The 67,363-nt window shown below is 49.1% G+C and overlaps 3 protein-coding genes across 11 annotated transcripts; all 3 read left to right on the plus strand.

Annotated features, from left to right (window-relative positions):
* Positions 1–221: 221 nt before the first annotated feature.
* On the plus strand, positions 222–9,586 carry Mob3c (MOB kinase activator 3C). Its single transcript, XM_028889332.2, has 4 exons — positions 222–304; positions 3,854–4,321; positions 6,507–6,709; positions 7,569–9,586. The coding sequence occupies exons 2-4, from the start codon at positions 3,904–3,906 to the stop codon at positions 7,596–7,598; spliced, it is 651 nt and encodes a 216-aa protein (XP_028745165.1). The 5' UTR covers positions 222–304; positions 3,854–3,903; the 3' UTR covers positions 7,599–9,586.
* Positions 9,587–13,515: 3,929 nt separating this feature from the next.
* Positions 13,516–54,391, plus strand: Mknk1 (MAPK interacting serine/threonine kinase 1). Of its 9 annotated transcripts, none has more exons than XM_028889288.2 (14): positions 13,516–13,605; positions 22,274–22,430; positions 29,410–29,517; positions 31,569–31,670; positions 34,088–34,185; positions 37,908–37,987; positions 39,466–39,539; positions 41,305–41,409; positions 44,768–44,823; positions 48,131–48,226; positions 49,581–49,775; positions 50,387–50,551; positions 51,574–51,617; positions 53,047–54,391. In XM_028889288.2, the coding sequence occupies exons 3-14, from the start codon at positions 29,502–29,504 to the stop codon at positions 53,279–53,281; spliced, it is 1,266 nt and encodes a 421-aa protein (XP_028745121.1). In that variant the 5' UTR covers positions 13,516–13,605; positions 22,274–22,430; positions 29,410–29,501; the 3' UTR covers positions 53,282–54,391. The 9 variants fall into 9 exon arrangements, with proteins under 9 accessions (XP_028745121.1, XP_028745145.1, XP_028745137.1 ...); XM_028889297.2 differs by having other exon boundaries at positions 13,527–13,611; XM_028889312.2 differs by lacking the exon at positions 51,574–51,617 and having other exon boundaries at positions 49,720–49,775.
* A 4,847-nt stretch (positions 54,392–59,238) lies between these two features.
* Kncn (kinocilin) lies at positions 59,239–63,497 on the plus strand. Its single transcript, XM_028890501.2, has 4 exons — positions 59,239–60,114; positions 61,074–61,142; positions 62,008–62,082; positions 62,922–63,497. Exons 1-4 carry the CDS (start codon positions 59,964–59,966, stop codon positions 62,999–63,001), a joined length of 375 nt encoding a protein of 124 aa, XP_028746334.1. The 5' UTR covers positions 59,239–59,963; the 3' UTR covers positions 63,002–63,497.
* The last annotated feature ends 3,866 nt before the right edge of the window (positions 63,498–67,363 follow it).

Consider the following 67,363-nt stretch of genomic DNA (forward strand, 5'->3'; position numbering starts at 1 on the left):
AGGCTGCGAGCCCCGTCGGACTTCCCACTTCCCGGAAAGGCTGGAGTGAAGAGTGTGTGTCTTGGGACGGGGGAGTCCCTTTCCCCGCCCCTCCCCGCCCCGTGGCTACGGCGTGGCTGAGCCCGGGGCGGAGCTGGCGTCTCCTCGCGGACGGGCGGCGGGACGGCGGCCGCAGCCCGGGGCAGAAGCAGGCGGACAGGCACAGCGACCGGCCCGGCGGGATCACCCGCAGGACGACAACCCAGCGCGCTGCGGTTGTGGCGGCGCCGACAGAGACCCGGAGCTGTCCACCCAGGCGGAGCGCGTGAGTGAGCGCCGCGTCCCCGCGCCCCTCGCGGCCGGGTCTCGCTTCCACTTTCAGTTCTTCTTGGTCCTCGCCTGGCACTTTCTGGAAGCGACCCCAGCCCGAAAGCAAGCTGGTCACCGTCCTCGGCCCCGGGTCCGAGGCTCAGCGCCCGAAGTCCGGGGTGGGGGTGGCGGTGGCGGTGGCTGGTGAGGGGGCGTGTCTTCAGGAGCGGAAATGTCAGACTGGCTCCTCTGGGTCCTAGGACCTGTTTGGCCCTAACAGCTGGAGATAAGGGGAGGTTCTTAGGGGCTCGAAGGAGGTGGGGGCGGGTCTGGCTGGACAAGCGCTGTGTCTTACACTCTTACTTTTATTTTGGATCTTGTCCTGCAGGGCATACCAGGCTAGATTCTGAGTTCAAACTGGGGCCATCTTCTGGCTGTTTCTGAGCCAGGCCCCAGGGAGGGGCAGGTGTGTCCCTGGCAGGGGGCTAGATATTAGAAACAGGCTGGGTCAGTCAGCCTGTGTCTTCATCTGGGAAGATTAGATGCTCAGTCACAGAGTGAGCAAACCCCTGGCCACCCACCCAGTAATTAAAGTGGAGGGTCTACGGGGAAGGGGGACAGAGGCGCTGTGAGAAACAATCTCAGTGATGGCATGAGGCTGGGGAGAGACGGCAGTTACAGACAGAGCTAGGAGGGGACCGGCCTTCTCAGCTTACCTCCTGTGCTCAACCTCCAAGTTTACTCTTTCTAGGAAAAGTCCTGGGCCTTAAAGTTCTGAAGCAAGGAGAACTGTACTCCCTTCCTCTCCCCTTATCTACACCAGGCCAGTGGATAGACGGAGCAGGAAAAGGGACTTTGTACCCTGTCATAGGCCGAGTTCCTCTTTATCCCAAACCCCTACTTCTTATAACTCGCAATGCAAAGTCACGCTCCTCAAATCCTCTTCCTTGGCTTCAGTTTCCCCATCTATTCACGTAGCTTGGGCCTCTTGATTTCTCAGGGCTATTTCAACTTGAAGACGTGTATTCCTATTTGTGTATGTGTGTCTGGTATTATGGGTAAGTGAAGGTGCAGGTATGGGGAGGCCCAAAGCTGACATCAGCTGTCTTTCTCACTCACTCTCGGCTTCATTTATTGAGGCAAGGTCTATTTTAAAAAAAATTACATTTATTTATGTGTATGCATATACACATATATACACACACTCATGTATGTACGTACCACAGTGTACATGTGTACAGGTTAGAGACAGTTTGTGGGAGTTCTCTCCTACCATGTGGGTCCCATGGAATCAAACTCAGGCAAGCAAGTTTACCCATTGAGACGTCTCACCAGCCCCAGGCAAGGTCTTTCTGAACCTGGGGTTTCCAGGGATCCCCTGCCTCTACCTCCTGAGTGCTAAGGTTACAGGAAGCTGCGAGGCCTTGTCAGGTTTTTCATGGGTTCTGGGGATCAAAACTGGTCTTCATGCTTTCACTACAGGCTCTTTACCTGCTGAACCATCTCCCTGGCCAACTCTAAGACTCTTGAGTCTAAGCTTTCCCTAAAGCCTGGCCACCAATGTTATGCCAATCCTGACTTGATCTAGAGAGAACTAGTCCAAGAGCAGTCAGCACACAAGGTTGAGATCTGGAGGAGGCTACTGGGGGAGGTAGCATTCGGTTGGATGGAATGAGAAATCGGGAATCGACCAACAAAAAGACACAGGCAGGAGAGTAAGGGCATGCTCAGGGGTCAAGACGTCCAGGGTGGCTGCTGGTGGGAGGCAGGCCGAGAAGTTAGCGTGTGGAGCTGAAAGGCAAAGTGGGGGTCTCTAACGGTCAGTAACAGAGTGGCCATGCCAAGGTGGAGGACCCAGAAACCCCACTGATTGCATGTGTGATTTGGGAAGCCTGCCTCAGGCAGAGCCTACAAGGGAGACAGCAACTCAAGTATACAGAGCTCTTCAGTCAGCCTGGCTTTTCTTTGGGAAGAAACTGGGGGGCGGCTAGAATAAATGAGAGGACCTTCCACGTCTTCAGGCTTCTCTCAAGAGGTCAGGAACTCTCTCTGCCCTCTAAACTGCTCTCATTTTTCCTGACTGTTCCATTCTGCCTGCCTGCTGTGATGAGAAGGAAAAACTGTTCCAAACATTTCTGTAAGTTTGATCTGTTGCCAAAAGTAACATCTCTCTATGCTCCAAGCCTTTGGTTACACTAACCACCTTATTCCCACCCTCTCTTCCCCAGTCCTTCCCCAGTAGTTATCAAAAATGTGAGAAAGGAAACTGCTTCCAAGTCAAGCCAGTATGAGGTGAGGGATAAGCTTCGTCTGCCGCTGTCTCAAGCCTCATTCAGTGTGGAGCTAGGCTCAGGGCTCAGACTAACCTGACCTGAGGACAAGTTAGAGTCAGCATGGAGCCCGAGCTCACTGCTTAGCTTATACAGCCTAGTGGTCAGGGTCTGTGCTCAGTTTGTGGCTGTTTCAGTCTTGGCAGTTGCCTGGATCTGCATTCCCCAATAGCTTATACACATAGGTGGGGGGATGAAATCCCTGAGATGCTCAGAAACCTGACTATATCAGGATGTTCAAGGATTTACATGGACTAAATCCGTGGTGATGTAAGCAAGCCAGTTTTGAAGCAGGGGCTGGATCCCAGGACTTGGGGGGCTCTGATGGATGCCCCCTGAAATCTGTTCTGTGTCTGGGATCCTTCCATTCTAAAAGGCAAAGCAGACATCCAGAATGACCAGCAGGATGGGTCTGGCTGTTCACCCTCTGCCCCCAGCGCCAGGCACATAGTAGGCTTTTTGGTAATCTATGGAGTGTCAGGTGCAAGGGGAAAGCCAGAGGCTTGTTCAGGTTTGGGACTGAAGGAGGCGGCTTGGAGGGAGGGAGGAGTGCTAGCACTTGTCGGAGGAAGTAGCATTCCTCTACCCTGCCACCCTCCCCTTCCTGCAGCGCCTGCAGCCACACTTAAGGCCACCCAGCTGGCCCTGTGAGGAGGGCCCTTTCCTCTTTCAGTGTAGAGAAAAAGGAAAGGACATTTTTGGTAGAAAAGTCCCTTCGGCTCCCTGGGAATCCCCGGTAGCCGGATGGACTTCGGGATATCCCAGAGGAAATCAAAGTCCAGCCACCCCACCCCCACAAACACACACCCCACCCCCGCCCCAGCACAATGCAGCCAGGCTCTCTCACACTATACAGCTGGCCTAGGGGGCTTCCAGAGAACATCTTATCTGGGGTCCCTGTTCCCTGCTGGGCCTGCAAAATCCTCTGTCACTTCTATAATGGTCAACAGTAAGTCCTGTAAGTACTTGTTTGTAGCCCAGGCTACACCTGCAAGATTCAAAGAAAGCAGGGAGGAAACTAAACAAAATAAAAGGCATGCGGGAGTGCTAAGTGGGACAGGGGCAGGCGGGGCTGAAGTAGTCCACAAAAGATTAGACACTGCTAGGGGATGAGTGTTTCAATGAGGTAAAGAAATTTCCCCAAGGCTGACAGTTAATCAGAAAATGATGTATGGGGAAGTCAAAGCCCATTTTATAAGACCCTGACCACCTACTTCTGCCCTTATCCCTAGCAGGGCATCTTCAGGTCCCTGGGCGAAGACATCCAGCTCTACTAAGCCTGGCCATGGCACTGTGCCTGAAGCAGGTGTTTGCTAAGGACAAGACTTTCCGGCCCCGGAAGCGCTTTGAACCTGGCACACAGCGCTTTGAGCTTTATAAGAAGGCACAAGCCTCACTCAAATCCGGCCTGGACCTTCGAAGTGTGGTGAGGCTGCCACCTGGTGAGAGCATCGATGACTGGATCGCTGTGCATGTGGTGGACTTCTTCAACCGCATCAACCTCATCTATGGCACCATGGCTGAGCACTGCAGTGAGACCAGCTGCCCAGTCATGGCTGGTGGGCCTCGCTATGAGTACCGCTGGCAGGACGAGCGCCAGTACCGAAGGCCCGCCAAGCTCTCGGCACCCCGCTATATGGCATTGCTCATGGACTGGATCGAGGGTCTCATCAATGATGAAGATGTCTTTCCTACACGTGTTGGTGAGCACTGTCTGGGTGGAGAGTTAGCCTAGCCAAGGAGGGTCATCCCCATATTGTAGAAGAGGAAACTGACTGTGGCAGGATCCTGGTTACAATCAAACATTTACCAAGGACAACCTGACTCCCATTTGGGGGCTCCTCGTGTCCTCCTCATGGAGGCAGGATTCAAACCCTCTCTGCACAGTAGTACCTCTCAGAGATAAATGATACAGATCCTGGCCTGGCCAGGAAAGGCAGTGTGTGCACGGGCCCCACTAGGAACTCTCCCAACAAGACCACCAACACTGTTTCTCCACTTTCCAGAACAAATAACTACTGTCGTGCACGGGCTGATCTGGCTTCCAGCCTCCTGAGAATCCCCTCTGAACCCTGGCCCCAGAAAGGGAAGGATTGGAAGCTGGATCGGCCCAAAAGGTACCTTTCCTTCAGGCTGGTACTCTATAGTCAGGTCCAGGCCATGGGGCCTTTTCTTATCTCAGCTGGGCCTGGGTGGGGAGAGGAGATGAATGATGTCACCCTGACCCGGGTTCCCCACCCAGGAGACACTGTGTTCATCACAGCAGTCCCACCTGCAGCCTAGCTCCCAGCACCCATCTGGGCTTTGGGGATTCAAATGGGTGGGGCAGATGGTCAAGCCCAGAGGGAAGGAGTCTGAATGCTGAGGAAAGCTGGGCACTGAGTCACGATTCAAGCCCATGGTTCCTCCCCAACTGTTGCTGCTATTTCCTGCACTGTTGTGAACAACAGGTCCCATCATTTTACACAGAAGGAAACTGAGGCCAACAGTGGGAAAGCACATTGACTAGAAAAGGGATCAGAACTGGAACTCGGGTATCGTGGGGCCCAGATGCCATAGTCTAGATAGGTCGGATGGGAGTTGTGGGGACTAGGCCGGGCTCTCAGAGAGGCAGAGCACAAGCTCCAAAGAGCAGTGAGAAGGAAGGGGGTCTGTGGAGGTGTATGGACTAGGGCTCAGTCTGTTCCTGCTTTTATTCTCCTCTAGCCTACATTCCTGGGTTTGTGAGCCCTGAGTAAACTTTTCTCTGGATGACTGGATGGTTTTGTCATAGCAGAAAAGAGGGTGTAGGCCACCAGGATCTCTGCCTTTCCTGGCCAGGCAGGATCTGTATCATTTATCTCTGAGAGGTACTGCTGTGCAAAGAGGGTTTGTATCCTGCTTCCAGCCTGTACTAATTAATAACTGCGTGTCCTCAGGCAAGTGACTTCCCCTTTACACATCACCTGCATTTTATCATATCTAGAATGACTATCAGACCCATCAGCACAGTGGTAAAGAGCAGAGGACAGAGGTACAAAGGGCCCAGCTCAGGGCTGGGCTCACAGAGGGAAAGTTCTTTAGGTTATGGGATATCTGAAGGAATGAGTGATATCGGAAGTAGTTCTTTTTTTGGTTTTTTTCGAGACAGGGTTTCTCTGTGTAGCTTTGCGCCTTTCCTGGAACTCACTCTGTAGCCCAGGCTGTCCTTGAACTCACAGAGATCCACCTGCCTCTGCCTCCCAAGTGCTGGGATTAAAGGCGTGTGCCACTACCGCCCAGCCAGAAGTAGTTCTTGAAGTGTTAGCATGGGAGATGGGGTATGAGCCAGCTGTGAGAATAGAAAGCAGAGGAACTGGGGGTGTGGCTGGAGTGGGCAATCTGGATTAGCTCATAAAGGCTTTCTCCATGCCATGTGGGGATATTAAAACTTAACTCTGAAGGCCCATGTTCTTAAAAACTGGCCCACAACCTCTGCATTGGCCTGTGTAGGAGAAAGTGATGTGCATGTCTCTGCAGGTGCACAGGTTTCTGGGGAATGGTTAGGCCACAATTTTCATTGTGGTCTGAGGCAGACTGGCCAGTGAGAAGCTTGAAAAGCCCTGCTTCAGGCAGTGGGAAATGTGGGAGTGGTTTGTGTTACAGCACAGGGAAGGCACTTTCAGATTAGGGCTTCATTAAAAAGGAAAGATGGGGACTGGTGCTGGAGCTCAATAATGTGAATGAATTCCTGGGTTCGATCCCAGCACTACCAACCACCCAAAAAAGGAAAGTACAGGAGAAGACCAAGCTCTTGCCCCGCCTTCCTCTATGGGTCCTGTGCTGAGGGGTAAAGAGTGCCTGTGGGGAGGGCGGAGTTTTGTCCCGAGGATTTTGACCCCCCCCCCTTCTACCCCTCTCCACCCGCAGGAGTTCCCTTCCCCAAGAACTTCCAGCAGGTCTGCACCAAGATCCTGACCCGACTGTTCCGCGTCTTTGTCCATGTCTACATCCACCACTTTGATAGCATCCTCAGCATGGGGGCAGAGGCACATGTCAACACCTGCTATAAACACTTTTACTACTTCATCCAAGAGTTCAGCCTGGTGGACCAGAGGGAACTAGAACCACTGGTAAGGCCAAGGCTCTTCCCTGGAAGTATGAAACTCCTGTTGTTGTTTGGTTTTGCTCTTTCTGGGGGCCCTCCACCCAGCTCCCAAATAAATCACACACTGAGGCTTATACTTAATTATAAATGCCTGGCCTTAGCTTGGCTTAGTTTCTTTCCAGCTTTTCTTAACTTAAATTATCCCATCTATCTTTTGCCCCTGGGCTTTTCCTTTTCTATACCTGTGTACCTTTCTTTGTCTCTTACTCCATGGCTTGCTGTATAGCTGGGTGACTGGCCCCTGGCTTCCTTCTCCTTCTCTGGCTCCTAGATCTTCTTCTCCCGGATTTCTCTTTCTATATAGTCTCTCTGCCTGCCTTGCTATTGGCCTATCTTTTCTCCTGCTTTGCTATTGGCCATTCAGTTCTTTATTAGACCATCAGGTGTTTTAGACAGGCACAGTAACACAGCTTCACAAAGTTAAACAAATGCAACATAAACAAAAGTAACACACCTTAAAATAATATTCTACAGGATTGGGGATTTAGCTCAGTGGTAGAGCACTTGCCTAGCAAGTGCAAGGCCCTGGGTTTGGTCCTCAGCTCTGAATAATAATAATTATAATAATAATATAATATTATTATTATTATTATACTACAAACTCCCATACCCAGGTGGATAAATAAGGGGAGACAACTCATTTAACAGTGGATCCTGTACTCTCATAGAGAATTCATGGAGGTGTCAGTTTACAAACCCAGATCTGCTGCCATGGTTTTCAGCTGCAGTGGGGGAAGAGTTAGGCTCATAAACCCCAGGATTAGGCAAGGATTGCCCAGCAGGCTGAGCTCAAACTAACCTTTCCTAACTTTGTGTCTCTACAGAGGGAGATGACAGAACGGATCTGTCACTGAGTCCAGATCTGGATGTTGTTGCCGATCAACTGGACCATCGAACACAGTGTAGCTGGGAGAGGGGACCCTTAGGAGCCTGTTGGGAGAGCAATCTGAAGGCCTATAGGACCCCTCTAGAAACCAGACAGCTCTGGACTTCTCCGAAGTCTGCCTGTGTGTCCCCGATTGCATGGAGAAGGGAGGGCTTCAAGTGGGCAACAGAAGGAAAGGAGGAGGTCAGCCCCTCACATTAAGTCCAAGAGTAGGGCAGGCTACCAAGTTTCTGCTCTGATACTTCACCCCTTCATCCTCCCATGGTGGGTCTCAAATCCATTTTGGGAATATGGATGTGGCTGAAGTGATGGCAAGAAAATTACGAGAGTGAGTGGCTATATCTGAGCAAGCAGGTAGGTGTGGGGGTGGTGAGTGTGGGTGTTTTGATTGTGGGATTTGTCTGAGAGATCCAGGTCCTTCCTGGCACATAGTAGGCCCTCCTGTTGGATGGATGGATGGATGGATGGATGGATGGATGGATGGACGGACGGACGGACAGGCTGACCATAAGTCCATGACCCCTATAGGAGTAATGACAGCATAGTGACCCAATTCAACTCTGACCACATGTACAAGTGTACAAAATGTGCATGTAGATGGACTTGTACCTCTGAATCTTCTAGACCACCATTTTCTATCAACATGAGTCCCAGGCAGTTGAGGGGAGGTTAGAAAGTGCAGCTTTGCCCTGAGTTCCTTAAACCCCTGGCCTACCACCATGTAGGCTGATTTGCTCAGTCAAGGATGTCCACAAATATTTCACTCATCTGCTTCCTGGAGGGCCTGGTAACAGTAAGCCTCTAAGCCAGGCGGTGGTGGCACACACCTTTAATTCCAGCACTCATGAGGCAGAGGCAGGAGGATCTCTGAGTTCGAGGCCAGCCTAGTCTACAGAGTGAGTTCCAGGGCTACACAGAAAAACCCTGTCTCAAAAAAAACAAACAAAAAACCCAGTAAACCTCTTGAGGGTTGAGATTGATCCCTCATGTCCACAAAGATCCCCTGGATCTTGAACTGGAACTCAAGATACTTCAGTCTCATACCTAGAATCTACTGACCTGAGTGAAGGCCAGCACAAAATAGGCCTCTAGACCAGAGAGCCACTGGAACTTGAACTGGGAAATCTGGAGTCTTTTCTCCTGTCTCAGGACACTGAGGATCATGTAGCTAGTGGAGACATTCCCATCCTAAAAATACCTGCCTCCACCCAACCATCCTGAGACATCCCAGCTACTTGGATCTCCAAGCACAGCTACTCAAAGAGGCTGGGATGCTCTTTCAGTAGCCATTACTCAGTACCACCATGTTGAGCCCTGTGCACAAACTCACAGGTAGGGAAACCATGGCAGAAACAGGCTTCTGCCCTTCCAAAGCCTTTATCCTGAGAGGCCAGGATGGAGAACAAGAAATCACATAAGAATCCTGTCTGTCTCTCAGTGTGCAAAGGAGGAAACTGAAACCCGGAGGCTTTTATAAAGCTGGTATAAAAGCCAAGGCTCTTGACTTCTACTCTAGGGCCTGCTGATTGTGACACTGAGATGCTCTCCAGGACACAACTGTTCCTGCTTTGAGCAAGGACTTCTAGCCTGATGCCAGAGAGCCCCACCACACCTGGGTTGGCTCGAGTTGACTGCTGAGACAAACCTCCAAAACCAGGTCCATCCTCATGGCCTAAGAACTGCCTGCCCTCCAGAGAAACAGCTGGGGCTCTCCAGACCAACAGGACCTGGAACTTCTATCTCTGCTGGCTCCAGAAAAGTCCCCAAAGGAAGTATTCTGTCCTGCAGCTTTGGCAGTGGTTCAGAACTGGGGAAAGTGGGAAATTTCCCCCACACTGGGCTGCAGAATATACTTTGAAATCTAGGCTGTGAAAAGGGATGATGGGGGGAGGGAAATATATTTTTGTGAAAAAGGGAAGATTTTGCTATTTTTGGTAAAATAAAGACACAAAGCAACCGATGGTGGGAAGCTGTGGTCTGGGTGCCACCTGGGTCTTGGCAGATTGTAGGAGAGACGGCCAGAATGGGATTAAAAAGACATTCTTCCCTCAGCTCCTGACCATATGGGCATAGTCATGACTGACCTAGCTCTCCAGTGTGAGAACACCCAAGTTCTCTCAGGGCTCCTAATTCTAGATAATCTAAGTTAGGAGCCTTGAGGAGGGGAGGAGAAGGCAAGGCAGGCCCTTGCCTTTAGGGGACTCAGTCTGATGGGGGAAATCTTGTTAAGGCACTGGCTATCTCCATTCATATCTGGGAGGTTCGAGGCCAGTGGCTGAAAGTGCAGTGGGAAATTCATCCACAACCCCAATTACAGGAGAGGAAGCCTCTCTCAGGACTCAAAGTAGGGGAGGTGTGCCAGGTTTCACTCCAGATCTTCTTCCCCAGGAGACAGAACTCATTGCTCCCACACCACAAGCCACTCAGCAGCTTGATTGTGAAGCATTAACAAAGGCCCATCTAGAGCTCCTCCTACACCTGCAAAGGAGCCAGGAGGGACTGCCTGGGAAGTGGAGTGTAGCTAGAGTTTTCCTGCCTTGCCCATAATCAGGACAAATCTCTGTCACCCACCAGTCCCACAGCCACTCAGACCCAACCAAGTAAACACAGAGACTTACATTGCTTACAAACTATATGGCCGTGGCAGGCTTCTTGCTAACTATTCTTATAGCTTAAATTAATCCATTTCTATAAATCTATACCTTGCCTCGTGGCTCGTGGCTTACCGGCATCTTCACATGCTGCTTGTCCTGGTGGCAAATGACTGTGTTGTAGCAGGAATCTTAAAAGTACTTATTAATAAAATCAAACCTGAGGCCAGTTATTGGGGTGAATACTGGAAGGTCAGAGAGACAGAATAAGCCACAGCTATCTCACCTTGCCAATTCCTCAGCTGGTCTTGTCTCCTCAGACTGGAGGCCTCTGAGTCCTCATCCGGAATGGGTCTCAGCTGAATTACTGCTCAAAAGCCTGAATGCTTAACCAGCCAAAACCTTAACCAGCCAAATGCCTCTAGTTTCTTGCCCTCACGCCTTATATATCTTCCTGCTTTCTACCACCACTCCCTGGGATTAAAGGCTGGCTTTCTGGGATTAAAGGCGTGTGTCACCATGCTTGGCTATTTCCAATGTGGCCTTGAACTCACAGAGATCCAGAGGGATTTCTATCTCTGGAATGCTAGGATTAAAGGTGTGAGTGCCACCATTTTCTAGCCTTTGTATCTAGTGGCTGTCTGTTCTCTGACCCCAGATAAATTTATTAGAGTACACAATATTTTGGTGAACACAATACCACCACACTGTGTCTCCTCCCACCTTCCTGTTCTCTCAATTCTCCTCTCTGTTAGTCCCGCCTATACTTCCTGCCTGGCCACTGGCCAATCAGTGTTTCATTTATTGACCAATCAGAGCAATTTGACATACAGATCATCCCACAGCAGTGGAGGCCTGAGCTCTAGCCCCAGCCAGCCCCCAAGGTCTCATGGCAAGTACCTTCCCTCTCTAAACCACTTCTTATCTATTTTATGGTCAAAAGTGGTGAGCTAACAAGATGGCTGAGTGGATGAAGGCACTTGCTGCCCAACAATGCACACTTAATGACCTGAGTTCAATTCTCAGGAACCATGTAAAGGTGAAAGGAGAGACGCCACTGTGGCATGCATAACCACACGTACATTACACACACAGTAGTAATATTTTTTTTGTTGTTTTGAGACAAGGTCTCATTATGTCGTGCTGGCTAAACTGGAACTCACTCTGTAGACTAGCCTGGCCTCAAACTCACAGGGATCCACCTTTCTCTGTCTCCTGGGTGCTGCAATTAAGGTATTGACCACCACACCTGGTATAAATAAATTAAAACAAAAAAAAAGTGGGAGTGAAGATCTGAATGATCTCTAAGCTCCTTCATTCTCAGCCCGTGAAGGTAGATGATAATAACTTAGCTAATACTTACTATGTCTCTGGTACAGCCTCAAGTGCTTGACTTACAATCAAGTCTCTTTAGCTAGCTGTCTGGCCTTCTTCCCAGCCCCCCCCCCCATCTCTCCCCTCTTTTACTGCTGTAGAATCTATAAGGTTCTCCATTTCGCTGCTCTTTCTAATGCCCAAGGTCCAGCATTCTAAAAGAGTGGTGTTTTCAAACCTATAACAAACCACTATCTCTTCAATCAGACAGTCCAACTGCCAGCAGGTCCATGAACATTGCGGAAGTAAGAGTTAGATTTATCTCAAAAACTGAGGTGTTTAGAAATACATTAGAAGCACATATGCACACGCGTGCGCACACACTACGTACTTTGAGATTGCGAGGGATGCTTAGAGGATAAAGAAGAGCTTCAACCTCAGTAATGACAGAAAAGATCCTCTCTCTCACCCAAACAGGCAAAACCAAGCAAAAGCAGCTTACCACCCTGGGGCAGAACATCCCCCATTGAGTAAACAATGCTGCATAACCTGTGACTTTCATGAACACCACAGCCCCTTCTATGTTCCCTGCTGCCACTGTATGGAGCTGTGGAATGTAGTGGCATAGGCCAAAAGGAGGTCTGGGTTCCACATGGTTTGCCCTCCTTCCTGGAATCACCCCCCCCCCAGAGCCTTTATCCAATGTTAATTAACCTTGGTTGCCATGTGCATAGGAGAGTAGTTAACTTTGAGAATCTGGATGACAATCTATGTCTGAGCAACTCAGGACTAGTTGGCTACTGAGCATAGGGGAATAGGCTAGAAAGGCCTGTGAAGACATGAAGCTTGGTGGGCCTGGGAGGTTGCAAGTTGGAGGAGGTTGGGATGTACATCCTTTGGGTAGGACTCAAATTCTGGAAGGGAGGAAATAAAAAAGCTTAGGGGAAAGACTCTCCCATCTTCATCTAGATTGGAAATCTAGCAAAGTCTTGAATACTCCCACTTCCTTCCATCATAGAGTTGAACACACAGACCAGAAGAGAGGAGGGAACTGATGGGAAGGCTGAGAAGCTCTTTAAGTGCCTTGCTCACAACAATACTGAATAGGATGGGGGTGTTTACTTCCCCCAAACAAAACTGCATCAGAACCTGAACTAAAGCCAAACAGCAGTCCTCCCGTCTCAGGTGCCTGAAGCCTGTGGCAGGGAGGCAGGGAGGCTGGCTGAGGGATTAATCTAATTAGTGTATACACACACAGCTGGTTGTGGTATTAATCTAATTAGTGTACACACATACACCTGGTTGAGGAATTAATTTAATTAGTGTACACACACACATAGAGTAGAATAAGAAAGTTTGTTTTAGCTGGTGTCGTGGTACACGTCTTTAATCCCAGCACTCGGGAGGCAGGGGCAGGTGGATCTCTGTGAGTTCAAGGCCAGTAAGGTCTACACCAGTGAGTTTTAGGACAGCCAAGGCTACATAGTGAGACCGGCTCGAAAACAAAAACCTAACAAAAAAAGGTTTCAATTACTGGAAGTAATGTTTTACTCATACGCTCATGAAATTCCGTATACACATACCTTTACAGAAATTTTATAGTTGTGTCTAGTGGCGTGCGCGTCTGTAATCACAGAACTCTGAAGACTGAGTCAAGAAAAAAAAAAAAAAAAAAGAGTTCGAGGCCAGCCTGGGGTATATAGCAAGGCCTTGTCTCAAAATTAAACTTTAAAAGGAAGAAATTTTAACAGAGCTGCCCTCAGTTTAGAAAAGCCTCCGTCCTGGCTCGCAGAAGTAACTATGTGCACCTGCGAATCTTCCACTCTCAGCTTTGAAAACAATAACACACGCCGGGGACCTACCACGGCTGGGACACGCCGCGCCTGCGCAGTGTATTGGGCTCGCGACTCTAGCCACGTGTGGCCCTCGGGGCGCAGGCGTGACTCCGCCCCCTCCCTCCCCTTTCTGCCCGGACCCGCCCCCCTCGGGTCTAGCTCCGCCTCTTCCGCGTTCTCGGCAGAGACCTGCAGGTGGGGGTGCGCGCGGCCGCTCTGGCGCTGGTCAGCTAAGGTAAAAGTGAGTCAGCGAGGAGTCCCTCCGGGCGGAACGGGGCCGGGGTCTGGAGTGCGGCGGTGCACCCGGGAGGGGCAGTCAGGGCCTTCTGAGCAGTTCGAGGTCACGACCCGATTCCTCTGCGGAGGGACAGCCGAAGGGGACATCCTTTTAGGACGGTCCTCTGAGCTGCTTCCCTGCCGAGACTGCAGCGTGTAAAACCCCTTTCGAGGCTCTCAGCCCGTGTCTGGGGATGGGCTTGGACCGTGACAGGTCGGGACCCGGTGGGTACCGGCGTCGGAGCTCATCCTGTATGGGATTTGAGTGTCAGACCAAACAAGGATCTGCTCGAGGCTGTAGGAGGGCTCAAGGCTCATACAGTCCGCTGGCATGAGCACGTTATCAAATGTGTGTACTTAGTTGTGGTAAATTAACTATTTCCAGTTATTTTGCAATACAATTTTTAAAACGCTTGCCACATTTGTCCAGCAGAGAGATGTAGAACTGTGGGTAGGATGCAGGCTCTCTTCTATAGCTGTAGGACTGTGGACGATCAGAAGCGAGGAATGAGCGTGGGAGAGCTTGACTTTTGGGTCAGCCATGCTTTCCCATCTCCTATCTGTATATCCTAGGACAGCTCATTTTCTCTCTCAGAGCCTTTTCTCTGTTAAAATGGACATAATAATGTCATTTTGAGGGTTAAGTATGATTACATGTAAATTGCCTACATGCAATGGGTACTGATACATAACTGTTGTGATTTCTAGGAAAGAGAGTATTTTGGTCTGGCATATTTCAGGGAGGCCCTAGGGGAAAAGCTGATGTAACCGGAGCCTTGGAACCTCTGTGGGATTTACACACTGGAATTGACCTTGCAGTATGAGGAGGGAGCTAAAACTTGTTGACCGCAGGCCATGTGCCAAGCACCAGCTGAGTAGTTGACATATAGTGAGTGTCTCCCTGGGCCAGCCGAGCCAAAGAGCTTTAACCCACTGTCCTTAGCTTCAAGCCTTCTAAAGGGCCCTGGGCTTGGAGTGATAGGAAGAATAGACACAGGGCCAGGGATTCTGTATCGATGTGAGCTAGTTGGGAATCTTGGAACCCCTTCCCCAAATCTACTCACAACTCAAAGTTTCTCTTTTTATAATCGAGGGTTAGTAGCTGGGCTTTGGCTTGTGTAGGAGTTGTCATTGCTGTAGTGCGTTAGCAGATTTGGCTCAGAGGGCCTGGCAACAGGCAGCCAGACCGTGGGGAGAGAAGGTCTGAGAACAAGCTGGCAAATTGCAGCACATGCCTAGCTAGGGAGAGCATGGTCTCTTATTGTGTGGTCTATAGTAATCCAGTAATATGGCACCTGTTGTAGCTTCATGGGTGCTCTTATGACCTCCTTTTTTGTAGCTTCGTGGGTGATCACACCACATCTTATGACCTCCTGGGTGAAGCTTCTCATCCTCCTGCTGAATTGGACACTCCCATTCCAGCCTCCTGTAGCAGAGACCGAACTTCCCATAGAGTTCTTAGCAAAGAACTCTTGGGGTACATTACTCAGATGTACCCTGACTACAGTTGTTGGTAGCAAGGAGCCGTGTCTGTGTCATACCTCCTCTTCATGGCACTGGACTGGCACATAGTAGGTCTCTGTAATGCTTGTGGTTAAATGAGTCAGTAACTTTTTTTCATTTACTCACTTTGGTCCTTGTTTTACAAGCTGTCAGGTTTAGAAGGAGACTTTGCATCTTCCTTCATGACTAAGGAGGGCCTGGTTTAGATGGATGGTGCCCTACTTACAGGCATCAGAGGCACAAAGGTGCAGGAACTATTCATGAATCAAGATTCTTCATTGCTATTATTGATTTCAGTCCCTGGTCTTGCTATTGTTGAGTTTAGTTACGAAAGAAGTTGTGCCGTGTCCAGGGACCTGCTGTCTGTGATATAGCTCATGTAGGGAAAGCTACAGGTGGCTGACTAATCAATTGTTCTGCCCTTGGCCTTGGTAAACAGTAGTCCCTTCCATGTGGGACCAGCAGCTACAAATTCACATTTTTCCTTGCCAACAGCCCCAGCATATGGAACAAAAAGTCCTTTATTGATCGTGTGTGTGTGTGTGTGTGTGTGTGTGTGTGTGTGTGTGTGTTGAAGGCAGAAGGAACAAAGGAACCATCTGGTTCCGCTGCCTTCATCATATAGACAGGGGGAAACTGGGCCAAGATTACACAAGGACTCAGTCAAGGATAGAGAGTTCTGGAAGTGAAATGTCCAGACAATTGTTTTTTCCAATTCTACTCTAGTGAACTAATTAATTAATTTGAGGCACTGTCAGTATGTATCTCTGACTGGCCTGGAACTCAGTATGTACACAAGCTGGCATTACACTCAGAGAGAGCCACCTACCTCTGCTTCCCACATGCTGAGATTAAAATTACCATCACCACCTCTGACCTTATTTGTATTATGTACATGTGCACATAAGTGCAGGTGCCCAGAGAGACCAGAAGAGGGTGATAGAGTCTCTGGAGCTGGTGTTACAGGTTATTTTGAGCAACTAAAATGGATGTTGGGGACTGAACTCGGGTCTTTTGCAAGTGTAGCACTTGCCCTTAACTACTGAGCCATCTTTCTGACTCTCTACTAAATAAAAGAAAAAAAAACCTTTAATTAATTAATTTTAATTCTTTGAGATTGGAATCTCTCTGTGATGCCCAGACTGGCCTCTGATTATTAAGCTCAAGTGATTACCCTGCCTATAAGGCCTCCCAAGTAGCTCTACATGATTGATAAAGCTAACATTTACCAAGTACTTACTATAGACTGAACTATAGGTTTTAAGTATATTAAACTATTTTATAGACTCAGAAACCAGATAGGAATCATTCCCATTGTTTTCTAATCCTATAGTTCTGGGTTTTATAGTATGGTTGTAGTGGAAGTCACCTACCCAATGGAGTTAGCAGTTCTCTGGAGAGCAGATCCTGGAGCCCTCTTCCTCTGGGAGTGAAAGCCATCCTCCCAGCAGCGTCTCCCTGAACACTGAAGAGATGTCCCAAGAGGAGCCCATAATGTGCCAGAAGGCTGGACAAAGGAATAAAGCAAGTCCACATGAGTACTGGTGGACCTTAATTTAAGACTATGAATATACTTACAAAATTGCCTGTTGGGCCGGGCCGTGGTGGCACACGCCTTTAATCCCAGCACTCGGGAGGCAGAGGCAGGCGGATCTCTGTGAGTTCGAGGCCAGCCTGGGCTACCAAGTGAGTTCCAGGAAAGGCGCAAAGCTACACAGAGAAACCCTGTCTCGAAAAACCAAAAAAAAAAAAAAAAAATTGCCTGTTGGGCTGGTACTGTAACTCAGTGGTAGATCCATGGCCTAGCATTCACCAGGCTCCAACTTTGATCCCCAGGAGCACAAAAATTGTCTGTTTATTGTCAGGCAGTAAAATGCATAGTTTTAGGGAAAACTCGGTCCTAGATCTTTCAATAAAGATTCCCAGTGTGACATGGAAAGATTCGATTCAGCAACACATACGAGGCTATGCTGTGAACGAGCATCTAGAATTAAGAAATACACGCACCAAAGGTAGCAACATGGTTTTTTTTTCTCTCTCTCTCTCTTCTGTAAGTGTCTCTTCGAAGCCTTCTCCCTCATGTGTAGTTAAGAAGATGGGTCAGTGCATAAATAACTGAAACCAGACTGACTTGGGCAAATGAAGTAAGGAATATAAGCCAAGTGGGAGTTTGGGAGGAGGAGAAATCAATCCCTACATGACCAGATTCCTGAAGGGAGAGAAGTTAAGCTGGAACATGGAGGGAGTTCGTTCCTGGGAGAAAGGGCAGCTGGAGCCCTGTCGGGAGGCAGAAATGCCTGGAAGGGGGCACACACACGAGGGCCCAGGCACACTGAGGAGAAGAAGGGGTTTGCTGATGTGGGGAGGAAAGAAGGCTAACATTCATCAAGTGTCTGCTTTGTGGCCTGCAAGGAGCCACGCAGTTTACACGCTATAATTTACTTAATCCTCACAACCTCTGTAAGAGCGGGACATTTATCCCCAGTTTAGAGACTAGGAAACCAGACCTCAGAAAGATTCAAGTAGCTTCACCAAGGTCGGGTAAAGCTAGTAAGTGGACAGCATGGTTCAGACCGCCAAGGAGGGTTCAGACCGTACCTAGGAGGGTTCAGACCGACCCTAGGAGGGTTCAGACCGACCCTAGGAGGGTTCAGACCGACCCTAGGAGGGTTCAGACTGACTTAAGAGGGTTGAGTTCAAAGGCTCCTCTTCTTTCCCTTATGCTGTAGGGCTCTAGATGCCATGATGAGGCTTCTGTTGATTGTGGCTGTGGGACAGAGGCTAACTGGAACAAAGAAACTTCCAGAACAGGGACATAAGTGAGGAGGGTTCAGCTGTAAAGTACCTGAGATCCTGGTCTGAGTCTGCTTATGCAGGCTTTGTGAGCCTATGGCTTCTGTCACAGTGCTGTCAATCAATGCATCTCTATCCTTAGCCCCTATGATCTTAGAATGAGTTTACAGAGGCTGTGGCACCCTTGGATTTCAAGTACAGATCCTGAAGTAAAATGGACAGTCTCATAATGCTTCATTTTTTTCACCATCAAATTCAACAAGAATCTGTAATGGAAAGAGCTGGAGCCAGGAATCTGGCCTTCAGTCTAGGTATTACTCATCCCCCGCTGTGTTTCTCAGCCTTCTTCCCCCAGGATAAAGGGTCTGGACTCACTTGACAGGTCTTCTCTCTTGCTAATGCCATGTGTTGCTTTTCTCTCCCTGCCTGAGACTGTCTAAATATAAAGCAGAGAGGATGAACCTGAACTCAGAAAGAAGGAATCAGTCTCGTTCCTGTGGGGAAGCAGTAAGTCGGGTATGAACTTTAAATCAGACTGTCTGGGTTTGAGTCCTGCCTCTGTCACTGGCTAGCTGTGTGACTTGGACAAGTTATTTAACTCTGCCTAGTTTCAGATTTCTTCTTCTGGAAAAGGAGGTACAGATATTCCCTACCTCGTGGGGCTGCTGTAAGAACTAAAATGACATTAAGCAGCTCAGTGACCAGCAGGTCATAGATGTTTAGTGAATAATAGTAGTGTCAGTAACAATATTAGTAATTGCATTAGTACCCAGTCTGGCACTCATTTCACAGGCAGTGTGTTTATTAGGGCTATTCTCCCTACTCTCTTACTCTGACTTTGCTGTTTTCTCCTTTCATTGCCCCATCAAGAAACTTAGAAATGCTAGGTGATTCTATCACAGGGTTCCAAAGCATGACACCACTTAAAGTACTTGGTGGGAAACAGTCAACAAAAAAGCCAGTGGCTTGATAGGAAATCTCACCTGACTCATGTTTTCCACACTTCTGTCCACAGTAAACGGGACCAGAGCAGGTGTTCACTTCCTTTTGCACAGCCTTCAGCAAAAGCACCGAGCAAGGCCCCTTCAGTTCACTTGCCAAAAAGAACAACAGTATGGTGTCTCCAGAAAGTGGTGTCTAATTTAGCTCCTCCCAGCTTAAACCCCTCCTTAGCTTAAGCCAGCTCTTATTGTTCTGTTTTCCATGAATATGGAAAAGTTCTTTCTGATTATAAAGGGCGGATGAGATCAAGATTTTCTCATGAAAACCTTTTCTGTACTTAAAGCCAGAATCCAGTTAGGGCTCATCTTCGCTTCGCCGGGCTACACCGCCTGGCTGCTTTTACCTCATCCGCAAAACCTATTTTCCATCGCTTGGATCACATTGGTTATGCTTCTTTTCTTTCTCGGAGGTTTTCCCTCTTCCTAGTGGTGACCCAGACTGTGCTCAGTCTGCTAATAAGAGTCCAGTTAGAACAGTTTAAGGGGAGAATGCTCCGAACTCTCATTGAGTCATTAAGCAACAGCCCTGTGCTAGGTAGAGGGACCCAGAGCTGACTCAGGCTAAGGGAAGACTGTGATAAAACATCACAGATATCCTGGTGAGTTGTACACAGTCGTGGGAAATTGGAAATGATTTAGAGCAATCAGGTAGAAGCAACCCTTTGGCCAGACTGCAGGTAAAGTCTTCTGGAAAAGAATGGAAGCATAGTGTAGGAAAGCTGATCTGGGCAGTGCAAGGGAGGCCAAGTCACCCCAGCAGAGGCAGCGGCACCTATTAGACATCCAGCAAAGACATGGCAAGCTCAGGTCTGGCTTTTGGGGTTAGGAGTGGAAATGCCATAAACCTGACCCTTTTCTGTGTCCTCTGTATGCTCTCTGTCTTGGAAGTCAAATGTTGGATCCTTTGCATTCTGTGAGTCTCAAATTCTTGGTGAAAAGGGAAAGTGGCCCAAATATGGTGGCAGAACAGTCAGGCTAACTGGGCCCTTAGAAACTCCTCTCTGCTTTTGGCCTTTGCTGACACATATTCTCTCTTGCTGTCCAGATGTAGTATCCAGTGTCTAGGTTGTTTTCCAGAGCTATGGTTGACATGGGGAGGCTGTCTCACAAGGTGTAATAATGGGAGTTATGGAGTGCCTCTTAAATGCCAGGCATTTAAGTTGATATGCACACTCTAATCCTCACAACGTATGTTATTGCCCCTGTTTTGTAGGTGGTGACAGTGAAAAAGAGTTAAGGAATATGTCCAGTTCTGCCTTGCTAGTAGAAGTCAGAGCCGGAAGCTGAATCTAGACTCTAATGTTTGAAAGCCCATATGCTTTCTACTTCCTCAGCCCTAGAGTGACTCCAGATGGCTGGGTAATACAAAGTCTGTAATGGAATTCTGAATATTGCTTTTTTTTTTTTTTTAACAGTAGACTAGCTGTTGGCAAACTAGGGTTTGCCACCCGTTATTATAGAGACTGTAAGCTGAGAGTGCTTTCTTGCAGTTTTAAGTGTTTGGAGATGGAGAATCAAGAGGGGATGAACATTTTGTGAGACATGAAACATATGTGAAATTCTAACAGTGGTTTCCATAATTAAAGTTTGGTTGGCATATGTCATATGTCATTCATTTACATACAATCTGTGGCTGCACTCCTCTTAACAAAGGCTAAACCGAGAAAATGAAGCAACAAAGTGTAAAATATTTACTATCCAGCCCTTTACAGAAAAATAATCGCAGGCTGGAGAGATGGCTCAGCAGTTCAGAGCACTGGCTGATCTTCCAGAGGTCCTGAGTTCAATTCCCAGCAACCACATGGTGGCTGACAGTGAGATCTGGTGATATCTGGTGTCCTCTTCTGGCCTGCAGGCATGCATGCAGAACGCTGTGTACATAATAAATAAATCTTTAAAAAAGAAAAGAAAAATAATTGCTGGCCTCTAATAACACTAAAGGCAGCAAGCTAAAGTTCATAGATGTTCAAGGTTGACCCTGGAGGGCAGTGGTGGGAACAGGAAAGCATATCAGCCAAACTTCCTTGGGCTCTAGAAATAGTTTCATTGGGCCTGGGCGATTGATTCCCTTGGGAACGAAAGTACAATGGACAGGGCTGTCCAGTGTGCTGAAGTTTCTAATACGCAGTGAACAGGATACTTTGTGGATGAAGTCATTCATTCAGATTCACTAGGAGCCCTTTTGTGCCAGATGCTGTATTAAATGCTAGGAAGAGCTAACTGGAAACATCTACATCTTGCCTTTGAGGAGCCTGTAGCCTGGTGGGAGAATCACGGTGTGTATTTTGTGTTGTAATGGAATGCTGTGAGCTAGATGAGATGCTGGAGAGAATAGAAAAGGAAGTCCAGACTGCTTCTAACGTTGATAGGATCCTCTCTGTAATTTGCTATGGGCCTTGAAAGATAAATAGAAATTCCTTTGTAAGGAGCTATAGGCAAGCTGAGGGAAAACATGGAATGTGAGCATTTGGAACTTACGTAGATGGGGGAGAAATGATTTAATGGCTTTATGGCTAGCTGACTGGCAGGATGATGTAATCTGATAGAGGAGAAGAGAAATCAGGAGGAAGGAAGCCATGGTAGGGGCTGGGGACAAGTCCAACTTGGGAAATGTGATTTGAGGTAACTTTGAAATGCATCCAGTTTCCAGTTAGAAACCTTTGAAATTTTGGCACAGAAGCCCAGGATTCAGACTTAAGCACATTTTCAGTGCTTTTCCCCCAGAGAAAAAGGGGAAGTGTGAGTGTGTTTCACTGAGAAGAAGTTGAGCAACTTTGGCACATGATAAGTAAAGCCAAGGGGTTAAATATAGCACTGGTCTACAGAAAATGAAGTCATCACATTGGGAATCAGCAATGATTGTTTGGGGCACAAAACTGTCTCCATTCTTGCCACCTGCTACTCTCAAGGTCTGCTTTATCTTGTTGGCACTGTTACCTCTTGCATGAGACTTGGGCCTGGCTACTAGGAGCCAGAGCCAGCGCTAAGCATCTCTCACAAGCAAGCAGCAGAAAGTATCAGCTTGAACCCTCTATGTGAGACTCTAGGAGCCAAGAGAAGGGTCCAACTCTGTCACCCTGGCAAGTTACAGCTTTTAGTGTCTGGAATCCACAATGGGAGTAAGTCTGAAATTTCTTTATTCAGACCCTTGATAAATCTTCTGTTTGGCATAAGTATTTTCAGTATTTAAAGCCCGGGGACATCTGTGACTCCTGTGTACACATTGCTTCCTAGTGTAACTCACAGAGAGGGGGCTCTTGGGTTGATCAGTGTCTCCCCTGGTCCCCTTGAAGCCATCAAGTCTCACACCCTCTCTCCTGCTTCCTGAAGATTTCATGCTGGATGGGATGAAGCAGAGACAGGTGGCAAACTGAAGGACATTGGCCAGGCAGAGGCCAGTGGATAGCTCCCTGCGTCTGGAAGACAACAACCTTGGGATTCCTCTGGGATTTCACGAGCCTCGCTGCTGAGTCGAAGAATTCTGTGGGTAAGATGGGGTGAACTGTTCACCGCCTCCCTTTTTTTTTTTTTTTTCTTTTACAGCCACAGCTTTAATTACTTTGTGTTCATTGGAGATGGGCTGTGGCTGTCATGTTGTGTGTGTAGGTCACGGGACAACTTTCAGAGGTCAGTTCTCTTCTTCTGCCAAGTGGGTCCCAGGGGTCAGACTCAAGTCATCAGACTGGAGACAGGTTCCTCTGTCCACTGAGCTATCTTGCCAGTCCCCATTTACCTTTCTCACATTACTTTGAATTGAGCTTCCCTCCCATTTCCAGAGAAAAGGATGAGTTCAGGGTCATCTGAGCAGTTGATGGTTTTCAGTATTTGCTTGGGTGACTTGACTTAGCCATCTCAGGTCCCAGTCACTTCCTGTGACAGTCACGTAGTAAACAGGGTCACATTTCTTCTGGAACAAAATGGCAGAGGGACAGAAGGAAAATGGAACAGTAAGTAAAACATGTTTATTTCCTTTTGACTATGAAAGTAAAGCTACCACGTCATAGCATGATGAACCAAGTACAGCAGAAGCTGTAAAAAGTGAAATGTGTGTGCCCATGGAGTCTTGTTCTCCCAAGGAAATGTTGGAAATCCTGTTGGTTTGTTGGCTTGTTTTTTATATCTCACACATGGCACAGATACTGAGGCTGCGGTGTGTTCTGTGGTTTGCTCTAGCTGGAGGCCTCTTCACGCCTGGCAGGTATCAGTCAAGCCTCAGTGACTGATTTGGGACACATGAGGGTTGAGTAAGGTTGTTGTAGCCTGTCCTGTGCTTTTTCATAATACTCAACAGCTGTGTGTCAGCTGTCTTCACCTGAAGCTTCGTGGTGACACTGCCCTCTTACCCTGCTCCCCACTCCCAGAGCTGCCCCCCCTCCCCCCCATAGAGTCCCCCCTTCTTGATGACACTGCCGGTTGAAAAGCACGTATTAATACACCTGCACTGAGGCCCTGCTCTGTGGCTGATCCCGTGCTAAGCCATGGGGCTAGAGAAGAATCAAACATTGGCCTCTCTTTCAAGGATGGTCATAACTGTCAAGGACAGTGACTCCTCCACTGTCTCCCATCGTTTGACGGGACCATTTCTGCCTCTGCGGCTTCCTCCCTGGCTCCATAACATGCCCTTCCCTCCGATCCCTGCTGCCCCTGCCTCTGGCGCAGACCTTCCTCCCTCTCTGGCCTGCTGCTGCAGCCTCAGTCCACCTTGTCTCTCAGCATCTGCTGTTTGCACTGTGTGTCACAGCCAGCTTGAAGGCCATAGTACTCCTCCCTCCCTCCTCATTGGCTAGAACAGAGGTTCACAAGTGGGCCACACAGAAACCCTTCCAGGGCATCTGCAAGATCAAAAGTATTATTTGTTGTTGCACAGTGACAGTGAGGAAGCTGCTGATGCCTTAGTACAAGTCAGGGCCGTGGCGTGGAGCCGTGCTCACAGCCAGGTTCCTCCATGCCAGCTACTTAGCCATTTTAGCTTAAGAATGTCCTTGATGAAGCAGCAGAAGATGTTCATTTTTCTGAGTCTCACCTGAGGACTGTCTTCTAGTGTTCTGTATGATGTATAGAAGATGCACTTACAGGGCCCTTCTTTGGCGTAGCAAAGCACAACAATGACATACCAAGGAATGGCACTTGTAAGCACTGTTTGTAAGCTGAGCAAGAAGCAGCTGTTGTCGTTTTCTGTGGAAGAATGATGGGTGGTTATTAAGGGTGGGAAGAATACAGTGCTGGAGGGCCTGTGGACTGTGTTATATGAGCTTAGATGGCCAGCTTAGCTTGCTTTTCTCAGCCTTTACAGTATGCTTCCTACCCAAGCCCTGCCCTTTGCTACCACTTTGTTTCATGTTCTGTAAACACACACTTCCTGTTTCTGCTTCCATATCCTTCTGATGTCGTTCCTTCCACCAGGAATTGCAATGTGGCTATGAGGGCTCCTTGTGACCCCAGGATCAGAGCCGAGAGAGAAGATGAGTCTGAGTGTTTGCCCCTTAGCATCTGAGTATCACAGCCTACAAAGCATCTCCCTGATGCCATTTTCACTGCAGCTGTGTTGAACCACATGGCCCAGCCTTTTACACTAGAAGTTGTCTTAGTTAGAGCTTCTATTGCTGTGCAGAGACACCGTGACCATGGCAACTCTTATAAAGGAAAACATTTAACTGGTGGCTTACAGTTTCAGAAGTTCAGTCCATTATCATCATGGCAGGACATAGTGGCATGCAGGCAGACATGGTGCTGAGAAGGAGCTGAGAGGTCTACATCTTGATCTGCAGGCAACGGGAAGTGAACTGTGACTCTGGATGTAGCTTGAGCATAGGAGACCTCAAAGCCCACTCCCACAGTGACACACTTCCTCCAACAAGGCCACACCTCCCAATAGTGCCACTTCCTTTGCAGGCCATTTTCTTTCAAACCAACACAGAGGTCCTGAAATTTAAAAATCCCTCAAGCTCTGTGGAATCTCACAGACTATCCTCTGATGGAGCTAATTTCATACATGGCTCCTGACATTTAACTGTCTTGTTAAATTTGATCAGCTTCTGCTCAAATATGCCTTTCCCCTTTCCCTTTCTACCTAGTGACGTCATCAGAAACCACATCTACAAACTCCCAGGTCAGACGGGAGAAGATTGTCACTTATACTTCATTCTGGACCGCCATAAATAATGTGCTTAGACATTGGTTTGTAGTTCATTTTCTGTAAGATGACAAAACACAAAATACTATGGCATCTCAGGGCAAGAAGAGACTTCTGGAAGGTTAAAGTTAATATAGTAGTGAGGATGTGACTCTTAGGCCTTTGTGTTTAGGTAAACTAGAAGAGAGCTTCCCAACCTTTTTGACATTGGAGCACATGCAAGAAACAGGTGTGTAAACAGTGAGCTGAGGGACTGGAGGCCTGCTGAGAGATCAGAATCTCATAGCACTTGTCTTACTTAGAGTTTCTGTTGCTGTGATGAAACACATGAGCAAAAGCAAGTTGTGGAGGAAAGGGTTTATTTCGGCTTACACTTCCAGGTAACAGTTCATCACTGAAGGAAGTCAGGGCAGGAACTCAAACAGGACAGGAATCTGGAGACAGGATCTGATGCAGAGGCCATGGACAGGTGCTGCTTCCTGGCTTGCTCCCCATGGCTTGCTCAACCTGCTTTTTTATAGAACTCAGCACCACCAGCCCAGGGATAGCCCACCTACAATGGGCTGGGCTCTCCCCTCATTAAATACTAGTTAAGAAAATGCCCTACAGCCAGATCTTATGGAGGCATTTTCTCAACTGAGGTTGCCTCCTTTCAGATGACTCTAGGTTGTGTCAGGTTGACATAAAATTATCCAGCACAGTACATCAGTAAAGAAGCACTGTACTAAGATTTATAAACAATAGCACTGGTGCCTGGCTGTCACCAGCTCCCACCTCTGCCTTCCAGCATTAGTGTTTGAGAACAGCGTCATCACAAGTTAGAAGCTTACATTCTTGAGCCAGAGTCCAGGCTCACATTCTACACTGCGGCTTGCTTACTCACTAGATGAGCATGACATAGCACGTTTACCAATTTGTGTCAGTTTCTTCGTTTGTAAAATATAGGCAACAATTATGCTTTCCTCGTAGTTGTGATGATTGCATCAGTGAGTCTGTAGAGTATAGTAACTGTAAAGGACTTCAGACATTGCCTGGCACATGCAGACCACTTGAGAGTGTGCACTGTAAAGATTATGGTGGTGTGCACCGTGACTTCTGTTGCTACAAAGGCACAGATGACCCCAGTCTCCTAGGTTCCCTCTTCTCTTATCTCACATGGCTTACTCAACCCCTCCCTTAAGTGTGTGCCAAACTTCCTTCAGTTCCTCCATTTCTGTTTTTGTCTGTGGTTTTGTTATGGTTGCTGATGAGGATGGGACCTAGGGTCCTGTGCGTGGTAGACAAGCACTCTTACTAAGCTACACCCAGACCCTCGGTTTCCTCCCATTGCCCATTCTCCTCAGCTGACCCTGAGGAAGCAGCTGAATTTGTCTCTGATTGTGCCCTTCAACCTGCTCTCCACCATTCTTTTCTAGAAAGTTCTTCAGAACGAAGGAAGATTGGGATCCTCAAAGAGCTCCAGAGTTGGAGCAGGGAGTGAGTAGGAGTTATTTGCAGAGCTGAGTGAACCATATGATTCTATGGTGTCATACATGAGACATGAAAGCTGGCAATCTGTGTATAGACTCTACCAAAGAGTGTGTGTCTGGTAACCTGAGTGACAGTGGGGCTGACTCATTAGGCCCTATCAAGAAATGACAGGTACTTTGGAAAGAAGACCTTGAGTTTATCTAGAGAGAGCAGTGGCTAGTACCTGTTATTGCTATGGGTTGTGGCCCCAGCCCCAGGACTCCTTGGCCTCTCCCAATTTCTCTATGAGTGAAGGTGCCAGGCTGGGTCTTAGATCTGTATCCTTAAAACCTATACAGCTATACTTCCAACATAATCTGTTCATATGGATGTATACATGTGTGTATGTATTTAAGTGCAGATATACATTTGTGCACAGAGGTGTGGAGGCAGGAGGTTGGCACCAAACATCTTCTTCAATTGCTCTCCACCATTGTTTAAACAGGGACTCACTGTGTGGCCCTGCCTTGACTCCGATTTGTAGACCAGACTGACATTGAACTCACAGAGATCTGCCTGCCTCTGCCTCCTGAGTACTAGGATTAAAGGCTTTTGCTTCCACACCCAGCTAAACACTGGATTTTAATACAGAGAAATCTAGACACAATTTGAAAAACTGTAATCAGCCTCTAAATTACAGTGTTTTCAATAAAGGTTTCCCAGTATTGAAGATCAAAACTAAGGCCTTGAAGATGCTAAAAGCTCTGCCACTGAGCTCCTTGCAGCCCCCAACTCTGAGCTCCATGCACCACCCCAGCCCATTTATCTTGTTTAAAGTACAATTTGATTCAGACAAAATGGGATAAAATGATAAATTTCAGTCACATGTAACTTGGAAAATCCTGAAAAGAATGAAGAAGAAAATAAAAACCACCCCATCACATAAAGCATGTCTATAAATTAAAAATGGTACAGACTGTTTTTTAAAAGGCATATAAACTACGCAGCACGGCTCTGGACAGTTTGTTGGCACACTTTAAATTGTAATAGTAACAGGTTCTTGCCTTTCTGCAAGGCTTCCCATTCTCTGTGTGTTCATATGTATGCATACATAACTATGCACATTTTTTGAAGCACATTTGTTTGGTTTTGGTTTTTTGACTATTAAAATCTGTGTTCTCTTTTTATTTTCCCCCTTTTTATTAAGAAAATTTTTTCATTCATTTTACACACCAATCAAAGATCCCCCCTTTCCTCCCCCCACCTCCCCAGCCTCCCCCTCCCAACCCACCCCCTATTCCCACCCACAAGAAGGGAAGGCCTCTCAGGGGAGGCACATCCAGTAGAGGCAAGTCCAAGCCCTTCCCCCTGCCTCAAGGCTGCACGAGGTGTCCCATCATAGGTAGTGGGCTCCAAAAAGCCCCCTCATGCACCAGGGATGGATTCTGATCCTACCGCCAGGGGGACCCCCAAGCAGATCAAGCTACACAACTGTGTCACCATGCAGAGGGCCTAAGTCCAGTCCCACGTAGGCTCCACAGCCTTTGATCCAACTTTCATGAGTTCCCTCTAGTTTGGTTTGGTCGTCCCTGCATGTTTCCCCATCGTGATCCTGATGCACTCGCTCATAGAATCCCTCCTCTCTCTCTTTGACTGGACTCCTGGAGCTCTGTCTGGTGATTGGCTGTGTATCTCTGCATCTGCTTCCATCAGTCATTGGCGAAAAGCTCTGTTACAACAGTTAAGGTATTCACCAGTCTGATCACTGGGGCAAGCCAGTTGAAGCACATTTGTATTGACTGTGTCGTCGGGATCTTAGAACAACCTAGCAGGCAGACGGGAGGTGTGTTTTTAAACCAGTTCTCAGGATGAAGGAACTAGGCTCTTAAGAGGCAGAGTTGCTTGACCTTGAGGTTGTCTGGTAATGCCAGCACCGGAATGTCTCCTTTGTTCTCCTGACCCAGGCCCATGTGCCTTCCCTGTCTACAGTGTGCCTCCCCTCATTCCACGTGTGCCTCTACCAGAATACACAGATGGGGTCCCCAAGCCCTGCTGATGTGAGAGTGAGGGCTGGAGGCGGTAGAAGTGTTGGGAGCCCCCAGACCACTGCTTGTTGGAACCTGAAAAGAACTGCTTGCTCACTTTCTCCTCACATTACCTAGTCTAAAAGAGGACCAGGCTTCTAGAAAATAAGTTAAGGACCTTTTGTGTCTGAGACCTTTTAGGAGAGGGAATGTGATAGAGTTGATGGGATTCATAGCCTAGACTACCCACATTTCTTTCAGAGTATGCACTGGGCACCCAAGGGGCCTGTGTGCCGTGCACCATATGTGCCATATACGATTTCCATTTCAGTGCAATTTGTGATGGATGATATTCACCTGATGCTGTACTGTGACTTATAGAAGAGACAGAGGTGCAGAGGGGACAGTAGGAACACAGGGAATGATCAAAGCCAGAGAAGATCAGTGTCCCAGTGGAGCTTCTCTTGGAGACTTGGGGATAGAGGCTGGAATGCCAGCCACTAGTTCTACACAGTACTACCCCATTCGCCTCATACCTGACTTCCAGAGTGATTGAGTACACACACCGTAACTCATCTGGAGTTATTGGGGAGCTGCGTGGGGTTAGGACTTTTGAGCCGGCTTTCATGGCCAGGAAGAACTCCTACACCCGGGGAATCAGGGAGGTGAAGGTGCAGTGTGGTTGTGGGGCTTCCCTGAGGATGCATTTGTCCAGTGGCTGAGACATACCCTGCGATAAAACTAGTGTGTCCTACCTCATTCCCAGCAACATCTCCCACCCATTACCTCTTGCTGTGAAAACAGGGTAAGTTATGCATGCTTCTTTCATTTCACTGTTTTCATACATGTTTCCTTCCTAGTTTCAAAAAACAACTCTCCCTCAACAAGTTCTGTTTGCAAGAAAAACCTTAACCATTTCTCCCCTCTGACGTACCTTCTTCCGTTGAGATCCATGCAGAATAGACCAGGTATTCTGTCTTTGTGTGTGAAGCCATAAAATCTAATATTGAGTGTGTGGCTCTGCCCAGGGGTGTGCTGCTTCCACCAGAGGCTCCACGGTCCTGCTGCGGCAAAGAGCACGTATAAATTGCCACTAACGGGGTTTTCTATCTAGAGCTGTAAGTATGTCTGAGAGTCCCCTGTGAGTCCCAGTGCCTCCAGCACTCCTCCTATTCTCCACACCGCCTGCCTGTTGGCTGTTTGGTTTGTCCACAGGCCACTAATCGGAGTGTGGCCAGGGGAGGGTGAAGGAGCTGGAACCACAATCTGTTCACTCCACTCTGGGTTTGCAGCCCTGGTGAGAAAATAGTCGGGACAAGCGTTGACACTAGATTGCACACCAGAGGGACAATGGTCCAGTCGGGTCCAGTCCCACCCCATCGTGTCCCCCTCCTCTAAACCTTCAAAGATGAATAGCCTTGTGCTTTATTTCTGAGGGATTTCTCACCACGTCCTGTAAATGCATCTGGATAGCATTTTTCCTTATAATTTACCTTATGAGTGTGGCTACTTCCGTGGCAGTATTTAATCCTTTGAGAGTCACATGGCATTGTCGCCAGGTAGAACTTGTGCTTGAAGCTGTTGGCAGGAGTAGTATTTTTAGATGCTCTGTGGATTCTTTTTATCTGTGTGTTTTTTCTTCTCTATTCTGGAGTATAATTGAAAACCTGCTGTTATCAGTTCCCTAAAGTGGAAGGATGGATGCCTCTAAGTAGAGCTGTCGGACGCTGGGCTGCTTACCTGGACTTTCTGGATTGTGGTGTTGAAAGTGCCCTTCTGCATGCTTCCTGCTAACAGCTGCCAAGCGCCTGCCTCTATGCACAGCATGTATTTGGGCAGTGGCACTAAGCAATCTTCCATCAGATCCTTGGAGAAGGGAGTGAGCCTTCCCCTCAGTGAGCAAAGAGCCAGATTCCATTTTAAATTTTTCAGGAAAAACCAACCCTCAGAGCCTATGTTTATTGAAGTTTGGTGTAAAAGTCCCTCACATCCTCTGCCCATCAGCTCTCGGGTGCCTCTATTTTAGAAGGATGTAGAGGTTTAATCACCCTGGTGGGGATTTAGACCCAGAGACTTCAGAGAAATCTTATTATTTCTAACTGCAGGCAAAGAGTATTAAGGCTCCACTCTGGATCAGGGGCATGACATGTTCTATAAGTAATTTATCTTTAACAGGGGAAGGACCCTACTAGAGTGGCCTAGAAACAAAACTGAGGTTGGCTCTCATTATTCCTCCTTTTCTCCTTCCCATCCCAGTCTCCTGCTGCCTCGTTCTGTCCTGACCCTTCCTGCCCAGTATGTCCCATGTCTGTGTCTGCCAGCATGGGAGCCAGGTGCCTGCCAAGGAGAGATAATGATGTTTTTACAATCAGTGACCTCATCCAGCAGCCTGTCTTAGACTTGTCAGCTGCAGGCCTCCCTGCATTCTTTCAAGGAAGGACCAGGGAAGGAGAAGGTGATATGGCACACATCTGTGCTCCTGGGAGTGAAGAAATTGGGGGCTATTCTCAACCGAGCCCCCCTACCCATCTTGATATCTTTGGGGATAAGGCAGACTGTATAGCAGGCCTTTCACAGCCCCAGTGCATATCTATGGAAATATTGCTCAGCTTCTGGTTTTACCATCAGGTTCTATTCTAACCTAGAGCCTAGCCCCAGGGACCCTCCCTTTCTGATGATCACAGGTGGGTCCTGCTTGTAGATTGCTTGTTCTGTTTGGGAAATCTGGTTTAGCTGGTGGCAGATCTAAATCCATGTGCTAATAAGCTTGGCAAATGCAGACTTCTGGTCCCCTCTCCTAATCTAGCTGCCTGTCTGAGTCCCTTCCCACAGTTAATGATCTCCTATAATGGTTTTGCCTTTAGTTTTGCCTCCTGGGTCAAAACAAATCAATATCCCTCACAGATATTTAAAACCATCAGTATAAAACTCCCGGGTCTCACTCTTTTCTCCTTCTGAGTGAACTCACTGCTTGATCGGTACAGTGCAATTTCCCTCCCGTCCCCCTCTTGTCTCCCAGAGATGGGCAGCAGCGAGCCCCTTCCCATCGTGGACAGCGACAAGAGGAGGAAGAAGAAGCGCAAGACCCGGGCCACAGACTCTCTGCCGGGAAAGTTTGAAGGTTGGTCTAGGCCTGAGCGCTGCAGGAGGGGGAGGCATCTCTGATATCCACAGGACCAGATTCCGGGCCACCTCACCTTAGAGTCAGCTTGTCCTTGTGATTAATAAGACAGGGGTGAGTGAGAAGCGGTCAAGAGGGAGAAAGGACGGGCAAATCTCTCAGGCGAGGCACTGGCCTCCTCTGAGTGGTGTGAGCATCACCTCAGTGGCAGAACAACCAATGTTCGAGAGCTGAGAGCCTCCCATGTGTCCGCCCCTCTTCCATATGAGCCGCCAGCCGCCTTGTGGTTCCTGGAAGGCTGGGAGGCAGAAGAACCAGGAAAGAGGAAGCGAAAACACCCAGGCCACAGCTGCAGCGACACCACAGTCTTCTCCCAGTGGGAAGCTGGCCTCCCAGAGGCTGCAGCGACTTGTGTTGCGTGTGCTTGGTTCCTTTGAGAATTCATTGCATCCGAGGGACATGACGTTGCATCAGCAGACATTTTGGATGACCAAGCTCAAGGCACTAGGCTGGGGGCTGCCAGGGTTATCTCTGGGCATTCGATGAGAAGATGTGAATCACTGGGTGTTTCTCTAAAGTGGTCAAAGGATGAGTAGCCACCTTTAGGAATAGCGTATCCCCTTTATATAGTTTTTCACTGTAAGATTTGAAGTAGCTTCCCCTCATGGGCCCTCTTCCTAGCCTTGCACACATACCAGCAAATTGATAGTTTTGTAGAATGTTCTGATAACAAACACTGTATGAATCAGGAATACTTTACTCCAATCAGCTAACATCCTGGCATGTGTAAAGGGCCAGTACTGAAGGATGTTCTGGGAGAAAAGCATGTCATTTAAATCACCTACAAATAATAGTGAACAGTGTAGTATCCATTCATATAGACAGCTGCAAGATCAAACTTTAATGGAACCAAGAAAGTACTTAGTATAGAGGTTTATGGTTTGTTCTTTTTTTTTTTTTTTCTGAAATAGGGTCTCCCTATTTAGCCTTGACTGTCCTAGAACTCACTATGTAGACTAGGCTAGCCTTGAACTCATAGAGATCTATCTGCTTTGCCTCCTAGATGATGGGATTAAAGGCATGCACCACCACACCTGGTGTGTGTGTGTGTGTGTGTGTGTGTGTGTGTGTGTGTGTGTGTGTGTGTGTGTGTGTGTCTGTGTCTGTGTGTTGTGTCTCTGTGTATGTGTCTGTGTGTCTGTGTGTCTGTGTTGTGTGTGTGTGTCTGTGTGTTTGTGTCTCTGTGTATGTGTGTTTGTGTGTATGTGTGTGTGTGTGTGTGTGTGTGTGTGTGTGTGTGTGTGTGTGTTTTGGGCAGTGGGGGAGAGTAAAGTACCTGGGACTTTAGAAGAGTTCACAGATCAGCAGGTCTTTTGTTTGTTTATTGAACACAGAAGAGTTTCCTGTCACTTGGGGTTAGTTGATGCAAACACAGACATCTCATGACTGAGAATGATAAAATCTGACATTGATTAAGTCTTCTGCCCAGGCCCTGGGTTTAAAGCCTAGGTTGCCTCAAGAGAACAGCCGGGGAAGGAGCAAGGGAGGATGAGGTTGGCTGAGCAAGGGTTGTGGTAGAGCCACAGCTTCCTTTGGAAGGGGCTCCGAGAACTTCGGTGTTCTGAACACTCGTCCAACCCGGGTCTGTCACTGTTCTGTATGCCCATTCTGACCTGGAACCTCAAGGCATTGTTTGCATCCTGCTCTGTGTCTTGGTTTCCTGTGGGTGACTTTCAGAAACCTCTGAGGCTCCTCCGGTGACCTCCACTTTTGTATGTATAAAATAGTTGTTATTATTCCCTTCACATCCTCCATGCCTGGCACAAAGCTTGGCACATAGTAGGTGTTCAGCAAATGAGTAAATGAATGAATGCTGTTCATTCAAATAAAACCCTTCTCCGAGGATCCCTGGATGGCCCAGTGGGTTTCCCCATTCACTTCTCCTGCTTGCTCCTCCCCCACTCCTCCCATCCTGTCTCTGGAGTACTCACCAGGGTCTGGGTTACTCTGGGCTGCTGGGTAGGTTTGCCTTCCATAATGGACTCAACTCTTGGAGGGGAGGGGCTGGATTCTGTTCCTCACTCTGTCCCTATCATATTACCTGACACAGTAGATGCCCAGAAAGTAGGTTCTGAACTGAAACCCCTCCTCGGACCTCATCTCTAAAATGAGGAACAGGGGTCTGCTGAGTCTTGTTGAGAGTCGGGAGCTGTCTGGGAAAGTTAGGAGGTCCTTGTCACTGAGAGTCGGGAGCTGTCTGGGAAAGTTAGGAGGTCCTTGTCACTGAGGCTGCAGAGTTAGCATGGCCTCTTCGGCCTGGGTAAGCAGACCCAGGAAGCCAAGTGACCGCAGCTGTCCCCACCATGGCTTGCAGTGGGGTGACTCACCTGCGGTTCTTCTCTCGTGTTTCCCTCTAGATGTATACAAGCTGACCTCTGAGTTGCTGGGAGAGGGAGCCTATGCCAAAGTCCAGGGTGCTGTGAGCCTGCAGACCGGCAAAGAGTATGCTGTCAAAGTGAGTGTCCCACGGGGTCTCCACCTCTGCTTTGCAAAATTGTCATTCCTAGCTTGTCCCAAACCAAATAAATGGTGTATTATGCAACACGGTATCTCAGAAAGAAGAGGATGGAGGGAGTGCATACCTGTATTCACTGGACTCAAATCTGGGCTTTTCTACTCAATTGCTTTGTAACCTCGAACAGGTTACTCAGCCTTCTGTCCTCCAGTTTCCTCTTCTGTAAGATGGGTGTAAATAATAGAACTTATGTAGGATTATGGGGATTAAATAAATTAATATGTGTAATGTGCTTACATCCATGTCTGGCACGTAGTAGGCTGTTTCTGATCACTGTAATAAACAGTATCAGCTTTGGAAGTAGAAGCTCTGTCTGAATCATTTTTAACAAACTTACTTGACTTCAGGAAACTCACTGAACCCCCTTAAGCTCTGGTTTCTATATCTAAATGAAAGTTAGATAGTTCCTGCCCTCAAAATCTGGTGAAATGATTGTGAATGTAAGAGTAAAAATGAACTGGTGAACACACTTGATAAACCACAAAGTACAACCGATGACCAATATCAGGACGGTGAGGCCTAAGATCTGCAGTGACTGAGCACTCGGCTTTGGGACAGGAGATGTGGACTTGGCCTCAGTGCTGTCTTTAATTAGCTGCATGACTCTGGCATGTCTCACATTCAAACCCTTTGGCTACTGAAGGAATAGAGGCAGAGCTGTGGTTCTCAAAGTAGGGTCCCTGGACCAACAGCACCAGTGTCCCCTGGAGAGAGTAAGAAATGCACGTGATCTGGCCCTAATACGTTAGAAATTGGGCCTGGCCCAGCACTGTACATGTCCCATCCTGGTGAGTGTGATCCTCAGGACAGTTTGAAAACCCTGATGGAGGGTGGATTTAAACTGCAGTGGGCAGGCATCAGCCAGTGAGCTAAGAGCACAAGAGCCAGGTTTCTCAGTGTAGGAGAGAACCTGGAGCTGCATCTTTGGGAATGTGCCCCAATGATTCTGAGACCCACTGTTTGAGCTCTATGGAAAGGCTTACCGAAGCTGGAGGCATGTCGGTTAAGCTTGTTCAAATCAGCCGACTGAGCCATCAAGTCTAAAAGCACTGCCTCCTTAGGCAGCCCTGCTGAACTGGATCCATAGAAACATCTCTTCCAACCAACTCTCCTCAATCCCAACTGTGGATCATCTCTGCTAAACCTGGCTGGGGTATTGCTCCACATATAACAAAAGAGCTACTTCCATTCCTCTTTGTAAACAAATTACTATAAATTAAAAAGAAATTGTAATATGCCTAAAAGTGATTAAAGCATACACACTTACATAAATATTAAATTGAATGGAGCCTAGTGTGGTGGCATACAACCTTTAGTCTCAGCACTTGGGAGGCCAAGACAGGCAAGTCTCTATGAGTTCCAGACCATCCTGATCTACACAGTAAACCAGGCCAGCCAGCACTATAGAGAGAGAGACTCTGTCTCAAAAAGCAGATGGATGAATGAGTAGGTAGGTGGATGAATGGATGAGTGGATGGATGGATGGATGGATGGATGGGTAGATGGATGGATGGATGGATGGGTGGGTGGGTGGGGGGGGGGGGGGGGGGGGGTGGATGGATGGATGGATGGATGGGTAGATGGATGGATAGATAGATGGGTAGATGGATGGATGGATGGATGGATGGATGGATGGATGGGTGGGTGGGTGGATGGATGGATGGATGGATGGATGGATAGGTGGGTGGGTGATGGATGGATGGATGGATGGGTGGGTGGGGTGGGATGGATGGGATGGATAGATGGGTAGATGGATGGTAGATGGGATGGATGGATGGATGGATGGATGGATGGATGGGATGGATGGATGGATGGATGGATCGGTGGGTGGGGGGGGGGGTGGTGGATGGGGGGGGGGGGGGTGGATGGATGGATGGATGGATGGATGGATGGATGGATGGATGGATGGACAAGCAACAGGTCTGTTTCTTCCAGGATGAGTCACAGGAGGAAAACATGTCCCTCTGATCCGTGTCCCTCTGGAAGCTTTAGGCAACCTAAGACAAGCTAGATCTCCCAGCATGACTCCCCAAGACATGGCTTACTACTGCTTTTCCTCTAAGCATCCACCCAGTGACTGTAGAGCTGGGATGGAATGTCACAACAATCTGATCCACACTGCCTCTAACTCAAAGTAATTATCCATGTTCTGCTCCCTGGCTAGTGGTCAGAACCCATTGATTATCTCCTCAGAGAGAAGTCAGCTGTTGCTGGAAAGCCTGCCTGCTAGAGAGTTGTCTCTGACCCTGACCATTCCTGCTTGATGAATGCAACTAAATAGCTCAGAGTAACATGGTTTCTGTTCCCCAGCGCTGCACCTTGCTGATAGGTTCAGAGTGATTTCCTAATAGGTGTGACTAACTTCCAAGTTACAGTTGGATACACACATTTGTGCTACATCATAGTAGAATCTTTTGAAGTGTTATGCCAAGCAGCTAGAAGGAAGGGGCAGGGGCAGGATGTTCCCTTCTGAGCTGTGAAGCAGAACTAGCTCTGCCTGCAGGCTCTGTTAACAATGCTCCAGGGCTCTGGATGGATCCAGAGGGCTTCTCAGAGTCAGCTAGACCCCCACACAAACCACTGCTGAGTGGGCTCATATCTTCCTGCAGTCAACACTTGCCAAGCAGCTCCAAGTGGAGGTGTAACCATGTAGCAGGAGCTGCCCACACTATGGGAGGAGAAGTGAAGCCTCTTGGTGCTGAAGGATGCCGTCTAGGCTGGGTGCAAGTGTGGTCTAGAGAGGAGACTGGGAGTGGACAGAAGACATACACTTTCCTTACCTTTTTTTACATGGTTGTCAGGGTTGACCAACACGGAATGTCTGAATTATTTACACAGAGCCTGCCAGAGAGTAAGATTAGCAGAAGAGGAAGTATTTTTCTTCTATCTGTAGGAGTTGCAGAGTGGCATCTGGGTAAAGAGTCTTTGCTTCCTCTCCGCCCTTCCTCCCTCATCCTTGCCTTTCTCCATCTCAACACAGTCATACCTGCCCTTTGGGATTAAGAGCCAGTAGAAATCACTGTCTCGGGCTAGAGACATGGCTCAGAGGTTAAGAGCACTAGATGCTCTTCCAGAGGTCTTGAGTTCAATTCCCAGCAACCAGATGGTGGCTCACACCCATCTGCAATGAGATCTGGTGCCCCCCTCTTCTGTCATGCAGGCAGAACACTGTATACATAAATAAATCTTTTAAAAAGAAAGAAAGAAAGAAAGAAATCGCTGTCTCACTGGTTGCTCCAGCCTTCCATGTATAGCCAAGAGCCAGCAGCTTCATATTTTATTTATTTTTATTTTATGTGCACATTTGTCTGTGTGAGGGTGTCAGATGCCCTGGAAATCGAGTTATAGACAGTTGTGAGCTGCCATGTGGGTGCTGGGTATTGAACCTGGGTCCTCTGGAAGAACAGCCAATGTTCTTAACCACTGAGCCATCTCTCCAGCCTCAGAGCAGCAGCTCTGTGATAGTGTACATGGCCAGAGACAACAACATGGAAGCCCTGGGGCTTGTGTCCTGCTCCTCCATGTCACTGAAGCCCACTCCGGACTCTGCTGGAGAGTAGATTTGGATTGTGTCTAAACTCGCCTCCTCCCAGGGGCTCTGGCTGGGGATCTGTCTTGAGGTCAGGTAGTAGTGTACATGACAGGTTTCATTCTTCCCACAGATCATTGAAAAGCAAGCAGGGCACAGTCGGAGTCGAGTATTCCGTGAAGTGGAGACGCTATATCAGTGTCAAGGAAACAGGTGAGTTATGTAGGTGACTGATCCTCTGGGGAACGCTTGGCTGCAGGAGGGATTACTTCTTAGCATCCCGACTCCAGCATGTCATTGGAACTGCTTCTCCACAATTGCATGTAACTCCTTCCATCTTTCAAGGGGGGAGAAGGGATAGTGGTAACTCCAATAAATTATCTTTTCTTGGCTGAAAATACTGTAAGGGACAGTAGTCCATAGGTAGGAAAATGAGCACCCCCAATCAGTGTCTATTTGAGGAAGAAATGGGGTTTCGTTTTCTTCCAGTGCCTATGGAAGATGGGCCAGCAGCGTAGTGCCTGGTAGCAGCCTTTAGGGCTGCTTTAATACAGACACCATGTTGAAGACTGCTCACTGCTGTTTCCTGTTCCCAATGTAAGATGCCATTACCGTGCTGAAGGCGGGCCAGCACTCTTTGCTTGATGATAACTGGGCCACAGTAACCTTTAGCCCTGTGTTACACAGCTCCAAATGAGTGGTCCTCCCACTGTGGCTTTAAATCAGGGTCACCTCCAAGATTTGTACCCCCCCCCTTCCTTGGCAGGGTCAGCAGGGAGCCCGTGGCCTGGTATTGATGGCTTTGTCATTAAGCTTGGACGATGGGGGCCGCTGTTGATTTAACTCCAGGCACTGCCTCTACAATCTTCTTTCAAATTAGGCCATTTTGGCCATCTTATTTGGACGCCTTCGCACTAGTAAAAGCCTGGTATCTCCCCAAGTGGTCAGCATTTTTTTTATGAGGGACAGATTTTTATTTCCAGCCCTGCAGCTTCTTAGTTCAGCATTAGAGACTCGACTGGGTTTATTTCGTTCTTCCAAAGAAAAAAGCCCCCAACACCTCCAATATCCAGGCTGGTGGCTTCCCCACTGAGCTACAAGACGACCTTGTTGGCAGAGCACTGCAATCCTCGGGCAGACAGAGAGTGCTCACCGGGGAAGGCCACAAGTGCTACGGTGGCCAGGAACGCGCGGTTTCATTAAGCAGCGCTTAGCAGTTAGGGTCTAGCGGTGCCCACGTTAGGCCCCAAGTCTATTTGACAGATGTTTCCATCTTCTCCAGGCAATGTAAATACTGCCCCATGATTTATGGGCAAGAGGGAGGGCAAGTAATTATTTGCTGCTTGCCTCCAGGACACACACCTACTATTCAGTGTTATTAGCCGCAATTGCTTCCAGTCGGCTGCAGATTTTATTCAGTTTAATGTGACCAGGACTTTTTATAACTCTACCTAGTGGGTTTTAGGGTTGGGGTTTGACAGCACAGACCTGGCGAAAGCACCAGAGACTAAACATTATGGAAAGATAAGGTGACCTGAATCTTGCTAACACTGTTGGCTGCTTCTCAAACATGAGTCTTTAATAAGCATTCTGATTTCAAGTTGATTTCTGCCCGCTACGGCCACTGTATTGGATATTTATTAGTGGACTTTAGCATATAATGCTTCCCCCCCCCCTTTTCTCTATTTAAGGAACATTTTGGAGCTGATTGAATTCTTTGAAGATGACACACGGTTTTACTTGGTCTTTGAGAAATTGCAAGGAGGTATATCTCGTTGAGTATGTGTTTGGACTTTGGATTAAGACCCAGGGTGGTGATCATCCATCATGAATCCCAGAGACTTCTAAAATGAGTCAAGCTAATAAAAAGGATGAAGGACTTAAAAACTGCCCTTGGTTTGGGAGAAGGGAGGCCGGAGGGAAGGAGGATAATTAGCATTTTGCAGAGCTTAGAATGTCACCTGTGTGGGCAGTCTATAAATGCCTTTTCATTATAATAGGAGTCACATATAGATACTGTTAGTGATCAATTTATCAATCCCCTGTTTTGACACATTTACTATTTAACTAAATTAATTATGAAGTGGAAGCTTTGGCTTACATTGTGAAGTCCAGAAAGGCTAAACAGAGGAGAAGAGGGCCCCGTTGTTTGGAACACAGTCTCAGGATACAGAGGAGGACAAGAACATGCCACCCTTCAGGTAGAAGGAAGATACCCGTCTGCCACCACACTGCTGTCACTGGAATGTACACTTAAGTTGCTCTTCTGACCTAGTGAAAGCAAAAACGGCACAGTCCTTCCCCTTTGCTCACCCAGCCCTAGGACACATTCACAAGGTGAAGTTACAGGAATGTGCAGAGCTGAGTCGAAGGCTCCATGGAGGGGCTTTTAGAAACTAACAAGCTAAACTTAAGTCACAGTTATCAGCCACCGTGACCTTGGAAACATCAGTTGGACTTTTCCAAGTGGTATTCTCATCTGTACAGTAGAGCTATTGATAGCGCCTACCTCGTAGGGCCGCTGTGAAGACGGAATGAGATAGTGCCTGTGAAATACTTAAGCACCATGCTGATAGGCACAAAGAGTTCAATGAGGGCCAGCTGGCTGTTAGTAAAACAACTGACTGCTTAGGGACACCTGAGAAGTGTGTAGAATAGTATTCTCTGCCTAAAGAATATTGGGCGCAACTGGGGTCCTCTCCAGCCCTATTGCTTAAGGTGTAGCTCTAGTGGTGAAGCCAGACTCTGGGGTTAAAAGGGTTGAGGGTGGGCTCAAGACTACCTGTCCCCCCAACAGTTGGACCACAGTCTTTCTGAAAGGAAGTATGCACAAGCTAGATTTACTAGGCTAAAGTCGTAGCTCCATAACTTGCTAGTGTGTGAGCTTAGGCAAATTGCTTGACCATTTTTGACATGAAGTTGCCCATTCATAAAATGGCAGTCGGTTCTATTTTGTGCATTTGTGTTGAGATAATGTATTTAAAGAAAATGGAACAGTTCTTAGCACATAGTAAATACTCAATAAATGTTAATCATTGCCAACAAAATTAATGATGACATGTAAAGGAGAATTTTAGGAGGAAAAGCAATCCTGTCTTCTCATATCCCCTACCCCCAGGTTTTTACTCATACGATGAGGGTGGGAATTTCCACTGGAAGGTCTGTGTTCTCGTCTGGATCTGAGTTCAGATGAAGAGGAGGAAATGTCTCTAAGCCCCCACAGCCCCGTGTGTGCCCACTTTTAATTCCCTTTGGTTCCAGAAGCCAGAGCAGCCCCAGTAGCATCAGCATCTTTTTACCTCGTATCTAATTTGTTTTCTACCTCTGAACTCCGCATGGACAGGCGTAGAAGGTAGCGATCTGATTCAGCAGAATTGTGCTGGTCCCGCTGTGCCAAGCACCGCGGTTGGTGCTGGACATTAAGCAGTGCGTGAGCCCTGTGTCCCTACCCCAGACTGGTGCTGTAAGAAGTCATGCTTACCGGAGCCTCCGCCTCCAAAGCCGCTCTTTCTCGTCCCTCTGCTCCCCAGGCTCCATCCTCGCACACATCCAGAAGCGGAAGCACTTCAACGAGCTAGAAGCCAGCAGAGTGGTGCGGGACGTTGCCTCTGCCCTTGACTTCCTGCACACTAAAGGTGATCCAAGCCTTGGCCTTGGGTGGGCAGGCTGGGCTGGCCAGCCTCCAGGTACCACGGTAGAGGTCACAGTCCTGGCAGGGAACCTGTCTAAGAGGTGGCGGAGCTGGCACCTCAAGATTCTAACTGGTTCACTGAGGAAGGTGGCATGACTCCTGGGCTTCACTGAGGAAGGTGGAGGGTGGTCGTAGAGTGGTAGGACAGAGGTCCAGGGAAAAGAAGGGAGACGAAGACTGGAGCTCACACTGCCCAAAGCATGCGTGGGTCTGTGCGCTGTTGCTCTACGTGGGGGATGTTTCTTTTCTTTTCTTTTTAAATTCATTTGATTTTTTTTAACTATGCATATGTGTGTCTGTGTGGGAGTGCATGCGAGTAATCGCTGGTGTCCAAGGAGGCCAAAGGCATCAGATCCCCCTGGAGCTAGACCTACAGGTGGTTATGACCTGCCTGCTGTGGGTGCTGGGACCCACACGTGGGTCTTCTGAAAGAATGATTAATACTCTTAACCATGGAGCCATCTCTCTCCAGCTGCCCAACCCCCTTTTTCTTTACAAATAATGTAAAACTCATAAATGAATGGCCCATTCCCATGTGAGCATTTTAGCATCATTCCTTTTCATCTTTTAAAGCATATCTCCTGGATTTCTCTTCCTCATTGGCCTGATAGGGTATAGTTAGTCTTGTGTATCTGATAATTTAAAAACTTGTGCAGTGTTTTAAATCTTTTCACATGTCTGTAAGTCTGTTAGACTACTACATACATTTTTTAACACTATAGAAAGCTGAGTTACCCTCCTGTAACCCTCTTGTGTTCCTTCAGTGGTAACACTCACCCTATGGTGTTATGGTAAGGATTAGGAGAGATGACTGTGTCCTCCATGGTAGTTAACACATTATACTTGTTATGTGTTGGATGAATTCACTTATGTAATTGTGTGTATCTTCTGTGCATATGTGTGCACACATGTCAGGAACTATACCAGTGTATAATGATGGGGTCACTATGCACAGTTCTTGTCATGTATATGCACATATACACAGTACATACAGAAGATGCACACAATTACGTACACAAATTCATACATAATAAAGGCTTATAGCAGTGCTGTGTATGTGTGTGTATGTGTGTATATATGTGTGATATATGTGTGTGTGTGTGTATATATGTGTGTGTATGTGTGTGTGTGTGTGTGTGTGTGTGTGTGTGTGTGTGTGTGTATGGCCCCTGGCACAGAGTAGTCCTTTGTTAAATGTTACTTCCTCTACCCTCTCCCACTAGACATAGTTTTTATTTCTAAAATTACTTTCCTTGAAGTAAAGCATTCTGCCTGGTTTGGGCAGGGGAATGGAGGCGGCACAAATAGTTTGAGTTAGCCCTACTCCCTGCACAGCGCTGGCGGTGAGCGCTCAGACTGTAGGCGTGCCGTAGATGCCTTCCACTCTGTCAGACCTATATCATAGCCAGGTGTGGCAGGTGAGCAGAGGTTCAGGCTCATTGACTCCTGGCCCCGCAGTGGCTGAAAGTGATCTGCAGACTGCTAGTGTCTATGCTGGAGTCCTGACTTTGCACCTGGGCTGAAAATTCCTAGAAGGGGGTGTCTGTACTTTGAGCAGCATGATGAATGGAAGGGGTTCTGTTTCTGAAAGCTGGGATGCATGCAGGTAACACCTGCCTGACAGAGATTTACAACCGCTCCCCAAGCTGCCTCTGTAGATTGCAAAACTGGGTCACGCTTTTCACGGGAGCATACCTTGGAGGAGGGGTACAGGCAGTTTTATTTTTTATTTATTTATTTATTTACAAGAATGCACTAAAGGGAACAGAGGCCAGTGGTGTCTTAGGAGTTCTGAAGTGCTTGTTACCATCTAGCTGGCCCGCTGCCCGTGTGACTAGAAGTTGGAGGGGATGAAAAACGATTTCCAGCTGAACTTGGCTGTTTTCTAAATAACTTCATGCCGGAAAGATGAATTGGGCAAGAATGGGTCAGCCCCGAAACAAGTTCCCTACTTTTAAATACTGGACATACTACAGCTTAACCTCTGGGAAATGAACCAGAGCAGCTGGATGGCTGGTGCGTTCGCTCAGGCAGACCCATTATTATAGCCCGGCTCCCTGAGTTCTCAGGCCGAGGCACAGATGGGCCATGGACACCTATTTGGAGAGTAAGGCTCCATGTGCAGCTTGTGATCTTCTGTGGGAGCACTTGCCATAATGGAAAATATCCTTCACTTTTAGTATGGTGAGCGGTAGCCTGACTCAATTTGTGCAGGCCGGGCTGAGTTGCTCTGGGTTCTCATTCAATTAGGTGACTGATGAAGTTACTTAGCCTGCTGGAGCTCAGCTGTTTCTTCTCTAGTGAAGTGACTTAAGAAGTCTGGGCCTGGCCTCTTATAGGGAATTGGAAGGCTGCCTGAGAAGATGATCATCCAGGGAGTCTGAGTGTGGCAGGTTCGCTTTCTCCTCGCTCTGTAGAAGTAGCAGCTGTCTGGCTCTTGTTCCGTCTTCCAGGCCTGGGTCTCAGTGCTGTGTGTGCTGTGTGCACTGTGGCAGGTAGGGAGGGAAGAATTCTGTGTTCTCTGCCAGAAACACCATGGCCTCATTTGTTGACTCTGTCCCTGTCTATGTTTAGAAGATATTTTCCCCCCAGGTGCCTTCTTGGCCATTTCAGTAAAATTTAACCCCATCTTGGGTCAGCCACTATTTGCCAGGCCTCTGCAGGAGGTCTGGCCCAAACACTGGGGTGTCTGTCTCTAAAGAACAGCATGCTCTGTCAAAGCTTTGCTGCAGACAGGGCAGCCACAACAGACATGCCATGCCGAGCAGGTGAGAAGGGACTTCAAGAAGCCTTGGGAGAATCGCAGGCTAACACTTGGTCCTCTGAGCGTTCTAGGAGTCACACTGGAGGAATCTTTTTCTAAAATCAGTTGCACAAGAAGAAATGAGGTAGAGCCACCCAGGCCCCCAAGATACTCTCAAACAAGGCACTAATTATTTCTGCATCGCTGTCCCAAGCCTTGCCATCTGCGGGGCTGCCTGCTCTGCTTCGTGTCAGGTGGCACAGTGAAGAACTCGCTGTTGTCGCCGCAGTGCTGAAAGTAGGCTGGCTGGGATTCATCTAGCGCTTCTGATCCCTGCCAGACTTCCAAAGCCGCCACTTCAAAAGAACTTGCAAAAAGCAACTGTGCTTTCTGTTTGTGTCTCTGGTTACTGCTGCCTCCTGCAGCTCGTTGATTTTTTAATGTACCATAATTGGGAATTAATCTGCGAACAACAGCATTTGGGAAAAATTAATTGTGTGTGGAATGTTTGATAATTATGTGCATGTGTTAACCCCTTCTTTGCTGTTTGTCACTCTAGGCATTGCTCACCGGGATCTGAAGCCAGAAAATATACTGTGTGAATCTCCAGAAAAGGTACTTAGGGCCTGGTTTGGGGTATTACAGTTCATGTGAATCAGGAGTGCCTCCCTGACTCAGTGCAGGGAGTTAGAAGTTCCCCTGACCAAGAACCAGGTTCAGCTTATTATTATGAATACATGAGAATGTTGTACCTAACATGGAATGTTCCCACATTCCTGCTAGATGTGGCAGCTCACATCTGTAATCCCAGCACTCAGGAGGCTGAAACAGGAGGGTCACCATGAGTTCAAAGCCAGCCTTAGCTACTATAGAATGAGAGCCTGTCTAAAATGACCCACAAAAACACCAAAAAAAATTCCAGGTAGTTAGTCTTTGTGCCTTTTTGATCTTATCGTCTATATAATTGGCTTCAGCCTGAGAGCTCGTAAAACATGTGAGCCTTGCACAACATTAATATTTCCTATCCCAGTGCTTCAGAGTAGTTTTGTATGAGTCAGAGACAACTAAAAAAAAATGTTCTTTTATGTGCCTGTGTCTCTGCCCATAAATGCTAATTATGGTATGGTATTATGTGTCCACGATTAGAGTTAATAGTTAGGAACTCTTCTTGATAAGAGTTTGTTTCTATTTCTGTCTCCAAAGGTGCTCATTAATAGTGAAACATCAATGTGTATGTTGAACAGTGCACCCTATGTAAACATTACCTTAGCCCATCTACTAGTAGATGGAAATGTTTGCTTTTCCATAAGAGTCTATGGACTTAACAAATTCTGTGTTAGAAGAGGTTGATAGTACCAGTAGTCACATCCACAGCTTCATGTGTGTGCATGCATGTACTTATGCAAGAACAGTTCATCTGGGTGCAGAAGCTTTAGCTCATGGCTAAGGGATGGCTGGAAGTCAATGTCTGAGTCAGTCCACTACACACAGTTCTTTGTGGGGATGCTAATGTATTAGCTCAAGTAAAATTTTGCGACTTCTGCTGGTTTTGGAAATGCACACCTTTAATCCCAGCACTGAAGGGGTAGAGGCAGGTGGATCTCCATGAGTACCAGGCCAGCCTGATCCACATAGTGAGTTCCAGGACAGCCAGGCCTACATAGAATCTGTCTCAAGAAAAAAAAAAAAAAAAAAAAAAAAAAAAAAAAAAAAAAAGATTTTGTGGTGACTGTGACTTCCTTTCAGTGGTTCTGGCACACACCTTCATAATGTATCATTATTATGATCATTAATAAAAATTACAGTTAACATTTCAAATATTCACAGTGTACCAGGCATCTATGCTTATTTAGTATTTACAAAACATCTTAAGATAGATATCACTAGTATCTTCATTTTATGGATGAAGAAACTGACTCTCAGAAAGGTCTTTTTAAAAACTTACACAAAATCATTCCATGGCAAATGGAAAAGCCTGGACAAACACTAAGGTAACCTGGCCCTAGAGCCCATGGGTGCTCAGAACTTCCCATTACTGCCTCTGACTTACAATGCGTTTTCAGCTTCTCTGTTTCATTTGTTCCCCATAGTACATGTTTATTGCTCCTTTTTATGGTTAAAAAAAAAAACTAAATTTTAAGAGAGGCTAAATGTCAAAAGGCATTATCAAGAAACAGAAAAGATAACTTAAATAACGAGAGAAAATGTTTGAAAGCCATTTATCTGATAAAGGTTTAACGTCCAGAATATATAAAGGCCTCCTAAAACTCTACAACAGAGTGGCAGCTCAATTCTGAAATGGTCAGAGGACTTGAGGAAGTAGACTTTACCCCAAGAACATTTGCAGATGGCTTGCAAGCACATGAAAAGATGCTCTGAATCCTTCGTTGTTAGTGAACTGCAGACCGAAGTGATGGACACTACTATTCACCTACTAGATTGGCTATATTTTTTAATAGAAAATGATTAGTGATGGTGAGGATGTGGGAAAGTTGGAATCTTCATACATTGCTGGTACTGTGAAGTGTGGGAAACGGTTTGGCAGATCCTCCAAAGGCTAAGCGCAGAAACAGGGTATGACTTAGTGGTTCTCCTAGGTATGTGCTCAAAATTGAAAAGAGAAACTGGAACAGGTATTCGTGTGCTAACCTATATAACAATATTATTCATAGTAGCCTCTGTGGAAACAACCCTGTGTCCATCAATAGAAAAATAAACAAAATTGATCTCTACATACAAAGGGTTATTACTTAGCCTTAAAACAGAATGAAGTGCCGGGCGGTGGTGGCGCACGCCTTTAATCCCAGCACTCGGGAGGCAGAGCCAGGCGGATCTCTGTGAGTTCGAGGCCAGCCTGGGCTACCAAGTGAGTTCTAGGAAAGGTGCAAAGCTACATAGAGAAACCCTGTCTCGAAAAACCAAAAAAAAAAAAAAAAAAAAAAAAAACAGAATGAAGTTCTGATCCCTGCTTTAACATACATCAGTCTTGAAAACATTTATAGCAGGACTGGAGATACGGCAGTGGGGGGGGGGCAGGCAGGGTACTAACCTAGCATGCACAAGGCCTAGGGTTCCATTCCCAGCACTGCCCAAAACAACAGTGAAAACATTTACATTAAGTGAAAGGAGTACATATACAAATATGTATGTCCCAGTTACGTGAAATATCTAAAACAGACCAATTAATCAAGACAGAAGTAAGCTGGAGGGGTCAAAAATGGGCAGTAATTGCTAGAGTTTAGTTCTCACTTAGAAGGATGGAAGAATTTTGGAAACTGATGGTGGTAATGGTGTATATAATTGATGCCACTAGGCTGTAATTTAAGAATTGCTAAAACAGCCAGGCGGTGGTGGCACACACCTTTAATCCCAGCACTCGGGAGGCAGAGCCAGGCAGATCTCTGTGAGTTCAAGCTCTACAGAGCAAGATCCAGGACAGGCACCAAAACTACACAGAGAAATCCTGTCTCGGAAAAAGAAAAAAAAATTGCTAAAACAGGGAGGTGTGATACATGCCTTTAACCCAGCACTCAGGAAACAGACGCAGGCAGTCTCTGTGAGTTTGAGGTCAGCCTGGTCTACATAGTGAGTTCAGGACAGCCAGACTATGTAGAGAGTCCCTGTTGCAGAGGGCAGGGAGGAAGGGAACGAAGCTATGATGAAAAAAGAGAGGGGATCATAATAAGGTCACAGCAATCTTAACACCATCTAGTTCAGCTCCTCCTCCCTTGGGAAATAAGAGAGTACAGGGAAGAGGAGAGCTTGGAGTCCATCCTCGGGTGCCTGGCTAACCCAAGGACAGCAAATATGGCCTGGCAGATAGAACAGCTGCTGTTGGCAGCCAAACCCCTGTTCGTCATGCTGCTGTCCCCACGACCTCCGGCTTCTTATGACAACTCCTGGATTCTGTCTTCCTTTGCAGGTGTCTCCAGTGAAAATTTGTGACTTTGACTTGGGCAGCGGGGTGAAGCTGAACAACTCCTGCACACCCATAACCACACCAGAGCTGACGACTCCAGTACGTATGCCTCGTATGTGCCCCTGCTACTGTATGGTGGAGCATCTGAATCTGAGACACCCTGGACAGAGGGATAGGAAAGGAAACCCTAGGTAGCACTTCTCAGGCTTAAATGGTCTTTGCTCTCAAGCCAATCCCCACCCAGTTGCTAATGAAACTGCCATTGGAGCTTTCATTTGGGGTGCGTCCCCTCTGCCAAAGAAGAAGAGTCCATTGTCTCCACAAATACAGACTGCATCCTATCTCTTGTCCCAAATAAAAACAGACACTGCACAGCCCGCCCTATTGCTGTGGAGAGCTCTCTGTGGAGAGCCCATAAACCCCTTATCCCTGGTTATCCCCTTGTGGTAGAGGATAGGAGCAATCAACCCCCCAGGAAAGTACATAATTCACGCTGTGGGAAAACTGTGCGGTCCCAGGCCACATGCACAGAGGATCACTTGTCCTATTGCTTCTCCCCCTTCACATTTCATATTTCAAATGGTAGCACTGGGAGCTGCTTCTCCGGAAGACATCTCCCCCACATCCTTAATATGCTGTAATTAGGATGATTCTTTGGAGATTTGCATGCTTCATCAGTGAATGTTCCTAATAGCCTTTTTTTTTAAAGACTTGCCTTTAAATATGCTTATATTGTATCTTATTCTAAGCAACATTATTAGCAATGTTTCTATGTTGGCATCCAATATATAGCACTCGCTTGTTCTGGAATTCATTAACTCTCGTTGCCAGTAACAGAAAATATTATCTGTTCTTGAGAGCACTCACCATCTTCTAACCAAATCAGTGGTAGGGTTAGAGGGGTGGGTAGGAGTAGGTGAGCCTGAAATAATGAGGGGGAAGCAAGAGGCATGTGTTCGTCTCAACAGTCTTCTGTGCCAGGCCTGGGAGGATCCTGGCCCGAGACCACCGTGGCTACGCCGCTGTCCATCCTGAGCCTTTTTTATCTTCCTAAAGGGCAGGGAGACTGGACATTTCATCAGAGCTCTTCAAGATTCGATAGAAGCAAATCTCCCCAGATTACCCCACACACACACACACACCGTGCCATTCTTGGCATTTAAGTGTATACATACAGGGTCTGCTTTATAGAGAGATGAGGTAGGGAGGCCCTCCTGGGGCTCCAAGACCCAAGAACACAAGACAGTAACTTGGAGTTGGCCATGTGAGCCACAGGGATTGACACCTCAGCTGGTTTCTCTTGTGTCTTTGGGTACTGATGAGTCCTGCAGCTTTCGCAAGGACTTCTCTCTGTGACTCTTGCCTGAATTACGTTTTACACTTTGCCTTCTGCTCACCCGTGAACTCACCCTCTCTCTTTGCCATCTCCCCTTCCCATGCCCTTACCCTACAGTGCGGCTCTGCAGAGTATATGGCACCCGAGGTGGTGGAGGTCTTTAGGGACGAGGCCACTTTCTATGACAAGCGCTGTGACCTATGGAGCCTGGGTGTGGTCCTCTACATCATGCTGAGTGGCTACCCCCCCTTTGTAGGTCACTGTGGGGCTGACTGTGGCTGGGACCGGGGAGAGGTTTGCAGGGTGTGCCAGGTAAGTGCTGCCAGGGCCTCACTGGGCATAGGCGGAGGTCAGGGTGATGGTGGGGTGGGTACCAAACAGATTTAGGATAGGAGACTGTCCCATCTGGGAGAGGTTTTGGTGCCCTCTTCTGGTAGGAAAGCCAAAGGTAAAATAGAGATAGACGTTCAGGCAGCTGACATTCTGGGGGAGTGCTGTTGAGAATAGCAAACCTGAACAGACCCTCGTGTGTCTGGTCCAGGGGAAGAGACAAGAACTGTAGGTAGGACAAGCACAGACCAAGACATGGAGGCATGAAACTACTGCATGTATACAGCGGGAAGGAGAGGGGCAGCATGCTGGCGGTGGTGGGAGGTTGCCAGGAGCCAGGAATGAGAGTCTATGGATGATATTTACACATCACCTCTCCTGTCCTACAAGTAGCATAGCCATTTTGGCCTTCCGAGGTCATTGCGTATCACTGTGGGACCTGGGAGAGGTTTAGGAAGGAGGCTCTGTCTGTGGCGTTCTCAAACCATGAGCATCACTTGTAGTAGAGTTGGAGCCAGGGTGACCAGATCAGCAGCAGCATCTCCTGCCTACCCCTGGCCAATGTGATCTCAGAAGGAACTCTCTCTGCCTAGAACAAGCTATTTGAGAGCATCCAGGAAGGCAAATACGAGTTTCCCGACAAGGACTGGGCTCATATCTCCAATGAGGCCAAAGATCTCATCTCTAAGCTCCTGGTTCGAGATGCGAAGCAAAGACTCAGCGCTGCCCAAGTTCTTCAGCACCCGTGGGTACAAGGGGTGAGTGACCACAGGATGGGTGGCATGAGATCTCACTGGCCTACCAGAGATATCAAAAGGAAGCTCTCACCCCAGACAGTGTGGCTGCCCCAGGCTGGGGATACGGGAGACAGCAGCAGTAGAAGGAGCTGACTCCTGGCTCAGACCCGTGGCGTGCCAAAGATTTGCCTCTAACCTTGGCCACAGACCAAACCCCTAAAGCCCTCTGAGGATCTGACACATGGGTCCCTCTGTTAGCAGAGGAACCCATCCCAGGAAGCAGCCTGGAGTTGCCATTCCGGGTCCATGGTATAAAATTTTATTAGCTAAGAGCACTCAGAGGCAAGCAAGGTCCTGCAGCTTCTGTGGTCGCACTAGGGTCATGTGATTCTCCTTGCAGCTGGGTGTCAGGGTGCAGGGGTCCAAAAGGCAAATGGTAGTGTTTTCCATGAGTTCAGGAGCCGAGTCCTCACTGTACAACTTTAAATCCTTCACGGGCAGTCACAGTAAGAAGTCTCTGTGTCCTTGGTCTGCCAGACCCTAACCAGCCTCTGCCACCCCGCCACTGGAAGGAGGCAAGCATTGCCAGCCCAGAGTGATGTCAGGGAGGCTCAGTAGCTAACTCTCATGTACTGCATGTCAGAGCCAAGCAGTACAGAGGTGGGTAGGGCCCAGGCCTGTCTCACCCTCCAGCGGAGAGAGGCAGACCTTGTGTAACGGATGCTGTAGAAAGTGCTAGGGACAAAGAGCAGCAAGGCCTCTGCTGAGCTAGGGTGGGAGAGTGGCAGGGAAAGTGACCTTTGAACTGGGTCTCAGAGGACCATTGAGACGTGACCAGGAAAGGGGGACCGAGGCGGCTGTGACTTCCGAGTGTACCTTTCTTGCTCACTCTGTCCTCGGAGGGCCAAGTCCTGCAGCCAGCATAGCCAAGTCCCTGCGCTGGGCCAAGCGCCTGTAGCAACCTGCCCCTCTGCTGGCCTGGGTGGGGGCAGCTCTTGGAAGACGGGAGCAGCATTACCCACCATCTGTCCTTCCCATTCTAGCAAGCTCCAGAAAGGGGACTCCCCACGCCGCAAGTCCTCCAGAGGTAAACGCTTCCATCTCACCCGCTGCCCTCTCACCTTGGCTTTGACTCTCCCTCCGGTCCTCAGCCATGTACGGGACATGGGCCCATCTTCAGGCTCTGATGCCCTCCCTCTCCAGAGAGTTCTCTGACCACTTCTCAGTTCTCACCAATCTCCACACAGATCTCTCTTTCTCTCAGCTTCATCTCGGTCTCTCTTTGCAGGAAAACCCCTGTTTTCTACCCAGTTGAATGTGACTGTTAATCACCATTTACACCCCAGAGATGGTCCTTATCTGTGGATCATTCTCTCAGGAGGGTCTTGCCCCTAGCATTGGTAAAAGGAAAAGGAATCGGGGCCACTGTAAGGCAGAGGAGCAAGTTGTCACATATACTGCTAGGCACACAGGAATGATTATGGCTTCTATGTCTTAAATGCTTACCACATGTTCTGTGTGGTACTAATGGTATTCCATACACAATCATTTGTAGCTCAAAGACCAGGGTCCACGCTGAGAGATGTAGTGAGAGAACTGCAGTTCTAGCTGAGGGCATAGTCCAGGGGTAGCCCGTGAGCTTAGCATCAACAAGGCCCAGCACTAAAAACAGGAAAGGGACAAGAAATACAATTTTGTCACATACAAACATCAGAGATGACACTGGGTGGTACAATCATGTGCACATGTCAGCAACCGAAATGCCACACAGTGGGTGACTGTGCTGTATCCATAGTCTTTACAACAAATTTAAGTTTTCCAGTCCCCGTTTTAGAGGTGGAAAGGTAAGACTCAACGGGCTCAGGTTAACTTGTGCTGGGACCCATTGCAGCTGTAGATAAATTCCTACCAAGCTCTACCCATAGAACCAGAGCTAAGCTGGACAGAAACCCCCTTAGGGACTCAGCCTCGTGCAAACCCATGTTCAGCATCCACGAGGCTCTGGACCACTGCAGCTCGTAGGAGGAACTATCCACAATAGTCTCCTTTTGTGCACCCCAGGCTGCTTCCAAGTGCCAAACCCTGGGTCCCTCTTAGATGATTATTCAACAGACCCAAAGCGTCTGGCCGATTCTGGCTCTGGGCTGGGTTCTAGGAGCACAGAGATAATAAATAGCACAGGCCCTGTACAGAGCCCCTGCCTACGGGGAGAAGGAGACCAGTGCAGCATCTTGGCTCGGGAAGAGCTGGGACAATGGTAGAGCCTGGAGGTGGGTTCTCTGAGAAGAGGCCATTTGCCCTGACTGTCCAGCCCAGGAGCCTCAATGGCCATTCTCATCTTAGTCCAGCAAGGTTCCAAACCCAGGCAGAGCCGCTTTGGAGAGAGCAGCTGACCCAGGCAAATCGGCTGGATGGTAGGACCCAGCTGTGAGTGGGTGCATCTGCGAGCCTGCCTGCCTGCCTGCCTGATCTCAATCCTGCTGCCCTCTTCTCCATGCCTTTCCCGGCCCCTACAGAAACAGCAGCACCATGGACCTGACACTCTTTGCAGCTGAGGCCATTGCCCTTAACCGCCAGCTGTCTCAGCATGAGGAGAATGAACTGGCTGAGGAACCTGAGGCCCTTGCTGAGGGCTTCTGCTCCATGAAGCTGTCCCCTCCTTCCAAATCTCGCCTGGCACGAAGGCGAGCCCTGGCCCAGGCTGGACGAGGCAGCCATGCAAACCCATGTTCAACACCTATGGGGCTCTGAACCACTGCAGGCACATCTTGTAGGCCTGCCCAGGCAATGCCCCCTGGAAACCTGTGAGGTCAAAGTATGAAGCAAGCAGAGGGACCTGCCCTGCAGCTCCAAGCAGGCCTTTTCCATCCACAAAGGCTCCGTGGGTTCCCACCCATCCCCCCATTTCCCTTGGGTCCTTAGAGGAAAAAGCTTTTTCCACAGGGGTTGTCTTTGAAAAGGAAAGCAATCACTTGTCATTTTGCATAATCGCCTGCAGCAGGAACATCTCTTCTCTGGGCTCCAAGTGCTCCCTGTGTGCAGATCCCGGATCCAGCTTGCGGTGGGGGCTGCTGGGGCGGCAGCCTTCAGGGAGCCAGCGTCCAGGAGCTGACAGAGGCTGCCGACACACATGCCTCTTTCCTCCCTGCACTGTCACCTTCTGGCAATCCTCCCACCTTCCTCTGTCCTACAGACGTCCTCGCTGCCCGTCCTCTCCCTGGCTGAGCAAAGCCATCCCCTCAATTCAGGAAGGACAGGGAGCCAGATCAGTCTTCCAGTCGGTAGCACAGAGAAGCACATAATCTTTCTTTGCCGTGACCGAAATGTATTCCTCATTTATCATCCTCTTCCATGTTTGGGATTGCTGCTGGAGTCAGTATTATTTCTCTTTTTAAAAATATGTTTGCTTTTTTTAACCATGTTCTTCCAGCAATCATAGAACTTCAAACTCCCACTGCAAGCCCGTGGACTTCCCCAAGCGGGATATCCATGTGCTTAGGTTTTAATCTCCTTTTCCCTACAGTCCCAACTGATTTTAAACTGTTACTGTGGCGAACACTTTAGAGATGGTGTCTTCGTCCGCTGCTGCCTTCTCCCAGGTCTTTTATGGAGATGGGCACAAACCCAAGGCACTTAGACTGCTGTGTCCGAGATGAAGCTAGGTCACAGGCAGCCCAGCTGCCCTGCTCTAAGGAATGCTGTGCCCACTGCCCCAGACATGGGGGTGCAGCCACTGTCATACTACGCCGTGGAGTCGCATAAAGAAGACAGATTTGCGTATGTGACACACACATTAGTCAGCCACAATCACCAGATTCTGTCATAACTTGTGCTTGTTTTAATAAATAATTTTAAACTCCAGCTGTGGCAGCCTTGGTGATCCTTCTTCAACTGCAGACTTGAAGAGGAGGCAGGCCTCCGGGATGGGGCCAAGCTTAGTGAGGTTATGGGAAGGATCCCCAAATATAATAGCATGTTTGATCCACAAGGTGAGATGGAGACCTTTGTTTTTCTGTTTGTAGATGAGGAAATGAAATCCATCAAACACCACTTCTCCAATAAACGACTGCTTTTTAAGGGCTAGGTGTCAAGAAGAGGCTGTGGTTGGGTCAGTAACCATCACACAAGCAGGCTTCCAAAGGAGCTGTAGCAGATGGCCCTACCCACCCACGAAAGACAGCATTTCTCTTGTCTAAAGCATTACAATGCCTTTATTGAGGACCTGCTGTATGCCCAGGACTGCACTTGTCCTACCAGAGTTGATAACAAAGAAAAATCGTGACTCCCACCCACAGCCAGACTAGAGAGGTAGGTGGGATGGGCCTTTGTAACTTCCCAAGGTGTCAATAAGGAATCACGGGCTACCAGCTATCCCATAGTATGAATGTCTGCACACTGTGGTGGCATGGTTGATGGTCTTCCCTTTGTATCCCTTCATCCACCTAAAGTGAGGCTAACTGGAAAAGCGGATTTGCAGAATGGCCCAAAGTCTCCCAGTCCCTGGACATCCAGAACTCAGAAATGAATTCTGTCTGTGGACTTAAGCACTGGCCTGGTCAGCCCTCCAGACTGGCCCCAATAGGAAGGTATCTTTGGGCGCTTCCCAGATCAAACACATTCTATCAGCATCTCCAGTCTTCCTGCAGCCCAAGACCCCAGGCTCTTATCCCTCTGGCCTTTGCTCAGCTGTGCCTTCCCACCAACCTCCTCACACTGGCCCACATGGCGAGGTCCTCTCCCTTGGACAGCTGTTTAAATGATACTATGCCAGCTTCAGTTTTGCTAGCAGTTGCACACTGATTAAGTAGTAGGTCCATTCCAAGGAGTTTACAGGCATTCCATTTGCACAGCTCTCCTATGAATATGTACTATTATGTTATCCCACTGGACATGAAAAACAGGCAAAGTAAACATAGATGGCCCAGAGCTGGAGAGCTGGGAATGAATGGTGGGATTTGAATTCCTTCCAGAGAGGCTTAGGACCCAGAGCCTTGCTTCTTTGGTCTAAGTCCCAGCTCAGCCATTCATGGCTTTGTTTCCTGCACAAATTACTTGTAAGTCTGTTTCTCAGCTCTGCATGGGGACAGTGGTGTTTAGCTCACTAAGCTGTAAAAGTTACGAAGTAACGAAGGTGAAGGGTCATGCATTCCAGATGCATCCAGTAGGTAGTCCACCCTCTTTGGTTATCTTGGTTCACATACCCTATCTCCTGGGTGGAATGAATAAAGCTACGACACCAAGGTTGGAAAGAAGCCTCCTTCTTGCCCAGGGAAGCCTCTGAGAGCCTCCTGTGTGGTATGCAGAATAATCTGACTTTGAAATGAGTTAGGCCTCTGGCCACTGAGATCCTTATTTTGAGAGGCTGCTCTGCCCACCACTCTGTGCTGGGGTCCCTGTCTGGGGGTGGGGGCACAGTCATGGTGCCAGGGAAGAGTCTACTATTGGAAACTGGAGGTCCTGAGTTCTAGTCCTGTCTGTACCACCATTCACTGGGGCACCTTGGATGTTCTGGCTCTGCTGGACAGAGACAGGTATGGTGAATGCTCCGAGAGAGCTCTGGATGGTGGAGCCTTGTCCAGGCATTGAAGCTTGGGATGGTCAAAGCCAGCTTTCCAGCTCTAGGAATCACACTGGCCTGTAGTCTTCGGGGAGCCAGCTTCAAGGAGCTGGCAGAGAATGTCGACATCATGTCTCTGCACTATCAACTCCCTCTGGCAGACCTTCCATCTTGGGAGGAGAGAGCTGGTCCCATCCACCTAGAATGTCTCAGACGTCAGGACTCATTTCTCAGATCCAGCGAGAGGACATTGGTCTGGCCCCAGTACTAGTTTAATTGGACGCTGGGAGCTCTGGCCATGGGATAATCAAGTCTTTGGGCTTCTACGTGTCCATCTGCTTGAACTCTGGGGCCTCTTCTCCCTCTTGGTCCACTGCCCCTTACCAGACCCAGCTCCACAGACAGCTTACATTGGTCTCATGCCAACTACTGCAGCGGCTTCAGGTCTGAAGGGACCCTAGGAGCAAGGTCCCCACAAAGCTGATGTTCTTGTTTCCATGGTAGCAGTTGCCTTGGAAGCTGCTTCCCTGACTTCAGCTTCTGAACCATCCAAGAAAGCTGCCTGTCCCTCGGGGGACCAGTAAATTAATCACACTCTGTTCCAGGGTTCTCACCCTTCATGGAAAATAAATAGAACCAAACCAAGCTGGGGCTTGTTCAACCACTCTCCCTCTACACACTCAACCCACACTTGGACGTGGCACTTCTGAGAAAGAAAGGGCGTAGACAGATACCTCCGCAGCAGACACCCACCGTAGGCAAGCACCTCTGTAGGCATACACCCTCTCAGCCATTGCCTTGGTGGGACTAGAGAGATGCTATGGTGGGACCTAGTATGTGCCATGGCTTAGTTGTGCTCTGAGTCCTGTGGCTCCAGGATAACCCATGCTCCCATGAGAAGGACTCTAGTACTAGGAAAGGCTAGGAACTCATGGAGCTTGGGCTGCTGCAACTCACTGTCTCCCACAGACAGCTCCCTTGAACTCATCTGTTACTCCAAGCAGATCACTCAGGGACCAGCATGTATTTTCCTCAGGGACTGTCCAGCATACACTGAAGAAAGAATAGGAGAGCCTCCCTCTCCATACTTGTGTGTGTGTGTGTGTGTGTGTGTGTGTGTGTGTGTGTGTGTGTGTGTGGATATGCATGCATGTGCACATGTGTTTGCATGCATGGAGAGGCCAGAGATTGAGCTCAGGTGTTACTACTCAGGGGCCATCCATCCTGGGTTTTTTGAAACAAAGGTTCTCCTGGGGACCTGAGACTGATTCAGCTAGATTGGCTGGCCAGGGAACTTCGAGGATCTAACTCTCTGCACACTGCACAGCAATAGAATGATAGGTGATGTCACCAGCCCAGCTTTTAATACTTGTCCTGGGAATCGAACTCAAGTCCTCAGGCTTGCACAGCAAGCCCTTTACTGACGGAGCCGTCCCCCCGGTGCTGCCACCCTGCCAAACAAAACGTCTAAGCTTGAATTTGGTTTTAAAGATCAGGGTGTTCTTGAATCTGGAATTCACCGGTGCCTGATGCAAGACAGAGAAGGTGGTGAAGCCCAGCCCAGCCCCAGGAGCTTTGTGTTGCTGACCGTGTGGGAGAGCCGCCCTCAGCCTTGGACTGCGAGAGGAGCCAGTACTGGCCCTACTGACCCCCTAGTGCAGCCAACACTCACAGGTGAGTGGGAGGCAAGGCATTGTGAATGCTGCTGAGACTCCCGAGGGAGCATGTATTCATGGCCATTTATTTTGACAATTCCTTCTAAAGCTAGCCGTCAGAGATGCTTTACAAGTGACAAGGACATGGGATATAAATTGATGCCAAATTAGAGGAAAAATCAGGCCTTCCCCTGGGAACATGGAGCTAGAAGTGGGAAGGCTTGACTTCGGCAGGGGCACCATCTCTATGGGGCCTGAGGGCCCATCTATACTTGTGGTGCTACGGCTGAGGCTCCCCCCAGATGACCCTGGAACCTTAGCCCCTCTTCCCCACACTGTACAGCCAGAGAAGACTGTTGGGGGCTGGAGAGACGGCTCAGAGGTTTAAGAGCACCGACAGCTATTCCAGAGAACCCGGGTTCGATTCCCAGCACCCACATGGCAGCTCACAACTGTCTATAATGCCAGTTTCAGGGGACCCTGACACCCATGGCAAAATACCAATGCACATAAAATAAAGTTTTTAAAACAGAGAAGACTGTTGGTAGAAGTGGAGCTTACTTGGTGCCCTCCCCTTATGACTCAAGGTAGTGAGTGGTGCAGGGCCAAGCCCAGAGCTCTGTCCTATAGCCAAGGTCTCTGTGACCATGGCATTCTGCAAAGTTCACAGCTTCTAGGAGAGGCAGAACAGAGAAGAGGAGGGAGCCAGCCCTTCAGGTGGGTGGCAGGGCAGCCCAGGCATGCTCAGGAAGGACTGTCCATGTAGGTCTTGAGGGACAAGGAGAGGCTGGCTTACTAGACAGAGCCAGGCATATTCTCATTAGGGCAACAGGAGAGAGGGGCGGGCTTGAGGAGGGAGAAGCAGTGGAGGCAGGGGATTTTGAGGCTGGTGGAGACCGCAGGCATGGTGCTAAGAGACGGGCAATGAGAAGGAAGCCTGGAGATTCTGCGCAGGGTAATGTAGCCTTGGGAAGGGTCCCCAGGTTAGAGCAGGGAATAGGCCCATGCTGTAAGACTGGGAATGCCCTGAGCTACATAGGTCCAGAAATGCAGTTAATGATGAGAATTAGAGCTAGGAAAGGGACAGGAATCAGGACGAGGCTTGACTAGGTTACCACTGCTCAGGCTCTTTGGTAGATTCTCCAAACAGACTGACCAGGTCAGCCAGGCTGGGTAGAGGACTCACACTAAAAGGTCCCCACCATGTCTCAGCTTCATGACACTTCTCACCCAGTTCCTCCATCCAACCTACCCTAACTCACTACTTAGTACCTCTGCTTTCCAGCCAGGAATCCCCAGGGCTTTGCCTTTCATCCTACGGGCAGCTAAAATGGGGTGGTACCCATGCCTACCTAAGATAAATACCTACCCAAGAGAAGTCTTGGACTAAGACTTCTCCAAGTCCAGCAGCTGACAAGGTGGTAAAAGAAGTGTGGGAGGGAGAGGGAAGAGAGTAAACTTAGAGGACTGCCCTCCTTCCGTGTCTCCAAACAGGGCTCCAGGTACACCGCTAGGCCAAGGGGCAGAGGCCAGCAGAGTCAGCCTAGAGCGTTCGAATGTGGAGTCTCCCCACATCCCCATCCCCTCGAGTACCACATGAAGCCACAAGCCCAATCTTTCTGCTCAGGAACCAACAGTGGAACCTGGGCTGCCTGCCCATTGGGCCTTGGGGACCCAAATGGAAGCTCGCATTACAGGCTCATGAATAACTCATCACCTTGCTGCCTGCACCTCTGAGAAGCCTATGTTCCCTAGGCCTGCCCCCCACAACCCTGCCTTGCATTTCTTTAAACTTTAATAGGCCCAGGCTCCAAGGCAACTAACTGAGCAGGGTCCACAGAGCTGGGACAAAAGTCTTGAGTGAGAGAACTTAGGCCCAGCTCCCTCAGGCCCTGGGTGGTAGCTGATAGAGGTGGACCCCATGGAACAGACCCACTTCCCTAGAACCCTGGCCAAACCCAAGGCAGGAACCCCAAGAGTGACCTCCAGCATCAGAGCCCTTCGCAGGAGGTGGAGTAAACTGGGGTGCTGAGGTCAAGCTAGGGCTGGAGGCCCCTAGGAGAGTTGTGGGATAAGGTTGCAGATACATCCCAGAGTCAGCAGCCCGGAGACTTGCAGTCCAGAAGTTTCCATCCTGGATGTGGCACTCCAGCAAGGAGGCATTCATCCAAGAAGACCAAGACTCCCGGAGGCCTGGAAGCAGAGCCCTGGGTAGACCTGCATGGACATCCCCATCAGCACCAGAGATTTCCACTGCCTGCAGCTGGCCTGTGTGGCCCTCGGCCTGGTGGCTGGCAGCATCATCATCGGTGTCTCCGTGTCCAAGGCTGCTGCTGCTGTGGGTGGTATCTTTCTTGGTGCCGCTGGGCTTGGTGAGCAGGCACTGGGCTGAGGTTGGGGGAGGAGATTTCACTGGAAAGCAGGGGTCTGATGAGGTAAATGAGTGGGGGGCAGGGTTGTCTGTGAGAATTGATTGGGGGAAGAGAGTTGTAAGTACTGCAGCCTCAGTGTGCAGGAAGGAGAGGCGGCCTGGAGCTCCTTTGGGTGTGATTAGGGAGGACAGATTGGGTGTTCCACACCTTCCTGGCTACCTGGTGGGATCTTGTGTTTGTGGCAGGATTCATCAGCCTGGTTGGAGTGGGGTGATAAGGCCTACAAAACAGGACAGCTCAGACAAAAGACCCTCCTCTCCTCCACTGTGTCAGCAGCAGTTCTGTCTGTCTGTCTGTCCTGACCAGGCCCATTGATGTAGAATGCCATCTCTCACCCCACCCCACTGTCCCAGGAGAACCTGGAGCTCCAGGCTGAGCACTCTAGGCATAACTTCAAACACGGAGTGGGTGCCAGAAACACTTGATCTGGGAGGACAGCGGGGCAGGACCCCAGCCTGTGGCTTCCTAAACATCAGGTCTGAGTGGAAAGGAGCCACAATGGAGCCTAGAAGGTCACACTAGAGGTCTCTGGAGAGGAGAGAGCTGGAGAGGGAGGAGGTGGGGGCAGTGATGTTGGTTTCAGCTGGCCCAGAAGGAAAGTAACCAACCTGCTCTTCACCTAAGCAGAGTGGAGCCAAGAGCTTGCAAACCTGTGGCATGCATAGTCTGCAGACCCTTCCCGGGATAGGTGCTGAATCCCCAGTCAGGGCTGAGTCTGAGTACTGGGGAGCTACACACACACACACACACACACACACACACACACACACACACACACACCTCCCATGTATATGCCCATAGTCTTGATCCTTTGTACCTCTGCCCTCCTACATCCTAAACGACTCACCCCTAGCCTCCTGCCCCTCACACTAACCACTGCACTCTGTGTCCCTCCTCAGGACTCCTCATGTTCGCCTACCCATTTCTGAAGGCTCGGTTCAACCTGGACCACATCCTACCAGCACTAGGTGAGCGTTGTCCTCCCCAACAGACCTTCTGATAAGTACAGAGCAATACCTTTTGTGTGCAAACCTGTGAGTGTCACTGTCACTGAACATGCCCACGTGTGAGACTGCTCCTGGCTGCATATCTCTCTCTCTCTCTCTCTCTCTCTCTCTCTCTCTCTCTCTCTCTCTCTCTCTGTCTCTGTCTCTCTCTCTGTGTGTGTGTGTGTGTTGTGTGTGTGTGTCACCATGGTTACAGAGTAACAGAATCCAGCCAGCTGCCTGAGCAGACATAGCTCAACCTCAGGAATATGCCTCCCTTAAGAGTCTTTTTACTCCCCAAAGTCTCCAAGATCTCCAGATGATATTCTCATCTCCAAGCCCCGTAAAGACCCTCTACCTCCCCTTGGGTCCCATGACCTCTTAATAGCTCCCATTTACTTCCACAACCTACATCCAGACTCCCAACACCCTCAGTCCTGTGCAGCTTCACATATCCCCAGTTCCCTCCTTAAAAACCTATCACCCCTGGCTGGGCGGTGGTGGTACACGCCTTTAATCCCAGCTCTCCGGAGGCAGAGGTAGGCAGATCCATGAGTTCAAGGTCAGCCTGGTCTTCATTAAATTCCAGAACAGCCAGGGCTACACAGAGAAACTCTGTCTCAATCAATCAATCAATCAATGAAAACCACTACCACCTCCTTCAAGGACTCATTTCTTCTGCCCCTCTCCAAATCAGCCAGAATATATGGAAGACCTCGAGGAATACAGTAGAGCAGAGACAGGCACTGTTGGAGGTTAGACAGCAGGAAGAACTCCCTTTCTCAAACTGGGCTTGATTTGGGAATGACCCAGTAAATGAGAATTTGGGGGTACTCTCATCCTGCAGGAAACCTGCGAATCCATCCTAACTCTGGACCAGACCACGGGGAGGGAAGGTCTAGCAACAGCAGCAATAAGGAAGGTAAGCACCTGAAGTTCTGGTAAAGTCCATCTTTATCTCTACTCTCCAACTGTGCAGCCCTGTGGGTCCTGGGAGGAGCCTGGAGGGTCACAGGCAGGGAAGGGTCTCTAGCTGGGCAGCCCTGTGGGTCCTGGGAGGAGCCTTGCGGGTCACAGGCAGGGAAGGGTCTCCAGCCCAGGGAAGCAATGATGTTGGGTCACGTGTGCAAGCCCTCCTCATTTTTCTTCAGGGTTTCCCTGTCCCACCCAGCATGGACACTGAGACACAGGGCCCCCTACTTTCCCTTCCCCTACCCCTTGGGCCTCATGCCCTCGTTATTGTCCACTCTGCTCCCAGTGCTGGAGTCTGGCTCTTGGCAATGACCTGAAATTGGGCATCTTCTCCCTTCCTGACCCTGTTCTCCACACTGGGAAACCCCAGGGAGGAATGTCCGAAGGCAACCCAGCCCCATGTTGATGTGTCCTGCCCCAGTGCTTACTCAGCAGAAGGACCCATTCCAGATGTTGCCCCAACCTCTTTACATATATTAACAGGTGGATCCTCACAACCACATGCAGGGAGGTGCGACAATAAACTTGGTTATTGTTTGTTTTTTTTATGGGGCAACTGAGGCACAAAGAGGTTACATGTTGGCGCCAGCACTGAAGCCATGAGCATCAGCTCCTGAGTCCTGCCCCTCTTCCACTGTACTCGGTCCCTAGGACTTCCCACCTCCCCATCGTCCCGGCTCTGTCCGAGGTCCTGGAGCATTCTGACCCCTCACTCTCTTTGGGCTCCCTGACCTGACAACTCAGTGGGGGATCTGTACTCAGACATCTCCATCCTGCTGTCTCCTCCAGGAGCCCGTAGCAGCCTGTCCACTGTGACCAGAACCCTGGAGAAGCTGAAGCCTGGAGGCCGGGCAACGGAGGAGAGCTAAGGCACTGCCTCCTGTCCCACCCTCCCCTCTCCTGGTACTCCTATCTCAGGGCCCTCCTTCAAGCTAGAAGATCCAGAATTGATCCGTGGGAAACTAGACCTACCTTCTCTTCCAGTGAGGCTCCTCATAGCAGAGCCCCTCACTCCTGGCATCGTTGCAAGACCCTCAGGACCCCACTGGCTTCAGTCCCTCCCCAGGGCTCATCGCTCTGGACAACAGCTCAACTTTGTTCCCTTGTTGATCTCTTGTTGGAATTTGGTCCAGGGTCCTGACTACGGCCAGAGATGGTTGGTTTATCCTGGCCATAGACGCTGACCACAGGAACCACCGATGGGGCTCCTAGCTGAGACTGTCATGTCCATGTCAGGAGCACAGGTGACCACTGGCGAGGTGGCTTTCCAGCGAAGCCCAGTGCTGACACCATTGCTATTGTACTTCTCCACTCGGGGCTTTGAAGCACCTGGCTCCAGACAGGCCCCCAGCATCCGCTATTCTCCCCACGTCTCTTTGCAAGGAGAGGATTCCTTGCTGCCTCTAAAAGGCCAGCTCAGAATCCCATAGTTACATGTCCCCTTGTCCTATTCTAGAAGACTGTATCTCCTTCTCTCTTGGAACCTCCAGGAAGACTGGAATTCTTTTTCACAAAAAAAATGATTGTGTTTGTTTGTTTGTTTGTTTGTTTGAAGACAGGCTCTCATAGTGTAGGCTCAGTCATGCCTAGCTAAAGTTAGCAATTCTAGTTTTCTATTCTGAGTCCTGAACCCAGGATCTTGTACATGCTAGGCAAACACTCAGCTATATCCCTAGACTTCACAAAAACAGTTCTCAAGCCTTCCTTGATGAATATGATGAATGATGTTTTTCCCTAGTCCCTAGCACCAGGCAGTAGAGCCTCAGCAAATGCTAGTGGCTTAAAGTGAAGAAGAAGAAGAAGAAGGAGGAGGAGGAGGAGGAGGAGGAGAAGAAGAAGAAGAAGAAGAAGAAGAAGAAGAAGAAGAAGAAGAAGAAGAAAACCCTACCCACTAGGCTTTCCTGGAGAGCTACATTATGGCACATCCACAGTAAGGTGCGAGACAGGGAGGCCCAGGTGCCTATGCACAGGCAGGGGACTACTCCACCCTCCACATCTGCACCTCCAGGGACAGCAATATTGCTTGATCTCCACAGACAACTGCTCCTTGTCCTGCTTGAGGAGCAGACACCTGCTGTTTTGAGGAGAAGACAAGCTAGGAACAGTCTTATTCTTGCAGGACCCATGCAAATGACTCCTCTCAGAAGCCTTCGCTGACGTTGCCCAATAGTTCCGAGGACAGCTGATCACTTGAATGGCGTTGGTCTGTCTGTGTCTCCATGTTGAGCATGAGAGCAAGGAGTCAGCCACACAGAAGACTCACAGTGGGTGATGAGAAACATCTCAGGATAAAGGACTCACTGGGTGCCCCAGAAAAAGTCAGGGAGCCAAGCTCTGCCACCAGGTCTCCTCTCCTTTGCATCGCCATAGCGCTCAGCTCCCTGCCAGCAGTGGCCTAACATCCACAAGGGGTGAATTTCACAGATGCTGGTCAGCTGTAGAGACTGGTTCCTCCAGCTGAAGAGAGGGGAGCTCTCTCTCTCTCCACAGCCCTTTGGCCTGCTCCTTGCCCTTTCTCTCCTCCTCCTTCTCCTCAGCAGCATCACCACTCAAGCCTCCTTGATGGGTGAGAAACCCCTTCCTCCCATCCACCCTCATGAAGTCTTACCTCTGTGCTCCCAAGAGATGCCCAAGGGTGGAGAATGGGAATGGGAGATATAAATCCTAAGCTGAGGAGAAGTTGGCTCCTCCCAGGCAGGATCTCCCTAAAATAGGATACGGTAAGCCTGATGCCTGAGGAGCCAGGCACAGAGAAGTACCTGTGACCACTGTGGAATAAATGCAAAAAAATAATCACATGAAAAAGTAAGAACTACATCCATTAGAGACGCTGGCAGAGCCTTGAGGTGAGTGGGAGCTCTGGAGACCTGGCCCTTCCATTCGCCTCTTTTCCCTGCTGTGGGCTTTTCGAAACCACCATTGTCCAGCGCAGGTGAATGCAACCCCTCCAATAGTACCCACTCTCCCCAGTGGCCCCGTGAGACACACCTTCTCTCCTGGCCCTGCTGGGAGAAGAGAAGAGATGGGGCCAAGCAGTAACAGTAGCGTGGTAGGTAGTTCTTAGGCAGTTCCGGGTCAGCGTGTGTTTGGGAGTGGACAGAGACCCAGCTCTTCCAGGAGTCTACTCCCAAAGGAAACTGGTTCTTTCCAGAAGCCCCAACACCTGGGCCCTGGGCCTTGGCTGAGGCAGTTTAGTGTTGGGCCAGGCACTGAGAACATAGCAGTGAAGCAAAGCTGGGTGATGCTTGATGTAGGCAGTCTCTTGAAGTTGCAGCCTTACTGGGCCTCTCTGGAGGGAAACTGCCCCAGGTAAGGGAGTGGAAATGAGACTCCCATCTTGGCTCAGGCCTCCAGGGGCCAGAGCAAGAAGCTGGGAGCCTTGGGCCTGACTCATCTGCAAAGGAGGTTGGCTCTGACAGGTCCTCATGGGTCCAGGCTCAGAAGGAAGGATGCCTGTATGTGGGCAGACTGGGTGGATTTGTGAATGAATTCATAGACAAATGAAGCGGCAGTGGGCAGAGCTGTCCTCCAGCCACACTTCCATGTCTATCCAGGCCTCTCTGCCACAAAGTCCACCCTCAAGCTGCCTCCTCCTGGACCTTCATCTCGTGCCTATGGGGCATGCAGCCACACCCCTTTCTAGTGTGCAGGACTCTGAAAAGAAACCCCACCCCTGGGGAAACTCTCCCTGCCCCCTCCCCAGCACCAAGCCCTCCAGGGCTGCACAAATGTTAAAGACTGCAGGCAGGGGCGTCCTGAAAGGAGCTGCACTGTTTCCACGCAGGGTGAAAAAAACTGCAACCTAGACAGTGTGGGCGGCGGGGAATTAGTTGCTGGGGTGCTCGCAAACCACGAACCCAAAGGAGCGAAGGCGAGAAGGACGCGCCGGGCTTGTAGGCTGGAGGCAGCCGGTGGGAGCTTGGCAAGGTTGGCCGCCCACGCTGGGAAGGGGCTCCGGCTGCTGTGAGCCACACCAGGGCTCTGCTGTGCGAGCCCGCGTCGCTGCCTCCAGCCCACAGCCCGTGCTGCTGCGACCCAGCAGAGGAACTGACAGCTGATCTCGGTTGGTCGGGCGTGCCCACCCTCCCAGACCCCCTGCCTGCGTCGTCGGCTGATCCAGCTCTGCAAGGCAGGGCACCAATCCGCGCCCTGAGCCTGACCAACCCCGCGAACACCGGAACTCCCTTCGTTGGGGGGGTCAGCCTGGTCACAGCAGGGGAGTGTCCACGCACCCTCTCAGGCAAGTGCAGCTGCAGAAATTTGGGGGTTGCTGGTGAGTGGGTGAGGACTCTGGAGGGACTGAAGAAGGAAAGGGGAAGATGCTTATTCTGTGAGGGTACCAGACAAGGGACTGGGGATCTCTGGTCTTGAGAAAACAAAAATGAAAAAGAAAGGGGTTAGAGAACAGGAGACCCGCCACAGACTGGCTGCCTTGGCTCCCCTGCCCTATCCTGGTCCCTGCTGCCCTTAGCAGATGAATCTACCCTAGAATCTTCCTCGGCCCCCTACACTTTCTCCAATGCCCAAAGGGAGGAGAAAGCTGAGAGAAGCTGGCAGACGGCAACTCCAAATCTGAGAGACAAGTGAAGCCCAGAAGACAGACTTCCGTGGCTTCTGCGACCAGTGTTCCCTTTCCATTTGTTTCACTGAACACTGAGAGGAGGCAGGTACTCCAGTCATGGACACAGGAGGCCCCAGGACTAGGGGAGCCTGAACTGAGGGGCACACCGTCTGCACAGGAAGGTAGAGCTGGGGAAGCTAGCTGAGGACTAAGCTGACTTGGAGACCAGTTCTCTAAACCTGGTGAGCTCAGCCCCCACCAAAGCAGAATCCAGAGGGCTCCCTGGAGGAATCTGGGCTGATAGAGCATCAGTTGGGGGTATAGAAGGGTTTTAACATTGAGGAGGAATGGGCAATGAGCAAGATCAAGTAGTGGAACAAGAGAAGAAAGGATGGACTGGAAAGATTCTTGGCAGGAGGCTCTAACACCCCAAGATGAGTTGCAAGTGTGTGGTGGGGAGCCTGAGGTTGAGGAGGGACCAGGGCAAACAAAGCCTGGGTGTTCCTCCTGAGGCTGTGGCCTTTGTGGGAAAAGGTAACGTTGGAGAAACCTACACACAGAGGCAGTATTCCCAGGAAGTAGAGTTCAGAAGGCTTCAGAAGCAGAGACCAAGAGCTCAGTGACAAGGAGTCACTGATGACGTTGTGAATAGAGAGGCAGGAACATGATG

The sequence above is a fragment of the Peromyscus leucopus genome, chromosome 2 (assembly GCF_004664715.2).
Source record: "Peromyscus leucopus breed LL Stock chromosome 2, UCI_PerLeu_2.1, whole genome shotgun sequence".
Lineage (NCBI taxonomy): Eukaryota > Metazoa > Chordata > Mammalia > Rodentia > Cricetidae > Peromyscus > Peromyscus leucopus.

Bases quoted from the DNA above. Each gene is read 5' to 3' on its own strand.
- Mknk1 (XM_028889288.2), top strand. The intron at 34,186-37,907 runs GTGAGTGTCCCA...TTCTTCCCACAG, and splicing joins GCAAAGAGTATGCTGTCAAA to ATCATTGAAAAGCAAGCAGG. The intron at 48,227-49,580 runs GTACGTATGCCT...CTTACCCTACAG, and splicing joins CACCAGAGCTGACGACTCCA to TGCGGCTCTGCAGAGTATAT.
- Kncn (XM_028890501.2), top strand. From the start codon at position 59,964: ATGGACATCCCCATCAGCACCAGAGATTTCCACTGCCTGCAGCTGGCC. The intron at 60,115-61,073 runs GTGAGCAGGCAC...GTCCCTCCTCAG, and splicing joins TCTTGGTGCCGCTGGGCTTG to GACTCCTCATGTTCGCCTAC. The intron at 61,143-62,007 runs GTGAGCGTTGTC...CTCATCCTGCAG, and splicing joins CCACATCCTACCAGCACTAG to GAAACCTGCGAATCCATCCT.
- Mob3c (XM_028889332.2), top strand. From the start codon at position 3,904: ATGGCACTGTGCCTGAAGCAGGTGTTTGCTAAGGACAAGACTTTCCGG. The intron at 4,322-6,506 runs GTGAGCACTGTC...CTCCACCCGCAG, and splicing joins TGTCTTTCCTACACGTGTTG to GAGTTCCCTTCCCCAAGAAC. The intron at 6,710-7,568 runs GTAAGGCCAAGG...GTGTCTCTACAG, and splicing joins AGAGGGAACTAGAACCACTG to AGGGAGATGACAGAACGGAT.